This window comes from Lynx rufus, unplaced genomic scaffold, assembly GCF_022079265.1.
Source record: "Lynx rufus isolate CCGP_SWC_20201006 ecotype Redwood Valley unplaced genomic scaffold, mLynRuf1.p SCAF_11, whole genome shotgun sequence".
Taxonomy (NCBI): domain Eukaryota; kingdom Metazoa; phylum Chordata; class Mammalia; order Carnivora; family Felidae; genus Lynx; species Lynx rufus.
Window position 1 is genome coordinate 45,028,775 of NW_025814825.1, and position 72,089 is coordinate 45,100,863.

Below are 72,089 nucleotides of genomic sequence, written 5' to 3' on the forward strand. Positions count from 1 at the left end.
CATTGAGAATCCTTTCTTGCTATTATCCAAAGAGAAAAGGGTAAGGTTTTTTTTTTTTCTGGTTAAAGTGTATTCAAAATTATTTTTTTTAGACTTTGAAAGTAAAACATTTTGGGAGTTGAAACTATTCCTTTTTGTATCAACAGAAAAGTAATTTGGAAGCAATTATGAATATCAATTGATACCAGTATCATTAATTCAAAAATACCTGCCTTAAAGAGTAAATAGAACAAAGTACTCCCAGTTTACCAAAATCTTCAATACGTAGAAAAGATTGAGATGATCTATATGCAGCTGGTAGATCTTAAGAGAATACTGGAGAGGAGGGCATTCAGCTTCCAAAGTGCTCCATAATGAGACAAGAATAAATCTCAGCTTCTAATTCCTTCTGGAGTCTCTTGGAGACAAGTTCATAGCATTAATGGCCAGAGGCATTAAAGAAAAAACTGGTCCTCTGGAGTGGTCTGGAATGACCTAGGCAGGTGCTACTCAGGGATTTGATGACTTTGAAGATTTCTGCTGGTCCTAGGATTCTATTAATTTACATCCTATCCTTTTGTTCTAATGAATCTATGTTATCAGATCCTGTGGTGACATAGTCTAAGTGTGAAGCATGAAAAAGGGAAAATGGAAACTAATGTAAATTGTCTGCTTTGTTCCAGGAACTATGCTATTATATCTTGTTTTATTTCCTCTAAAACTATAAGCATCCTCCTGCGATCCATTTTTCATAGTTGAAGAACCTAAAGCTCTAAGAAGTTAGGTAGCTGAGTGTGTCAGTGGGAAAGGTGGGACTGAAACCAAGAATGTGTGATGGCGTGTTCCCTCTGCCTCCCCACGTAGCACCCAGAGATGACGGAAGGAGGGGTGCCCCAGAATTTCAAGGGGCAGTTAGAATTTCAGTTAGACTTGAAAGAAAAGTGGCATATGGGAAATTCAAAACCTAGGGGATGAACATACTAAGGAAAAAGATGTTTGCAAATTCATATCTGTAAAATGAGCTGAGAAAATGAGTAAACTGGTTGAGTTGGAAAAGAAACTTCATAGGAAGCATAGGGTGAGAGATACTACAGACTGGATCATGCTTTCATTATTCATTTTTGCAGGGCTCAAAAATTTGTTCTTCACAGTCACCCCTGTCTTTTCTCCAGGTTGGTGTTACTAGAGGAAGTCAAATCTGTGCGCAGCTTGCTAGGCCAACTGTGGATAAGGAGTCTTCTGTAGAGATACTGTTTAGATAAAGCCTCATAGAAAGCCAGGAGCAGCCTAGTGTGCTAATGCATTAACGAGGGAGGAAAGGTTAGCGCGTTCAAGAAAATAAGACCACAGCCACTGGAGCACAGGAGGCTGCATGGAAAAGTGACACAAGGGCGCAGAGGAGGGGTACACGGGGGCAGGGTCACATTCAGCCTCGCGGGCCATGGCAACAGATTTGATTATGTATGAAGTTTAAGGGGAAGAACTAAGGGCTTATAAGTAAGGAAATAAGATGATCCACTGTGGTATATGTGAAACTGCTGTGTGAGCCAACTACACTCAAATAAAAAAAAAATAAATAAAATGATCCCCTGGTTGTGGGGTGACGAAAAGTTTGAAGGAGGGTGTAACTCCATACTTGACAATTGTATTAATCCAGGCCAGAGATCATGGTGTCCTGAATGAAGGGGGAAGAGGTGGGGGTGGAGAGAAATGTGTGAACTTTGAGACCTGTCTTGAGGCTGGATTTGTCAGCGCCTGGTGATGATGTAGATTTTGGTGGTAAGATAAAAGAACCCATCAGGGAAGGGTTTCTGGTTTGAGCAGCTCAGGAATTCAGCTAGTGACCGATTATGTTGAAGACTCTGTGAGTCATTTAAGAGATGTCCAGTAGAGAGCTGGCTACTTGTCCAGCTAGAACTGGAGCGCCAAAGATTCATAGCTGGCTTTGTCCTTAGGGAAATACTGAGATCAAAATATGAGGAGGATTGCCCAATAAGATACAGGATATCCAGTTACATTTGAGTTTTATGCCAACAATGAGTATTTTGGAGGGACTTTTTATTGTTTGGGACACATTCATTAAAGTCAACATTAACTGAGTATCCTGTTTTTCTATGTGCCACCTTATATAAGAACATCCCCCTACCTACCCCTTTTTCTGAGTCACTCCTCTTGTCCTTCCTTCCTCTCACAGGAAAAGGAGGCTCTTCATGTTCCTTGGCAAGCCTGATTCTGTTTTCTGTGCTACCTGCTGCAGGGCCCTCATTTCACAATTATCTTTTTTCCCTTTCTGTGGTTATTTTGAAGCATTTTACAATTCTGTGTGTGTGTGTGTGTGTGTGTGTGTGTGTGTGTGTGTGCGTGCGCATTTCCTCTTTCTGCCTTACATTGGCTGATGTGTACTTTTAATCACTTCCTATTTTCTTCTCTTACTTTCACTGCCAAAATAATTTTAAAATGCCTTATTTTCTTTTCTGTCTTCCGTCTCTGAGCTTCAGGTAGTGAATCAGACCTATTAATACACACTCTTCTCTGCTTCTCTCCCTGTTTAGTAAGAGAAGGCTGCCAGCCTAACAAGTAACTAATGCCTTCGATTTTTGTAGGGTTTTTATTATTTTCAGTGTTCTTATTGTATGAGGTTGTTTTAGTCAACATTCCAAATTTGAAATATAAAATCGCGCTTTGATAGAACAAGAGGAAAACTTAGGACCATGTTACTAAATTCTTCAGCTCACAGGTAAGGGCACTGATGTCTAGAGAGTGGCCTAAAGGGTACAATTGGTTAGTGTCCAACTTGGAATTAGAACCCAAGGCTCTTTACCCAGGCAGTCTAAAGCCAGGTAAGTGTAGGGCCAGGAAATAAAGGCCAAAGTCAAGTATAGTGAATATTCACAATAGGAAATTATACACATCCTTGAGGATTCTGTGTCTACATAAATTACTTGGGATTCTTCTGCATACAAGCTTTGTCTCTTCTCCCCATCTAATCATTTATTTATATCAATATGGACTCATGGATATCTATTTGATACTTTGGTTTAAAATCCAATAGTACATAATTTATTGATTTTTTGCTCAGATTTATTCAGCTTTGTTTATCTTTTTCTTTGCACTGCCTTACTTTCTGACACTACTTTTGGGTTTGTTTATTGGGAGAGCTCCTGTGTCCTTTGACACACTCCCATCATTTAAAAAAATCTTTTCCTTTTTCTTTTCCTTTTCTTTCAAATGTAAATCCAAGTTAGTTAACATATAGTGTAATAATGATTTCAGGAATAGAATTTAGTGATTTATGTAAAACTAGCCAAAGCCAAACAAAGGAAAATAAAACAAACTTTATTTTGATAAATCCATATATTAAGTAAATGGTATTTAAAACTAAAATGTTTACACGGATAACACCAAACTTAAAGAATGGGTAACTCTGGAGAAAGATTGGGGTTGGTGTAGACAATCAAGGAGAAATTTAGCTTCATTACTAATGTTAAATTCTCATTTTCTTTTCACAGTGAGAACAATCTATTTCTAATACATAAATTTAAAATAAATAATTTTGAAAGTGAAAGTTCTGCTCTTCAACCTAGAATCCCACATATTCTCAAGAAATCTGTAAAAATCTGCAAGTGTAATTTGAGCTTTGTTTGTTTCTCCTTACGTTTCTATCAATGTTTACTTTCTATATTTTAAACCTATCCTGTGAGGTGCAAAAAAATTCATTTTCTCATCTTTTTGACAAGTTCAATTTTTATCAAATGGAATTTCTGTATTTTCACCTGAAGTTCTATTTTGTTTGATGATAGTATTTCTATGCCTGCTTTTTCCATTTAGATTTGCCTGATCATTCTTTGTCCATTTTCTGATTTTAACCCTTTTTCTGTCATTTTTTGTGTCATCTGCAACCAGAGTACCTCTGCTTTCATTTTGAAATTGTATTCAGTTTCATCAATTTGCGCTGCCTTTTTATGGTAATCATTTTTCTATGATTGAGCTAATTCTTGCAATCATTTTTTTCTGCCTCCTTTATATTCTTAGTGTTTGCTTACTTTTTCCTAAAGTATTATTATTTTTCAAGTTGTAACTTCTCTTTCCGTTACTCAGGTGTGGTGGTTCTCAAAGTTTAGAGTGCGTCGGAGTTATCTGGAGGGTTTGTGGAAACAGTGGCTGCTGGGTCCTGCTTTCAGAGTTTCAAAACTTCATTTATTAGTTCTGAAGAGGGCCCAGGTGATAATGATGTTGTTGGTTAGTGCACAACATTTGGAGAAACATTGCTCTAGTGGGTACTCTTAATTTTTAAAGAACTAATCACTTTATATTTCTTTTTTTTTTTTTTAATTTTTTTTTTTTAACGTTTATTTATTTTTGGGACAGAGAGAGACAGAGCATGAACGGGGGAGGGGCAGAGGGAGAGGGAGACACAGAATCGGAAACAGGCTCCAGGCTCCGAGCCATCAGCCCAGAGCCCGACGCGGGGCTCGAACTCACGGACCGCGAGATCGTGACCTGGCTGAAGTCGGACGCTTAACCGACTGCGCCACCCAGGCGCCCCTCACTTTATATTTCTTATAAACATCTGTGTTTAATCAACATTTTTGCCTTCTTTGCAAAATGGTAAGAATCTTATCGCTCTCCCCCTATCCCTTTTCCAGGACATTGGTCACATATAAGATTCTACTGACAGATGGGTATAATATTTTTATATTATGCAACACTCTCAAATCTTTCTTGAATTACTTCTTTGCTCACCAGCATTTCCTTTATCACAAAGTACAGTAATATAGAAGTATCAATATTACAATCATACATGAGGTTTGTTTTTTTCTTGTTTAGATACTTTTTAAATTTTATTGTAGTACATCTTGATTTATTTTTTTAATGGGCTCAGGGTAGTTAGTAATCAGGTATTTGCAGGGTCTTAGTCCACCTACTAAGTTTTAATTATTTTACAAGTAAAGTTTACTTTTTAGAACATTTTTAGGTTTACAGAAAAATCTTGAAGCTAGTACAGTTTCCATATATCTTGTGCCCAGTTTTCCATATTATTAGCATCTTAGATTAATATGATACGTTTGTTATAATCAATGAACTTACATGGATGCATTATTAATAACTAAACCCCATATTTATTCAGATTTCCTTAGTTGTTAGCTAAGGTCCTCTCCCTGGTCTGGAATCCTATCCAGGATACCACCTTGCATTTTCTGGTTACCATGTTTATTTAGGTTCCTCCTGCCTGGGGCAGTTTCTCAGACTTTTCCTGATTTTGGTGACATTGATAATTTTGAGTAGTTTTAGAAGGAAGTCACCATTTAGAGTCGGCACTTACCAAATAGGAGGGGTGCCTGGGTGGCTCAGTCAGTTAAGTATCCGACTCTTGGTCTCAGCTCAGGTCATGATTTCATGTTTTCGTGGGTTGACGCCCTATGTGGGGCTCAAGCGCAGCACCTGCTTAGGATCCTCTCTCTTTCTCTCTCCCCCCGACCCCCCAATCATGCTGTCTCTGTCTCTCTCAAAATAAATAAATGAGCTTACAAAAATATGTTCCACATCCTTGAGGATGCTGTATCTACATAAATGATTTGGGATTCTTCTGCACACAAGCTTTGTCTCTTCTCCCCATTTTATTCATTTTATTTATTTATTCATCTAATTATTTATTTGTATCAATATGGACTCATGGATATTTATTTTATACATTGGTTTAAAATCCAATAGTACATTATTTATTTATTTTTTGCTCAAATTTGTTCAGCTTTGTTTATCTTTTTCTTTGCGCTGCCTTACTTTCTGGCACAGCTTTTGGGTTTGTTTATTGGGGGAGCTCCTGTGTCCTTTGATACATTCCCATCATGTAAAAAAAAATCTTTTTTTTCCCTTTCCTTTTCTTTAAAACTTAAATCCAAGTTAGTTAACATATAGTGTAATAATGATTTCAGGAATCACATTTAGTGATTCATCGCTTACATATAATACCCAGTGCTCATCGCAGCAAGTGTCCTCCTTAATGCCCATCATCCATCTACCCATCCCCCCACCAGACACCTTTCCAGCAACTCTCAGTCTGTTCTCTGTATTTAAGAGTCTCTTATGGTTTGTCGCCCTCTCTTTTAAAAATCTCTTTCTTGGCACTGTCTTCCTTTCTGACACACAATGTGCTCCAGGCTTATTTTGGAAATGTACCGCTTCAGACCTATAATCAACCATTTCTCCAAGGAGCCTCGCTTTTGAGAAGGGTATTAGGAACCAAGATCTGGCACAAGATCTGTTCATTGCCACTGGGGTCTCCTTGCCTCCAAGGCCTCTCAGCTAAAAGAGCCAGAAGACATGTACGCATACTATTCTGTATATCTATAGTATCGATAGATTTAGATCTATCTATATATAATCTATATTATGTCTATATAATCTATTTCCATCTATATTTATAGATAGGTAATATCCATCTGTATCTATATTAATCCAAACATGAGTTCATACAGATGTCTTCAACTCCAATCCACAAGGATGGTTCTGACCTCTTCCTCTTGTTTATCTGTAAACTTCCATCTCATATTGGCTGTCACTATCCTATACCTATTCACTTAACAGTTTGATTTCATTGTATATATTTTACAGTGTCTTGAATCCTTGAGTGTTCTTCAGGTTGCGGAGTGAGTTGTGATTCCTTCAGGTTGTCGGTTCTCTCCAAACACTTGGTTACATTTGCTGCTTCTAATCCCAGCACTCCGTGATGTGGGTGCCAGTTCTAACTGCCAAAGCCTGTTTCTGGCATCTTTAGGAGTTGGGCTACACGTTACTAAAGAGGTACCTAATGCTTTGTATTTGAGGCACAGAATCTCTGTTTTTCCTGGAGTAGCCAGTCACCTGAAATACCGCCCTACTTTTCATTCCCAGTGGGAAAATGGCTGGTCAGAAAAAAAAAAACAAAAAACAAAAAACAAAAAAAAAAACCCACATAAAATAGAAAGTTTCCAAGCAGACTGCTACTCTAAAAAAAAGTTCCTCGGTTAAGCACACGGATGATTTCCCCAGAGTACTCTCACTTTCTCTAACTTAATCAAGCCAGAGCCTGAACAACCTCTGGAATTAGCCTCTCTTTTGTAACCATCTTTTTCTGTATGTTTTGGTGTGGTCTGCGGCCTGTTCCCTTCATCCAATTTATCCGTGTTCGATTTTTCAGAAAGGCTTCAGCATTTTTTAGTTGGCCGATTTCTCCTATTTTCCAGATTTTATAAAATGAAAGAATACAAAAGACATTTATTGCAATTGCAGTTGGGATTTATCCAGCTCATCTTTCTTGATGACCAACTTCAAGACAGTAAAAGTAGTCATCATATCTCTGTCATCATCCAGGAGTTCAGCCTTATACTTGGCAGCTCTTGATTATATTGTATGCTAGTTAATAAATATGTGGATAAATGAAATGAATATAGCAGCTGTACTGTGTCCTGTTTGGGGGTTACAGTTATTCAGTGATTGTATCTACATTCCTAATGAGGATACCTTTTCTATAGTTCGGCATTAAATGCTTTGGAGGAAGAAAAAATACAGAGAAGTAAAAAGACTTCCATTTCTGATCACAGCTGCTCAGAAGAGACTTCCTATATGTTCTCTGACATCTCCAACTGTCTCCCCCGCCACACTGTTCTTAGGCCATGATGCTCATTGGCTGTGTACTGTGGAGATACGACCTAACAACCTTTTTGGTTTTTGCTGCCTTACCTTATAAAGGACTTCGTTTTTCTACCTCTGGGTCAAAGGCAGCTATTTTCAGTCGGAAAGGTCTGGCTGCCCCTCTCGCCCCAGTAATCATGAAGCTGACGCAGGGAGAGTGGAGTGTGTGTGCTGCCTTGTGTGCTGTGTTTTGTCTAATTTATTTCTCTGCCAGTTCTAGTCAATGACCTGGTGGAGTGACCCTCACTACCATACTCTTTGGTCTGTGAAGAACTGATGGTGAACCTTGCAAGAGCCCTGAGTTTTTTATTTGTCTCCCCGTCCAAGTATCTATTAGTGACATGTGGAAGTGTATAACTATGCCTCCTATTCAGAAAGTGAGGCTTTCTGAAGTGAACCATGATACGTCATTGACAGAATCCACATTATTCAATTTTTTTCCTTGATGTTGTTGGTCTTCACACATTCAGGCAGTCTTCATCCAAATCATTAAATATCTTGTCAGAGGCCTAGTGATATATTCTGAATAAATTTTAACCTAGAATCAGCAGCTTAGCCTGACGTTGAAACATTTTTTTCAAGACTTTAGTATCTGAAAACACTCAAAAGTGTGGTAACCAAAAATTTAGAATCATCGCTCATATTGTTGTTACGATTAACCTTAAAAAAATAGAAAACTTGGAATAAAACAATTAAAATATATTTCTGGCTCTGCTGAGTTACTGTAGAAAAGTTGAGGAACATCCCTTACCGTGATTTCAATCTATAAAATGGTTGCGTTGACTATGTATTTTCAAACATCTGTATGAGCTCTAAAATAATTCCATTGATTACATGAACTTATTATACTCCACATATTTAAGGGGTGGAGGGTTTAAGCAAACAAAAATTTATATTGCCAAATACTGGCCACTTATGGATGTAATAAAGTCTGATATTACATTGAGGGCACGGAGTAAGAAGAAGCTGGATGTCACACACGGTGAAAATAGTCACATAGAATAATACAGCTGGTTTCTGCTAGTTTGGTAGTTGGTCAATACAAGAAACCTCTTAAAGGCTAATGAAAAGTCATTGCAAATCTCAGGTTTGTGCTATTATATTATGGCCAACCCGGTGAAAATATTTCGAAGTAGCCACTTCTATAGAAAGTTTAAAGAATACACTGGCAATATGTCTTCCCTGGCAATGAGAACCCGTGAGCCTGTAACAAACAGACTTTTCATTATGGGGCATTTTGTTTTAGTTAGACGTAGACTGGGGAGAATTAAAAAAAAAAAAGTATGAATAATATCATGGATGGTGACTGCAGTGTGTTGTTTGGTTCTGAGCTACCACCACCGGAATTACGAGGACTTAAGATTCAACCCTGCAGTAGAAAAGTGAGGAGCTGTTCCATGATCTCTATGGGGGCCATTAAAATGGTCCAGTTGGAGCTGTTCCCATGGTCGTTGTCCCAACACCTCCTGGCCTTTTCCAGTAATACATCCCAAGGGCTCCCCATCCCCAGTCTCCAAATCCTAGTCATGTTCAATTCTGGGGTTACCGCAAGGAGACAAAAGGGACATTTTCCCATCATTACTGAAACTATTAATGACTTTCTTATGAGCTAGTCTTAATGTTATGTTTTTATGTTTTTCTATATTTTTTTTGTGAACTTGGATTGACAGCACCATTGTATATGAGTCAAAAGACATGATTCTTTAAACCAAGAAAATTTATCCCACAAAACCATCTTGCAGAACTCCCTTCAAGTAATTTGCCAATCTTTGGATAAGTTCCTTCTGTCCCCTTATTTGCTTTCAGTCTTTATTTCTGTGTCCTGGGTACTTCATCACCAGCCTTAACTTTTTTCCATTTTCAAAACAAACTGGACGGCACTTTCCAGTGTCAGACTTCCAAAATCGATATGCAGATTAGGTCCCACCCCACTTCATTCCATCTCAACTTCCAGGGCCACAATGCATGGTAAGGCAGAACTTTTTAAGTACAATGTAAACTTGCTAATGGTCCCACTTGGACCAAGAAAACCAAGCTTCCTATATAACTTCATAATTTTTCAAACTTCTAGAAAAGTACTTACTTCTTTCCCCCATATCAGTTACTGGACTCAAATACAACCTTCTCTTTATTTATACTCTGTATCCATGTCCCAACTCAGAATCTAATTTCTATACTTTGATGATTATAAGAGTGTAGATAGGAAGAGGAACAGATACAGATGTAGCTATATTGGATATATGGATATATTTGATCCATCTCTTGTCATAGCAAACATCTGGAGATATGTGGATAATTGGAGTCTTAAGATATGCCTCATTTGCATATCATGGCAGGTAGAACTCTTAGGCCTACAGCCCCCTCTACTGGGTGGATTTTCCAGATTTATTATGCATACCTTAAGCAGGAGGTCTTTGCCATCCTTTTTGCGTGTGTGTGTGTCTGGGCTCCTGATCATGTTGTAATTAACTCAGAATCCTACCATTGTTCTGACTCAGGAACCTACATGGATTCTGTTTCAAACTAAACTCCACCTTTACCTATTCTGAAGATTTGGGAATGAGTAAGAAGCCCGTTCTGTTACATTAACTAAACAAGGAGGTCATTAGACTGAAGTGGTTCTAACACTGGTGGCAAGCCAAAATCTAAACCCGTTCACGCTTCAGGGTTATAGAATTGAAACCTAAGGACAACAATCACAAACAACCAACTAGAATTTAAGCTATAGCTAATGGATACTTTCCTATCATTGCTTCTGATGCTGGCAGGGAGGGTCCTAGAACCCAGAGCGGGTCCTGCAGGATGAGCCAAGGGGGTCCTTGGCTTTACACGGGATGGAAATCAAATGTGAGCCAGCAAGAAGTGAGAGCAGACTTTACTGAAGATAGAGAGAGGGCAAATAGGGAAACACAGGAGTCAGAGGAGCAGAACATGAGTCTCATCTTTGTTCTGAGTCTGGGGTTTTTATTGAGGATGATAGTCTGGTGTAAGTGTCCCTCAGCATCCAGGAACTGGTTAGAACAATGACAAGGGTCCAAATGTTATTCCTTAGAGCAAGGGGACCTAGGCATTGAGATGCCTAGTGCTGGTGGTCTGGAGTGCTCTTATGCCAGCCCATCTGGTCATTTTCACCTGGTTCTTCCTTAGATGTTATCTTTTCTAAAGACATCTTATCTTTCTTGTCCCTTACAAAGGCATACACTATTTGCATTATGAAGCTCGTGTAAAGTGGGGTTGAGGAGGGCAGGTCATAGGAAGAATAAAATCAGGAAAAGGAACAAAAGCAGATTTTTATGGATCCTTCAGTTTCCCTGTATCATTTCTGCCTTTTCTCTATAAAAATCTCCTGAAGCTTTTCTCAGTGGAGCACTCCTAACCACTCCATGTTGGCTACTGCCCGATTCTAATCGGTTTTTGCTCAAATAAACTTAATATTTTGCCTTATTTGTCTTTTTTTTAAAAAAAATATTTATTTATTTTTTGGGAGAATTCAAGTAGGGGAGGGGAAGAGAGATGAGGACAGAGGATCTGAAGCAGGCTCTGAGCTGATAGCCCAGAGCCTGACATGGGGCTCGAACCCACAAAACACAAGATCATGACCTGAGCCAAAGTCTGACACACAACCGACTGAGCCACTCAGGTGCCCCTGCCTAATTTGTCTTCTAACAATACTTACCATAAAGATCTTTATTTACCTTTTTTCTTCTAAAAAATTGGTGTCTCATATGTGGAATTTAAGAAACAAAACAGATGAACATAGGGGAAAGGAAGGAAAAATAAGATAAAAACAGAGAGGGAGACAAACCATAAGAGACTTAAATACAGAGAACAAACTGAGGGTTGCTGGATGGGTGTTGGGTAGGGTGATGGGCTAAATGGGTGATGGGCATGAAGGATGGCACTTGTTGGGATGAACACTGATTGTTACATGTAATTGATGAATCACTAAATTTTATTTCTGCAATCATTATTATACTATATGTTAACTAACTTGAATTTAAATGCAATTAAATTTTTTTTAAATAATAAAAAATAAAAATAGAAACTCCGGTGTCATTAGCTCATCAGATTCTTTAGGGCCAGAGCCTGATTAATTGATTATTGAACACAATGTATTGGATGCCTGTTATGTAAAACATACTAGGATCTGCAGATGCAGAGAAAGCTGAGAGATATTTTGTTTGATATATTTCCCTACTTGACTTTTGTGTACACTTTTAAAAACAAATAATAAACAACAAACAACCACAGCAATGGAACAGATGGGGTACAGGACTTTAATTTTTTTTTTTTTTTTTTTTTTTAGTTTGAGAGAGAGAGAGAGAGAGAGAATGAGTGGGATAGAGGGGAAGAGAGAAAGAGAGAGAGCATCCCAAGCAGGCTCCAGGCTCCATGCAGAGCCCAACTTAGGGCTTGATCCCATGACCCTGGGATCATGACCTGAGCCAAAATCAAGAGTCAGTTGCTCAACCGACTGAGCCACCCAGGCACCCCAGTATATGGCTTTTATAATATGTTTCCTGGCTCAGTTGGTTGAGCGTCGACTTCAGCTCAGGTCATGATCTTGCACTTTGTGAGTTCAAGCCCCTTGTCAGGCTCAGTGCTGATAGCTCAGAGCCTGGAGCCTGCTTCGGATTCTGTCTCCCTCTCTCTGCCCCTTCCCCGCTCATGCTCTGTCTCTCTCTGTCTCTCAAAGATGAATAAACATTAAAAAAAATTATGTTTCCTGAAACAATTTCATGTGTCAGAATATTCCCCTTTTCTTAAAAAAAAAAAAAAAAAGACACTAATTTCCCATAAACTACTCCCAGACACTTAAGTCAGCACAATCTCATAAAATCAAAGTCTTTTTTTTTTTAATTTTTTAAAAAAAATGTTTATTTACTTGAGTGACAGAGACAGAGCGCAAGCAGGGGAGTAAAGAAAGAGGGAGACACAGAATCTAAAGCAGGCTCCAGGCTCTGAGATGTCAGCACAGAGCCCTATGTGGGACTTGAACTCACAAACCGTGAGATCATGACCTAAGCTGAGATGCTTAACCAACTGAGCCATCCAGGTGCCCTGGCAAATCTTGATATTGATGTTCTTCACTGAGAATTTGACCTGCCCTAGTTTGTGGTTTCTATCAGCTCTCCCAGGAGGGAGAAGGAAAATTCTTCTCAGGGTCCACATAAACATGAGGTTCCTCAGCCTGGGGGCAGGAAGGCACCCCCATGCTGGGGCCTTTGGTTTGTAATAGAAGGAGGCCTAGCTGAGTTAGGAGATCTGGTGAATCCTGACTCTTTGGAAGCAGTATATTTACATCTCTCTTTGGGGTAGAAGAGGAGAACTGGCAAAAATGGAAACTAAAAGAAATGTTCAATTTTAAATCTTTTGGGTAATATTAAACTGCAAATATCAGTAGTGTAGTCTGTGTATGTCTGGTACGCTGAGACACGCAATTATGCAGTGACTTTTAAATTAATTGGCAAAAGATACACATGCATGGAAATTTTAAGTCACACGACATCAATTATGTCTTTTAGATACTTGTTAGCAAAAAATGGTCTTTATTATCGTTATCAATCATTATCATCATCATAGTTGACATTTATTGGTCATTCATTGTTTTTAACTCTTCTGTAATTATTATTCTTTTGTAGGCAATGCTGGAAATCAGTTTGGATTGTTGGTGGTCTTATGGAGACAGAACATAGCTACCTGAGGGAGTAAATGTCACTGTGTCATTACGTTCGTGACAGTGCTTAGGAATCTAGAGGCTCCCGATGAGAATATGGAGCTTGAAGCATCCCTCAGCCCAGCTACCTGGGCCAGGCAAGTAACGTTTTTTGAAGTCTGAGAACATAAGCAGGAAAAAGTTAATCTGTAGGATAAAGGACAGAGTTCAGAGTTTTAGAGACAAATTTCCTTTCTTTTTTTCCTTCCCTTCAGTCTCCCTTCCTCACACTCCCCACCTTTCCTTCCTCCTTTTCTTTTTGTTTCTAAGACATAAGTATTTAAAGCCCCTGGACCTTCTCTGTAATCTTTGGCAGGTACTTTGGTTTTAGGGTGGGTGGTACTTTATTTATTTATTATTTTTTAATCAGTTTCTTTTTTTTTTCAAGTTTATTTGTTTTGAGAGAGAGAAAGTGACAGGATGAGTGGGGGAGGGGCAGAGAGAGAGAATCCCAAGCAGGCAGCCTGCTGTGGTGCTGTCATCATGGAGCCCAGTGTGGGACTCATACTCAGGAACCCTGAGATGTGAGATACTGACCTGAGCTGAAGCCAAGAGTGGGATGCTTAAGGGACTTAGCCACCCAGGTGCCCCAGTGAGTAGTCTTTTAAACTCAGTACAATGATCTGTTTACTATCGAATTGTTTGTGATAAACCAGGAGCCATATATGAAGGCAAAAGACCTCCCTGTTAATAATCCTTAAGAAATACAGTATTGGGACTCTTGGGTGGCTCAGTTGGTTAAGCATCCATGATGCTTGATTTTCGTTCAGATCATGATCTCACGATCCTGAGATCGAATGCTGCCCTGCTGCTTGTTGGGCACAGAACCTGCTAAAAGTTCTCTCTCTCTCCCTCTCTCTCTGCCCCTCCCCCCCTTCTCTCTCAGAATAAAATAATAACAATAATACAGTATTATATAATGGGACCAAGAATGAACAATTTTAAAACTGGCCAGATGGGCAGCATTAAACAGATGGCAGAAACATCTCTTTAGAAGTTAGAGATTAGTGTTAAAATTTATACTGAGTAGAGCAGAGGTGTTTTAATGTTTATCCTTTTGTAATTCTTTTTAGAATTAGATTTTCTTAAATTAGTGACACTTCCCCTTGGGAGTGGGGAATTGTAGAAAAGCATGCTTTACACATTCCCAGGACCAACATCTCAGAGTAGCTCCCCACCTTCCCCAAGATTGAGTCTCTTTAGAGAATACTAGTTCTCTCTGGTACAATGATTCTTATTAAAGTCAACTTTCAGGGAAAGAACCAAGGGTAATTTTCATGAATGTTGACAATGACTAAGAGCTGATAGTTAATTTTTCCACTCCTCCTTATATTTACATTTTAATGGGAACAGTGTTTGAAACAAGGGGACTGAAAGTTGGGGACTGAAAGTTAGATCCTGGAATTTTAAGTCTTCTTGTTGAGTTGTTGAGGAGTGTGTTTCTAGAAGGAGGCATGGATTCTTTCTGGTACCCCTCTCCTTCCCCTTCCCCTTTTCTTTCTGAATCATATTATATAGGCATCTATCAATAATGAAGACAAGTAAATAAGAAACCTGGTTCAGCCATTTGCCAGAAATAGACTTTTGGGCAAATTTTTTACCCTATCTCAGAATTTCACTTTGCTCATCTATAAAATCAGCTAAGGAGTACATTAAGTCATATATAAGGTGTTATGTCTAGCTTCTGATGTTAGCCCTTCTTCAGTCATGGTAAGCATTTGTTTCCCAGAAGTGAACCGAATGATACTCATCTCTACCCTGTAACCAAAATAAAACCCGTGCCTATAATCATTGATTCTCCCAAGCACGTGCACCAAAAGTTGGCAACATATCTTGCATTAACTATTGTGGGAAATGTAATGTGAGTGACATTTGGGATATTCGACATAACTTTAAATCATAATGACAGAAAGAGAAGAAAGTCCTTATAATTAGGAAATTATTATTAAACTATAACTTAAAATATTGTTCAAAGGGCTACCGATAAGGCAGAGTGATAGAGACAAATAGAAAAAACAAAAGGTGAGAAATCAATGATGGATGGAAGGATAAAAGAAAACTACAAAGACAGCAGAAGAAGGCCAAGGATCCTGAGAGAGAGTGAGCAGGGAAGACAGATCCATGTATAACATCATGCTAAAAACACGTTTGAGCTGCTACATGGTGGGAAGCATGGCATGGGAGCCTCTGCTTGATATGGAAAGATAAGAAATTTTCTAAGGAAAGGGACTATGAGGAAATCAAAAGGATGGACATTGCTTTTCTGTTTGTTCAGGCTGTTCTGAAGAATGGTCTCCCGGGCGCTTCTGGCTCAGGTTGCGCAAAGGCAAAACAAAGTGACAGCAATGGTTACACATTTCAGTCTGGAAGTGCATTTCTGTCATAGAGTTCCCAGTCATTTTGATCCAGTAGGTTTCTTCTTCTTTTTTTAAAGACTCCTACCCAGGCTGCAATGATGAAGGCTTCCCCGTTGAGAAAGCCAGGAGGCAGGCAATTCTGCACACTTGCTCTTTAGGTCGACCTTTGTTAGAGATGATGCGACATTTTCTCTTTTTCCAAGCCACAAATTAATTCCAGGCATCTCATCAGTCTGTTTTCAAAATCATGTCATCCTAGTTTTCTCCCATCAAACATGTAGACGGTGAGTCTTTGTGATAAGGCACCCATTTCTAGCTTCCTTGCTGTTCTCCTTCTTGCCTGGGATGGGGGGCACATCCAGGAATTATCAGCAGTTTGTATTGTAGGTACTTTAGTCACTTGAATTTGTGTTTTCTAATCTTTGACATGCGTAGTTAAAGATAACATGAGACCAGTTCTTTTATCAGGCGGGATTTGCTCAGCTTGCAATATACAGTTCCACTAATTGCTCATTCAGTAAGGAGCTGCTGAGGATGTTGCTACTTGAAGGCTGGGGCAGAGGATAGACAGAAACATTGCTGCATACTTTGTTCTAAGTGAAAATCAGAGAGGCGATGATTCATTTTCTGAGGGTTGTGTTATCAGTTACTGTGCTCTCTTTTCCTCTGTAGTTCACAGCCATAGTGTTTTTTGCTGAGACTATGTGGCTAATGTAAAACAAAACAAAACATCCAATAAACCAAATCAACTGAGTGAATTTAAAGATCGGATTGACTTTTTTTCAACAAGTCATTAATAGGGCACCACTGATGGGGTTTTGGAGTGGTGGGGGTCCGGAGTTGATGGTCAAGAAAGAATTCCTGAGACGTCTTGGGTGCAAATAGGTGATTTTATTCAAGCATGGGGACAGGATCCACGGGCAGAAAGAGCTGCATTGGGATTGTGAGGAGTGACTGGTTATGTGCTATGGAGTTGGGGGAGGTAAAGGCCAAAGGGAGGCCTCCAGAAGGACTTTCCTTTGCTAAAGAGGACTCACCAGATGCCTGGGGCCTTGCTCTTGTCAGGCTAGGGCTGTTTTCCCTCTAGTAAGGCATTAACTAGACAGTAGGGGGTTCCTGAAGAAATGTTAAACTCTGTATTTGCCTGAAGATTGTCAATGGGCTGCAGGTTATTGTTAGAAATAAGCCTATCGACCCAATCACAGGAGGGGCACGCAGACTTGGAGCACAGTGAAACCAGGCTTTAATCAATGTTCCTGCAAGAGTGGGTGTCTGATGGACAAGCACACTTGGGGCTGTTATAGCAGACAGTTTATCTCCTAGCGTGTAAGCCCCTCCCCTGGCTCCTCATTGGCTGAGTACTGCAGAGGTTACAGCCTTATCCGGACATTGCCTATGCCCATATAAGGCAAAAAGTAGTCTGGAACAAATGTACGTTCCTTGAGGTGACACAGAGACGTTGAATCCCTCTTCACTTTGTTCTCTGGCACATGTTCATGGCAAAGCCCAAGAAAATAAGCCTGTCAAACAGAGAGGGTAAGAAGAACCAGGAAGTGAAGTGTCTAAGGGTTTGGACTCCATTGTTGGGCGTTTGGTGGGGGGGGGGGGGGGTTGTACATATTTCCAATAGGTTGTAAACCTATTGTTAATTAGACAGCACAGCTTTCATTTGGTATTTCTGAATATGAATCATCTGCCTTACTTCTCACAGCTGTGAAGAAATTTAATTTTACCTGCCATTTCCTTCTTGGGTTTGTTCCCCACATCCCTGTGGAGGGGAGTGTGATGTTGGGGCTCCAGGAAACTGAGGGTATAGGTTTTGGGAGATGAGGCTATTGATAAGATTGCATTTTTTTCTTGCCATTTACTAAGGTATTTGTTAACTGATAGAGACTCATGCCCTGCATGACTGTGATCTCTATCAGTTAACCATTTGTTTTCTTTCCTTTCCTTTGTTCTTGGACAGCCAGAAGTGTCTGGGGAATGTCACACACATCCCACCTGGGAGGTGGCGGTGTCGTTAGCTTGTGCTTTGCCCTCAGCTTGCCTCACGTTCCCTCACCAGCATCACATGTAGCAATTAGAGAAGAGCCCTGAGGAGTTGTGCAAAATGCAAGGTTTTTATATGCAGAAGGAAGGTGGGACAAGGGAACTAAAAGAATAGATTATATTAGGGGAAGTCTTATCATTCGATGACCTCACCAGTGTTCATCAGGAGATTCCAGACTGATTGGTTTAGAATTCCATGCCCAGGAGAGGCTGCAGCTGCAGTTAGGTGTTATCTTGGGGCTTACCAGAAATGACTATTTTTAAAGAATCATGGACAGTGTCTAGGAATGGAGTGGATCTGGCATTGTCCTCGAGGCCCTTCGTGGACACTATGGTGACATTGCAAGAGACGTGCATTTTCATATAGTAGGTTGCTCAAGAAGACTGTCCCGGTCCGATGTGTCGTGGGTGGAATTAGCATTGTTTTTTTAGGGGAGGAAGTGCTCCAGATGAATATACAAACTAAAACAGGAATCTCGGGACCTAGGTTTAGCTACTAATCAGGACTAAATCTCTGGCAGGAGCCTTAGCCTCAGTGTGGGCTGACCAGCTGAGATTTCTCTGGGCTAGCTTCTCCATGCAAAACATTGTCTTGGGGCCAGATTTTAAGGTTGGGAAGCACATTTTGTAATCTGCGTCCTGTGCCTGCAAGATTTCTTCAGCATAGTCCTAGGAAGTCAGAAGCAATCTACTCTATACCGTCTTGATCATGCCCTTACTTTGTATTTTCTCTGAATTTTCTAGCTACGGTTTGGGTAACATTCTTTGATGTTATCTTGGTCTTGGGTCCTCCCAGCTTTCCTCTTAGGATTCTATGGAGTTTGCAAGCAGGTGTCTGTGTCTCCCCCGTATCCTGCTCATTAAGGATATGGTAAACACTCATGAAAGGAATGCATGAATGCATGTATGCCTTCTACACTGAAAAGCACTACTCACTGAATTCCCTCACTGAAAACACAGGAAAAAAAACACCAAAAAACAAAAACGAGGTGACTTTCTTAGAGTCAACCAACTTCTCTTGCCTTGTGCATTCATTTGTTCATCACACAAACATGTATTAGGTACCACGAAGAATGAAAAGGTAGATTAACAGATGGGGAAATTTCTGTTTATTCAGGGCACATTTGAAAGGTGGCATGGAGTAAATACAGTGGAGAGTAAAATATGCTCACTGCTTTTAAACAACCGTAGTCAAGTGAACTATCCAAGGAGGTAAACACAGAGTTCATTTGAAATGTGTTAGTTATTGTAACAGAGATGCGTCCATGGTGCTATGCAAACACAGAGGGGTAGAGCTGATCGGGGAACATGCTAAGCTAAGAGTTTCAACCGTGATCATTGAAGGGAAAGTAACTTGGCAGAGGTGGGAGGCTGGGGGGCACAGGAACAAAAGGAGCAAAAAGGATTGAGGTGCAGAGCGTCCGATGTTCAGTCCGACACCTTACACCATACCAAACGAATGAATGAAGAAAGCGCTGCTTTGCATGGCCCATTAACTTTCCAACGATCCTCTGCCGCATTCGCACAGCCATTAGAGAATTCTTTTCAGGGTGTTTCCCTATTATAGCCATTTGGAGATGTGAGAAATTACACTCAACAGCCCAGAAAACTACCCCCAGAGCTTTCATTAGCATCTGCGTATCATCTCCTTGTGCTGGTAAATATCTAGATTGTCGGCTCCAGTCACTCTACCCCAGTCTTAATGCGAGCAAATAAAACCCAAGCACTCATCAGAAAATAAAATATTTACCCTGCACACTACCATAAACAAAGCTACTGGAACGGCGTACCATTTTAATAACCATTGTGTACAGGAATGTCGTAAGATAAATGCTGTATTTTCTCCAGAACATAAAGATACGCTGGCGGTAATCACAGGAAATGTGCGGAACTGGGATCTCTCCAGGAGGAGGGAGTGGGTGACTATAAGGCGGTGTCCTCTGCTGATGTATTGATGATTCCTTCTTCCCTTCTTATGTATTGGAAGTGACTATATTCAGGAATTTTGGCAATAAGTTTGTTACTGTGTATAGCTCTAAAGAAGAACGGTTGTGCAAGGGTAATCTCAAAGAGGAGTTACGGTAACTCCCTAGTCTTTTAATGTGTATTATCTATTATCTGCTGCTTCTGAAACCACAGTGGACATTGAAGATTAAGACTTTTTTTAAAGTTTATTTTGGGCTTTCATCTGGAGCTGAAGAAAAAGCTACAGTCTGTATTTATTCCACTGCTATGACTCTACAGGGCTCAGGCTTCATAGGTATTTGAGGCCCTCTGTGAAATGAGTGCTGGCCACTCCAGCTCTACTCTGATCTTTGAGTCTCAATTTTCTTTTCCCCAAGTAATTTCAAACTTTCATGCCTAGTTCATTTTGTTTCCTCCTGGTCAACTCCTATGCATCCAGGAATACCTGCATCCCAGAGGCATAGGAAAAAACCGAACCATTCTCCATCCACATAGAGTACCCGGACTGCAGGTACGCATGGTAATCAAGGCCAAGGGCAGTGTTTGCCTTGTGCACTGCTCTAATGCCTGCACTTGGACCAGGTCTGACATAGAATAGATGCTCCATAAGCTTTTTTTTTTTTTTAAAGTAGACTTCGTGTCCAGCATGGAGCATACTGTGGGGCTTGAACTCAAGACCCTGAGATCAAGAGCTGAGCTGAGATCAACAGCTGGATGCCTAATCGGCTGAGGCACCCAGGTATCCCTCATAAGTATTTTTAAATTACCTTATCTCAAACATGGAGGTTTTTTGTTGTTGTTGTTATTTTAATTTTAATGTTTATTTATTTTTGAGAGACCGAGAGAGAGCATGCATGGGGGAGGGACAGAGAAAGACACACACACACACACACACACACAGAATCCAAAGTAGGCTCCAGGCTCTGAGCTGTCAGCACAGAGCCTGATGTGGGGCTTGAACCTGTGAACCACGAGATCATGACCTGAGCCAAAGTCTGACGCTTAACTGACTGAGCCACCCAGGCACCCCTAAAACACGGAGATTTTCAGCTTGCTTTTGTGAATCAGCCGCCTTGCCCTTGTTGGCTAAGCTTGGGCCATATTCACTAGATGAGTGTTTGGAGGAGTTCCCCAAACACTCCCTGATTTATTCCCAGCTCCCTGATTTATGAAGTTTGCACTGACTCAGGCCGCTGAGCTCTCCTCTGTGACATATTGCCAGGGTCCAGGAGGCCTGCATTACACATGCCTCTTGCCTTCTCCTCCCCTTCCTATTCCTGGTTTTGAGTAGTATTAGTCAGATGATATGCTGCCACTTTCAAAATGCTGAGAACAAAGGGGCAAAGCCTCTGTGTGATATGCAGAGGCCTTTCCCCAGAGACAGGATAAAGTGAGAATAAAAAGAAAAGCAGAAGGCACTCCCCTCAAGTGTAGGCACCCACTGAGTGTGTATTCCTCAAAGGGCAGCGACCGGCCGGACCGTGTGGGACCTGCCACGTGCCTGGGTGGGCTAAGGTCACAAGTCATGACACAAGGGAGGAGGGCAGGGAGTGAGGCCCGAGGCTGCTGGAACAGATCCCTGGAGAAGGAGACTGAACAGAGCCAGGCTTAAAAAGAAAGGAAAACTTCACATCCACAGAGAATGAGTGATGAGGTTGTGTGCCAGGAGGGTGTTAAGTCTTGGAACAAACCGGACAGGCCAGCAGACAGGCGGGCACAGCCTGTCCCCAGGAGAACTTGGACATGTGCGTGCCGCAGAGCAGTGTGACACAAAGTCAGAGGCAAAGACCTAACCTGGGAGGCCTCGAACGCCGAGGTTAACATTTGGACTTTACCAACACATATCTTTTAAGTCCCTGTGTCCCTTCTGAGCTAGACTCTTCCCGGACAATTGTGCTGGGAGAGGTTGCAAGAATATATTCTGAGTTGCTTTTTCTTCAAGAATGAGTCCTCGATGCATCCTTCCCCATTGGTCGCTTTCAAGGGACAGATGCCAGAACAGCTATGGGCTGACCCTTCTCTTTAATAGCCAAAACCGGTTTTTGGTGCTGAGTGTCTGGAGACAGGAGCTATGGGCTATGCTTGTTTGTTCGTTTTTCTCTGAAGCTCAGACAGGACCATAACAGCCCTGGCCTGCGTCCTGAGAAGGGTAACCATTTGAAGTCCAGTTCTGATGAAAGGAGGAGGGAACGAGCCCACAAGTTTATCCTGGTTATTAATCAGTACATTTCACTAGTCCCAGCCTCAAAATCTGAGCTGATGCCAGAGGCCACAGAATCCCCACATGCTAATTCACAGTGGAGCTGAAAAGTGAAAGCATTTTCAAATCTGTGGTGTTGCGTGAAACATTGTTAAGCGTGTATTATTACCTCAGTAGATCTCGGTGGCGGTTTAACTATTAGAGAATTTCACAGCATATATAATATTATCCAAATGAATCAATACCTTAACCTCGAGGCCGATCCCTCAATTACTGTAACTACCAGTTGCTAATTGGAAGGCTTTTTACACTCTGCGCTCCCTTTAGACTGTCCACGCCGCCGGTGTGAATGCAACCAAGGAGCACAGATAAATTGAGCATGAACAATTAGACTCTTCTGCTTTGGGTGATCTAAAGAGAGACGTGAAATGCCATTACATGGCGTCGTGATTTTGAATCTCCGGGTTGAGGCTTGACTCTAGTTGACTGAATATCTTAGTCCTGGCGGGGTTGGAAGGTGGGATTTTTTTAAAGACTTGGAGCAATTCGAAAGCATCAGATGTTTTCAAATGGTAATGGAGAGTTTCACCCAGATGCTTTCTGTGCTGTGTCTAGTACAGCTCTTATCAGCCTCAGGGGTTATTAAGTGGGGCTGCGGCTGGGACAGGTGTCACTTTATGCTAATGTAGGCAAGTGGCTCTGGCCAAAGGGCCTCCTGGGATTGAACGTGCCTGGGCAAGCTTGGAGACCACCGTCTTATGCTCTAACTTTGGCTTTAGCCTGAGAGCCCTTTGCTGCCCTTTGAGGAAGAGGTAAAATCACAGTGTCAAAAATCACTGAGCTCCAGTGAACAAAAAAATAAATCTGGCAGTTTTCACTTACCCTCTGAAGCAAAACAAATCAGAAATACCTCAGTGACTGATAACCGAAGGTGTCAATGGCTTCTAATCACTCACTATTATCAATTCAGCATTTTCTGGCAGGTCACAAAACAACGGAGTGCTCCCAGACTGGTGGAAAGTAAAACTTCATCAGTTGCTCGCCGTATTCCTAAAATAATTAAATAAAACCCAGGCAAATAACCATGTTTGTGGGCCAGGTTAGTAGTACAAACATCAATGCTGACCAAGGTTGGGCTGGCAAATGGCTTAGTATAGTGTAAGGTTTTTAAAACTGTATAATGCCTTAGGAATCCTCTGGGGATCTTGTTAAAACTCAGGCTGGAGGCCTGTCCACCAAAGGTTCCGATTGGACAGTTTAGGGTGAGGCCCGTGAATTTGCATTTCTAACAAACTCCTGGGTGATGCCGATCTGCTGGTCTCTGTGGGCCACCTGGTGAGTCCACACAGATGTCGAACGGACAGGGCTGGAGGGGACCGGATGGAAGAGTCTGCCTCGCTAACAGGAGGTAAATAACTCCAGCCGGTCTCCATCCATCCTGGGATGGAGGGCTGCTGTTGCCAAATCATCTCAATTTTGTGAAATCTTTCATGGCAAGCAACCAGCTCGCTATTTTTCTTTTAAAATTCTCCTCCTGAAAAGTAAGACCTATCCATCAGGTAGGCATGGCCAGTAGGTCACCAGTTTGAAACAGCTGGCCTTGTTACGTGTCCTGGAGATGGGGCATTATTTAGTGGAGTGCCGTTAAATACAGCACATGGAAAAATAAAACTGCCCACGTCTAAAAGAACAGAATGTAAACTGTCATCATCTGATTCTCATACTTTAGATCTCCAGGGGCTCTTTCAAAACCCAACTAAGACAAAATGAACAGGATTCTTTTCCAGGGAAAGAACATGGACATTCATCTAACATGTGAGCAAGAATATTGTGGGAATTTCCTGTGTGTATCTCAATTCCTCCAAAGTGAGAACTGGGCTCATTATGGGCATGGTATGTTGGCAAATAATATTTTTCTGTGTTTGTTTGTTTGTTTCTCTCTGTCTCTCCCTCTTCCTCTCTCTCTCTCTCTCTCAGTCTGTCTCTCTCACTCTTTCGATCTTTCTATTATCTACAGCAAGACCAATTAGGGCATCAGGGCTGCAGCGGGAAAATGTGAGCTGAAATAAGAGTGACATTCAGAAGAGATTTCTTTTCAAGCTCTGTGTCTTTGGGAAGCCTCCGTGCGGTGACCTTATACTTGGAATTCAGCTTTCAGCTGGTATATCCAGCATTAAAGGTGACAGGGAAAATAAAAGTCTTCCTTCCAAAGATTGTGTGTGCCTTTGGCAAAGGTTATAGATGTGATGTCTTTGAACATCCTTCTTCATGATGGCTCTGTCGCTGGAAACGGGCAGAGAAGAGAGGAAATCTGTAGTGAGCCAAAGCTGTTTTCAGGGTAATGATTGTCAAATCCTGTACCTCTTGAATGCAGAACAACAGTGGGTTTCATATTTACATCTAAATATCTGGTTTACTTACCACTTTGCTCCCTCCCTCTCCTGCCCTGCCATACCTTTGAAGACCTAGGCTAAAAAGAGAAAAGAATGCATTTAAAAAGAGAACAGTAAAATGCCCCAGCCTCATCTAAACAAGGGATTTTTGAGGCTGGAAGCCACTCATTAACTCTTGCAGCTCTTAAACTTTTTCCTGTGGCTCACCTTGTTTTTTCGCCAGGAATAACAGAAGGCAAAAGTATAACATGTGCCCTTTCCAGTCCACTGTCCCTGCCTGAAGGGATCCAGATGTCTCTAAACGTGGCTGGTTATAGGTCATTATCATTATTTTAGGGATTATTCATTCACTATCCAGGGTGGGCTGGGGACTGGAGACAGGGACAAGAAATGCCAAACAAGCCCATTTAGATGTATGATCCTGCCTGTACGTTACTATTCACCAGCACACTCCTTTCTGTTCAGGCCATTTCTGGAATATTCATAGTGTTCCCGTGAACCCATCGGAACACTACAGACCAACTCAAACTGTATCCCCCTTGAAGCTTTCCATGGCAACCCCCAGGTTCTTGTGGAGTTAGGTACTTGAGCAGAACACAATGTGAGAATGAACCCATCATGCGCCCAATTGCTGACATTCCTGCTAGTGACGAATTAGGGGACCTTGACCAATCACTACCAGCCCCTTCTACACAGTCCGCCATATTGCAATGGCAAGTCTGGGACAACATTTCTTTGAGGCCTTATTCCCATATGACTCCAAGTTAGATTTCACTACGTTGGTGAGATTTGAACACTGAAAAAGAGAACAACTATTTTCTGGGACAGCTGCTGGCAGAGATGTGGGCAGACTTAAATGTTGTAGCAGCGCTGTAGGGTATTTGTAGGGACTTTCAGGAAGGTGATGAAGACAGAGAACTCTTCAGTAGCCTCTTCCCTGTGATGGCTGAAGTTCACAGCTCCATCGGGGTGAAAATCCTTAATTTCTTTCTTTCCTTCTTTCTTTTTTATCTTTTATTTCTTGGTTTGGTGTCACAAGGGATTCTGTGCACAGATTTTCTGATTTTGGAGTTCCGCTAGTGGCTTCCCTGGTATACATTCCCTTTCTCCAGAAAGGCAGCTCAGTAGTTGTGCAAGCCTTTAATTCCTGTATAAAAACATTTTTGCTATGATGTCTTGAGTTTTCTTGACTAAACCCTGAAGGATACAAAGCCTCAATCCCTCATTAGCAAAACCTAGATTAAGCCATACCCACCCAATAAGTTTATTGTGAGGACTGAATGAAATAATGCATATAAAGTGCCTGGCATGGCTCCTGGAACTACATAAACACTAAGTCCCTCCTTTATTTCACAGAACAAAGCACTAGGGCCAACACTCTAGCACTCGGTCCACAACGAATTGGTTTGTTAATATAGAGCCCAGCCCAGTCATAGTCAGACCACAGGCACTGAATAAACATGTATTGATAGAGTGATTCCTGAGTTTGGCCAAGCTAATTTCTAGCACATCTGCTACCATCTTTCATGTCACAGGTAAAGAGTCCTGGGGGAGTCTTCCAACCATTCATTGTAAAGCACCTTGATAATTCTAGGTTTGGGGATCAAATCAGCCCAGATTAAGACTAAGACTACCATGTTTCCTAAAACTAACAACAGAGTTACATATTACTCTCTCACACCTTCCATCTGATGTGAAACATGGGCTGTAAATGTAGATTTAAGCTGGGTACAGGTTGAAGGCAGTTGGCTCTGGGGCCAGTTTGGGGGTGGCGGTGGCCTTGTGGGCATCACGGGTATCATTCTGTCATCCTATGTGCTCGTCAGTAAGAGAACAGCAGAAATAAACTCTGGTACTTTTTATTTCTCTATAGAGTTAAGTGCAGTGATTCTTTTGTACTTTCTATAAATGTAATAGTGGTGATTTGAACTAATTTTTCTGAAGGGTCTACATTTAGGGGTTATTTATCAGGAGTATTGTTTCCTCTGTGGTGTGAGTTAGGGCAGCCAAGTAGACAAGAATTGGAATTCCATGAATGGCGCCATCTTTGTTGGAGCAGACTTTTTGGCTTATCTGCCCTTTATGTTGAAGTAAAGTTCTCCTGCCAAAGAACTCTGAAGGAGATCTATTCTTCATTTCCTGATGTATATATGTTGTTTGGCCTTGATGCACATTCCCCAAGGATACATCCTCTCTGGTCAATAATATTCTATTTCTCCTCTTCTTCAAGGAAGCATGATAGCTTAAACATAGTCTCTCAGGACACGCTGACTTGATTCAAATACTGTGTTTGCTGGTTAATAGCTATGTGACTTTGGACGAGCAACTTAACCTGTCTGCCAGAGTTTCCTAATTCGGGGTAAAAAAGGTGAGGGTAATAATGGCATCAAGGGGTTACTGAGAACAATAAAGAAGCTATTTACATAAAGTCTGCAACAGCATCTTCTATATAATAAGTCTTTGAAACATATTATCATGCATTATTTTGGTAGACATTACATCTATAAAATAGCTTAAATTCTGGGGGGAAGATTTGCTGTGTTTTAGTAATTGATAATCATGTAGGAAGATAAAATGTAGATGTCGTGTTTCTCTCTGGTCTCTCAGGGTTCACATCTAATGTGGAAAGGTGACCTGCATGTTAAAACTCCAGACACAAGGCAGATATAAAGTGCTTTAAATTTGAAAAGAGAAACAGAAATTTCAGTGTGTGTCAAGGAAATATGAGTGGAAGAAGCTCTCAAAGGATGGCAACACTTTAGACATGCAGTGATAACCAGTGAAACAGAGACAGGCATGGGACTGTACGCAAAAGGATTGGAGCCACTAAGCATGGAAACACAGAATGGATATTCAGTTGGATGAGGCTCATTACTTCTGAAGAAAATAGCTGTCAGACTATGAGAAAGAAGGCAGGCATATTTGGTTTGGATAGTAGGCTACTTACAGATAATGTAATTTGGGGGCGCCTGGGTGGCGCAGTCGGTTAAGCGTCCGACTTCAGCCAGGTCACGATCTCGCGGTCCGTGAGTTCGAGCCCCGCATCAGGCTCTGGGCTGATGGCTCAGAGCCTGGAGCCTGTTTCCGATTCTGTGTCTCCCTCTCTCTCTGCCCCTCCCCCGTTCATGCTCTGTCTCTCTCTGTCCCAGAAATAAATAAATGTTGAAAAAAAAAAATTAAAAAAAAAAAAAGATAATGTAATTTGTTGGTACCACTTAATTTTTTTTGAGTCTATTTATTCATTTTGAGATAGAGAGGTAGAGAGAGAGGGAGAGAGAGCATCCCAAACAGGCTCCACACTGTCAACACAGAGCCTGACATGGGGCTCAATCTTACAAACCATGAGATCACGACTTGAGCCGAGATCTAGAGTCAGATGCTTAACCGACTGAGCCACCCAGCGCCCCTATTGGTACCATTTTTAAGTTGAAATTTATTTTTTTGTTTAGATTTCTATGTTTATTGCAAAGTAAAAACTAGAATGTCTAGTAACATGCATTCCAATATTATCTAGACTTGTGTTCCTATGTGCAAATGGACATGACTTTAGTTAGAAAGTGTTTGGGTTTTCCACTGTGCCATGGCTCCTACCATTGCCTATTGCCTCACATACCAGTACCTCAATCATTTGTGTTCTCACAGTTGACTCTATAGGGCCTCAAGTTTCTTTCCCTATTCTAGAGACTGAAATAGAAGGGTACAGCAATTAGAACATGAAATGGGGAGCTATAGAAGGTGTAGTGGCAGTTTTAGTGAAGAATGCCAAGTTGGATCTGCTGATGAAGTGATAAGAGGAGGTGCAGGGTTGGATGCACAAGAAAAGAGGATGAGGACCTGACTTCCTACAGAAGCAGGACAAGAGAGCCATCAGACATACCTGAAGGTGACATGTATGGTAGCCTGGGTCCAGAAGTTAGCATCCAGGGGGCATGTAAATGAAGCTCCCTGAGTAGCCCACCCCAGTGTGTGACATGAGTGGAGGCCCTGTATGCTCCAGGCTCATGGGCCATGCACACGGGTGGTCAGCCAAGTGTCTGGTCACTCCACTGCTGAGAACACTGGCTTATTGTGGCCTTGGGCATCCTTCACAACCCATGGAGCATCTTGACCCTCACTGCAGTACAGAATTTTATGAACAAGATATTTTTTTCTTTCAAATCTCAGCTTGAAAATGGACTCATACCTACTGGTACTATGGTCTTAGGTGGTTTCTTTCATCTCTCTGTTATCTGAAAAATGGGGTTAATAATGCATGCCTAACTGGCTTTTCTGAGGATTAAATTGTGTACACAAAATGCTTATCAAGGCATATAGTAAGGATTCTGTAAATGTTACTGATTATTATTATTATTATTATTATTACTGCGATGTTAACATTCTGAGCACCTTAGCCTACAGGTCAGGGTTCTAGGTGGCATGAGAGAGTGGGAAACTCATTCTCTAGGAACTGTAGGTTTGTTATTTTCTGCCACCCCCAGTTGGTGTGGTCTGGGGAATCACACACATGTTTTTGTTTTTTTTTTTTGCAAGAGAAAATGTGAGCAAAATTATATACCAAAGATCAAATAGTAGGATTATGAAGTGTTAACTTTGAAAACTAAGAAACCAGTCAGGTGCTATTAAAATAACCTAGAAATGAATTGTTATCCATGTAATTCATCAAAAATACAGTGGGCACAGTGCCTGGCACAAAATGAGTACTCACTATTGTTTACTTCTTTTTTGACACTGAGTTTAACTAATTTGCCTTTACACATATGCAATGATTACCTTTATGTGTCAACTTGACTGGCCATGGGGTGCCCGGATTAAACATTATTTCTGGATGTGTCTGTGAGGGTGTTTCTGGATAAAATTAGATTTGAGTTGGTGTACTCAGTAAAGCTGATCACCCTCCCATTGTGGGTGGGCATTATCAGATCCCTTGAAAGCATGAATAGAACAGAGAGATAGAGGAAGGAAGAATTCCCCCATTTTTCCTGCCTCACTGCTTGAGCTGGGACATCTTATCTCATTGTCTCCTGCCCTTTGATTGGGATTTACATGACTCGCTACCCTGGTTCTCAGGCCTCAGACTCGGGCTGAATTAGACCACTGGCTTTCCTGGGTCTCCAGCTTGTAGATGGCAGATGGTGGGACCTCTCAGTATCTATAACTGTGTGAGTCAATTCCTTGTGATAAAATTCTGGGTAGGTCAGTGAGTAAGTAGGGATGGATGTGGATGTGGAGATAAATATGATAGAGACAGATGTCCTATTGATTCTCTTTCTCTGGAGAACCCTGACTCACCCGGCACATTATTTCATCTAAGTTCTCACACCTACCCTGTGAAGTAGGTATTATATCTGTCTCCATTTTAGAGATGAGGAAATGAAAGAGTAAATTGCATGTTCAACACTACACAGCTAGTAAACGTCAGAGCTGGTGTTTGAGCCCCGACAATCAGGCCAGGGGTCATGGTGCTGTGCATGGCCTCGTGTGAACTCTGTGCTTTAGGAACCCGCAGCCCCAGATGAGATGGATGTGCAGAATACGTTCCACGTGTGTGATAAGAGCCACAGTAGAGGTATAGAGAAGGGTCTGACAGAGAGCACAGACAAAAACAGGTGCATTTCTGAATGAGGTGAGAAGGGCTTCCCAGTAGAGTGACACTACAACTGGCTCTCGAGGAGTACGATGCCAGAGAAATACAGAAAATGTCTGTAAGGCATGTTCATCCTTTCTTGGCAGCAGGCTCAATCAGCATTTAGCATAACGTAAATGGTCTACGCCTTTTGATGCTGTAATGTCACTAACTGTGACAGGCTGAGAGAAAAATGCACAAAAACGCTTATCTGAACTATTATTCCCAAGTAGAGAAAAGAAGAAACCGTATTAAATGTGTTAACAACATAACTTGCACAAAGTAATGCAACCCAGTCATCAGAAGTTAAGGTGGACACACGTCCACAGTGAATCGCTGAGTGGCAGAGGGAGGTGAAGTTGACCTCGTGTGTATAAAATGTATGTAACATAGAATATGCGCATCTAAAGTGGTGCACGGATATGCTGTAGGCATAAAGAATAACCTGGAAAGATTTCACCATATGGTCCTCTCTACGTAGTGGAATTTGGGGGGACATTTAGTTTCTCCTTTTACTTTTCTGAGATTTGTATTTTGACAGTAGACATATATCCCCAAAATTCTGGCATAAAAAAAATAAAAGCAACAAGCTTGGAAAACCAGACAACTTAAATATTAAGCAAAAGAATTACAGAATATGACTGTTCAGGAAAGAAAGCAAAAAAGAAAAAAAAGCTAGAAAGCACCGAGTGCCCAATATCTTTTTATACGTAGACCTGATGACTTTGGTGACAACGTGATTTAAGGAAACGTTTTAGTTCAAGCTGTTCAGGAGATGGCGGAGCTGAGATCCCACAGGCTAATTCTTCTAGGCAATGCTACCCTCCATGTGCCAAGTCCTGTTGAATCAGAGTGGGTTACAGACGTGCAGGCCTTCAGCCTTGATCCTTTAGCCTTCGGGGTGGACACACAAGGCTTCGGACAGCAGAACCCCTGGGCCAAGAGCCCCTGGCAATGGACTACCTCATCTGTTTACCCAGTATGGCATTTATTCTATGTGAGCTGTGAGGTAAAAAAAAAAAAAAATGGAGGCCTAAAGAGACTATTTTATGTGGCCTATTGTTTTTTTTTAAAAAGATAACTGCCAGAGAGGTTCCCAAAGTCACATAGCTTGTTAGATAAGTAAGCCAATCACTTCTTCTTTTGTATTTTTTAATTAATTAGTTAAATTGATTATATATTTTTAAAGTTTATTTATTTATTTTGAAGGTGGGGGGCACAGAGAGAAAGGGAGAGAGAGAATCCCAAGCAGGCTCTGCACTGGTAGCGAGACTCCACCCCACAAACCGTGAGATCATGACCTGAGCCAAAAGCTAGAGTAGGACGCTTAACCGGAGGAGTCACCCAGACACCCCTTATTTTATATTTTAAAGTAATCTCTACATCCAACATGGGGCTTAAACTTACAACCCCGAGATCACAAGTTCCATGCTCCACTGACTGAGCCAGCCAGTAGAATTAAATTTATTAAATAATAAAATTATTTTAAATTATTAATTTAATAATAACATTAAATATTTTAAACTAAATTAAATTAAAGTAGAAATAAGAATATTGACACACACACACACCAACATTGAATTACAGCCAGAATCGAAGAGCACACCACAGAATGACTGAATTCCAGGAATGATATATTCTGACAAGCCAAGTGACCTCACTGCTTTTCAAGGGCCCTCCTCTCTCTATCTGATATTGATTATTCTGGATCCATTATCGGCTCATTTGAAGTAAATATCTGGACATTCACAATGTTAGCGTAACTCATACAACATGGTAGTCTTTGTTTTCATCATCTAGGCCTTGTTTTTGTTAATAATCGCTATATAGAGGTTCAGCCCTATAGATGTTGTCTTCTGTTGGATGGTTCATTTCCAACTATTGATTAGTTAGGATATTTACGTCCATGTCTGTCTTCAAGACAGCCTGGGGCGTAACTCTCATGATGGGTTACTCAGGGCATAGCTGCCAGTCATGGACACAGATTAGACCACTCGGAGCTGAGGCCATTCAGGAGATGAAGTACTCGCTTTGAGCGGTTTCCGGCATGGTTTGTGAGACTAAAGTTCATTTTCCACTTTATGATATATCCATCCTCCATATCTTGGTCCTCTCAAATCTGGGCTTCTAAAGTCTTTGTTAAGGTTCAACTACACAGTGGCCCTATTTCTCCCTCCTTATCCCACAATTGACGTGTTTTTGTCTTCCTACGTCCCAGGGTGCTGGGCTGCATGTTTGCCCAATGTTCCTTTGACTAGACGGGGAAGAAATAGGGAAATGGCTTCTGAGATGGGCTGACAAATGTCCACGTGCTAATCCCTGGAACCTGTGAATATTACCATATGGGGCAAAAGGGACATGCAGATGCGATTATATCATGGGTCTTGAGATGGGGAGATTATCCTGGGTTCTCTGGATGGGGCTTAAAGGGAATCACAAGTGTCCTCAGAAGGAGGTAGAGGGAGACTTATTATAGAAGAGGAAGTAGGTATAAGGATGGAAGCAAGAAGTCAGAGTGATGAGATGAAAGAGTCGCAGCCAACGAATGTAGGCAGCCTCCAGAGACTAGAAGGGGCAAGGAAACAGCTTCCAGAAGACTTACAATGCTAGTATGCACTTTACTGGCTTTATCCTAGAGAAATTGATTTGGATTTTTGTCCTCCAGAACTATAAGAGAATAAATTCGTGTTGTTTTAAACCACTACTTTTGTTCTATTATTATTATTATTATTATTATTATTAATTATTATAGCAATGATAGGAAACTAACACAAGCTGTTTCATGGAAAGTACTTCCCACACTATCACTATGCAGTTCCCACCTGTTGGAAAAATTTTATTTCTGGTCAATTCTCATCTTTTACTGATAACACATCTTTATTTTTCTCTCATTCTACTATTTCTATTTTACTGACGAGGAAACCAAGCCTTTGAAAGCAACATCAGGTGCCTGGGTGGCTCGGTTGGTTAAGTGGCTGACTTCAGCTCAGGTCATGATCTCACAGCTCGTGAGTTCGAGCCTTGGGTCAGGCTCTGTGCTGACAGCTTGGAGTCTGGAGCCTGGTTTGCATTCTGTGTCTCCCTCTCTCTCTGTTCCTCCCCTGCTCGCATCGCACTCTGTCTCTCTCTCAAAAATAAATAAAGATTAAAAAAAATTTTCTTTTTAAAAAGAAAGCAACATGTTTTTCTTAAGGAAGCATTACTGGTAAGCCATAGACTATCAGAAAGCAGCAGGCTTTCTCTCTGTTTCCAAAGAAATTGTCTTTCTCAGACAGTAAACCCTTGCCCTTGAATTTGAGCTTTCCCTTCTCTGATGAACAGGAAGCAGGGATTTCCTTTCCTTTTGTGTATTTTACTGCATAAAATATCAGTGTGGCCATGACTGTAATAATGATGAGCTTGACTTAGATGCTTGGGGATGAGTCTTGGAACTTTTTAGTGATTCACTCCCTATAGATGGAAATAGTATCAGAGAGACAAAAATATCATCTTTAAAATTCTTTCACTAGGTGACCTCTAAGGTCACTGAGAGCCAGATGAGTAAAAGAATCTTTCAAGTGGTTTGGGTCAGTGCCACATTTTTCATAATACTTATGGGGGCACTTTCCTGTTATATTTAAATGGACTTGTCTTTCTGGGCTTTTTGTCTCCGTTTTAGGTAGAAGTTGTCCTTCCTATTCTCCCTCCTTCATGCGCAGCCCTAAAGTAAATTTGCTATTTTTGGTATGGGTGATGATGGTGGTGGCAGTGTCTAACACTTATTAAATGCTTACTGTACTTACTATGCACTAGACACAGGGCTAAGTGTTCTTGCATGAACACTTTATATTAATCCTCACAACTTGGTGACTTAGGTGCTTTTATTATTGATCGGGATGCTGAAACTCAGAGAGGTTAAGTGACTCACCCAAGGTCACGATGCTAGTAAGTACTAGAACCAATGGTTAATGAAAGTCTTTCTAATTTTCAAGCTCATGTGCTTTTTTCAAGAATGACTTTCCCTCCTGTCCAATTCTAGAAAATACCACTTCCCAGCCGTTCCGTTGCTGCTTAAAATGCATATGTGGTTTTCTGGCTCTCTGTACACTTCATTGCAGCTCCCCAGTGTGTCTCACCCTTTTGGGCAGAGTCAGGCATTTCCAAATCATTCTAAGATCTTCTTCCCCCATTCTTTCTGCCCCAAGTCCACGAACACTACTGTTTCCTCCGAGCAGCTGGTTCAGTGCAGCCATCACAAAGAATAAGGAACTGATCACCCCAACCCCACCTGTGTGTGAACTTTGCCCAAGGAAACAGAGTCTGACTTGATTGTAGGAGGAAGATGGGGAGGGTTTCATGAGCCTAGAGAAGTGACTGGTGGAATTCCCACCCAACTGTTAAAATGTTGTTTCATTTTTTATAGTCTCTCAAAAACCTACCCCCAAACTGTGTGGTCTTTGACAGTATACAACCCTGCTTTCTCCCTCCCCCATCACAAAGGTGAGGACTTACTGGATTAGGCGGACTATGCTAGAAAGTCACTTGATGACTGATATTTAGAAACCGCATTCTATTTCCCTTAGAAAATGGGCCCGATCTTGGAGGTTCCCAAAAGTGTGATATGGAAAAATGCAAAAGCATCTTAGGATTTTCCTGATGAAGGGCAAAGTCAAGGCCCAGTCTTGCTTGTTCACTGAGGGGGTCTTAAACACCCCATTGTCCTCTACAACACATAATAATGTTCTTTTAATTGAGCTCCGTGTTCACTATCAAGGAGAGTGAGTGAAAGATGAGAAATAAAATGCTTCCATTCGTTTCCACCGGCTATTACCTCAGTAATGGCATTAATAAAGGTGGCATTAGAAAGAACTGGGGAAAAAATCATCATTACTCTTGGACCCATAAGAAATGAAGATTCAAAAGGTTATTACAGGTAATAAATTCACATTCTAACATGTGAAATGATTGTGGGCTTGGATTGGATGCATTTGGCTTAGTGATGGTTTTCCAATGGGAGTCACATTCTGGCTGAATAAAACCCGGGCCTCTGGGCCAGAGAGGGAAACTGGGGGTTCTGTTCCAAGCTGGGGACTCTGGTGCATTGTCAATTCTGCAGTGACAATTCCTCCCCAAAGCTGCTCTGAAAAGCCCAGCTGAGAGACGTTTCTGTGCTTGCCAGAATCTCCGAGGACAGGGAAGAAAGACGGTGCTAGATGAAGACAAGGTGAATAAATGAAATCTGTCTAGCCTGAGTGAGCACGGTGTCCAAAAGCTATTCCAGGAATCGGAAAGCAATCGCTCTCCAAATTGCTCTGTTCACACCCAAACTACAGCTGATGCATTATGTTTCTGCTAAAATCCAAGTTTACCAAGCCATGAGTTTAAATAAGCAAAATGTCACCATTTTTAACCCCCAAAACAAAGGGATTTAAAATGGCTGCCACTGCTTAGCCAAAAACATAAATTTAAAAACTTCAATTTGTGTATGAAATTGTTATTGCCTCTCCAAAGCTTTTAAGGTATAATTATCTGAATTCTAAGGGTGGAGGGGGGTAAAGAAATAAATCTCTCTAATGCTTTTTGCTCCTTTTTTTTTTTGTGCTCTCACTCTTATTTTTGCTTTTTAAAACTTAAAATAGTAATTATTAACTGTAAATGTACTGTCTTCCTCTGAGATGAGATGCTAATATTGCCTTCATGACCTCTGTCTACTACCATGAAATAATAGAGCACTAGTTGAAAAGTCAAGAAACCTAGGTTTAATATTTAATTCTGTCTTCCATGTCTAGATATTCAGGCTCCAGATTTCGGTGTCCCTCTTCACTTCTCTTTCTCTAATATCTTTCATCCATTCTTTTGGCAAATCTAACTTCTTCTCACAATTTCTACCACTATTCAACCAAAGTCCATGTTACTGTCATCTTTTCACACAGTTACCAGAATATCCTTTATAAAAAAAAATCACATCAGGTCACCCTGTTTCAAACCTTTTCATGACTTCCCAACCCACTTAGAACACTCTCCAGAGCTCTTACCACATCCTATAAGACCTGGCTCTTGGATAATCTACCAGTACATTGTCTAATATTCTTTCCCTCCCTTACTGGGCTCCAGCCGTGCTGGCCCCCTTGCTTATCCATAGGCACATGCCAGCATGGAGGCTCCCCATGTTTGTGTTTCCACTTGGGCTACCCTTCCCTGAGCTCTTCCCGAGGTTTGTCTTGGAATATCACTTCTCACTGAGACTTCTCTCACCACTCTCTCTAGAGAGGCCACCCATCAAGACTCTCCACCCCTTATTCTTCTTTATTTTCAGTGACTCATCTCTACCTTGCACTATGTTTTATTTTGTTATTGCCAGTCTCCCTCGTTGGGATGAGAGCTCCAGGAGAGGAGGGGTATGGTTTTGGTTGTTTTGATTGTTACTATTTACTATGCTTTCTCAGTGCATGAACTATCTGGCAGAGAACAGGCACTGGATAGATAAAGTGACTGGATGGGTCACCTTGCTACATTTGGTCTTGGTTATTTCATCTTTACAATTAAGATCTTAGATATTAAGGTTTCTAAGGTTATTTTTTGATTTGATGTTCTGAAATTCTTCAACACTCATATTGTTCACTATTCTACCTATAAGGCACAAGAAACAAAAAGGCAACAAATACAGATAACTAAAAAGAAAAAAAAAATCCTGTTTTCAAGAGATGGACCAATTAATGTTTTAGCATATAACTGTCCATGCTTGTTTCTACGTGGTGTGTGTGTGTGTGTGTGTGTGTGTGTGTGTGTGTGTAGTAGTAGTAGAATCCACTGTTGCCCAGAGATGAAGTATACACTGAGGAGCTAAGAATGCTTGCTTTTGAGTCTCAGTTTTAGAACTTAATATGTATCACTGTGGATAAGCTTATTTTCTCTATGCCTTTGTTTCATTATCTGTAAGATGGGAGACAATAGTCTTTGGATTATTTTGAAAAGAAGTGAGTGAATACATTTAAAGAACTTAAAACACTGAGTGCACACATTAAGGGGTGAAAGATATTAATAACATTTGTTCACGTTTAATTATATATGTTTTCATATTCTCTCTTGAACTTTGCCTGCTCTTTTTTTATTGTTCTGTCTCTTCTTGTGGACACTCCCTCCCCAAGCCTTACTGGTTTAATCTTCATGGTGACTTGATCCATCTGATTCTCAGTCATGAGTTCAATGTCATGAAACATTCATTGTATTAACCAGTCAATTAGAAATATTGATCCAACTCTTACTTGGAGGGTATCCAAAGATTCCTAAAGAAGTGAAATGCTGATTGTTTTCCTCTGGGTGCTCATACACTAGCTGGGGACATGTGCACACACACACACACACACACACACACATACACACATGCAAACACACACATACAAACACAGGTAACAATACCAGAGAATGAATCAAATGCCAAGGTCTTGGCACCATTAGTAAATATTGAAAGAATTCCAAGAAGGAAAAGGGCATTGTGGTCAAGCTCTTTGAAGAGGCTTCTAGGACTCCATGTGATCTCTATCCCCTTACTTCTCCCATCTTGTCTCTTTCCATTTCCTCCCTGCAACCTCCTTGCATGCCACAACTCAGACATACCAAACTTCTTTCTGTCCCTCAAATGTTCCATACTTCCATTTTGTTTGCAAGGCTTTGCACATACTCTTTCTTCTGCACAGAACATCATTTCTCCCATCTTCTCTGCATCCAACTAACTCCTATGAAGTCTCAGGATCAGGGCAGACACCACTTTCTCTGGGAAGCCTCCCTGCTATTTGCTGCCTTAGTACGATTTCATCTTGTAATTACCTGTTTACTTGCTACATTCACTCTGTAGAATTCTCCTAGGGAAGTTTGTTGTCCTTGCCCTTCCCTGCTGCATCCCCAGCACATGGTATAGGGTTTTTCACAAAGTATGGGTTAATTACAAATCTAATGATTAAATGACTCTAGATCAGCTCTTGTTTTGGAAGAGTTGTTTATCCTAGTTCAGGAACACCTATTAAGGCACATGTAATAAAAAATAATTCTTCCGGGGCGCCTGGGTGGCGCAGTCGGTTAAGCGTCCGACTTCAGCCAGGTCACGATCTTGCGGTGCGTGAGTTCGAGCCCCGCGTCAGGCTCTGGGCTGATGGCTCAGAGCCTGGAGCCTGTTTCCGATTCTGTGTCTCCCTCTCTCTCTGCCCCTCCCCCGTTCATGCTCTGTCTCTCTCTGTCCCAAAAATAAATAAACGTTAAAAAAAAAAAAAAAAAAAAAATTTAAAAAAAAAAAAAATAATAATTCTTCCAAAGAAGTGGGAACAGGAATTTGTAATAGGCAGCAAAGCATTGATTGGAAGACAGACTCAGTGCTTAGGACTGACTTAGCGGTCTTCTTCTCTAGCTTGTCATCTCAATAGATCTGTGATTCCTACAGCTAGCTGAATAATATCCCAACCACTCTGGAAGACTATCCACTTTCCTATGGAACTGGGTGTGGACAAGTCAGGCCAACGTAGGTGCCATACTGTAATGCCTTTGTGGATGGACGGATGGCCTAGCTGTTAGTATTATGGCAGAATTATTCCTTTACTGCCCCTTTCTTTATCCCAGACATATTTTCCATGAAGGAGAAGACATGTGGAAAGGTGGCATAGGCTGACTGAACCCCATTTTGAACGTGCCTTTTCCCTACAGGCTATAATATTTAGGGTCTGGGTCTTGCTCTGTTCTTCCTTAGGGTACCTTCCAAGAGAGACCTTGGGTAGAGGGAACTCTGACACTTTTATAATCTCCACTATACAGTTTCTCACTCCACTGTGTTCTCGATCATGCTTCTTTAGGTCTGGATTCCTGTTTGAGGACTAGACTGGATTTGCCATATTTGACTTTAATCTCTGATTATGGATTAATTCCAGAGGCTATTGGTTCTTTGCCATTTGGTCCTATATTATAACTAATTTTCTTACAAGTGCTCTACCCTGGAGTTCCTGAGTACTATGCCTTGCTGTATTGATTTCTAGCTCCAGGAAACAAATTGCATCATAACTAGAGACCCCAACATATATTATATTTCCTCTGAATTCTCCAAATTATAGAGAGCAATGAGGACAATGCCATACACATAGAGGTCACTCAAACTGTGTGTGTGTATGTGTGTGTGTACATGTGTGTATGTGTGTGTTTAAGCCCCTGAGTAAGAAATGCAGAAAGATGACAAACATAAAGTTTCAAGAGCCTGTTCTACCCAGTTCAGTGTTCTTTGATGTCCAAAGAATTTAAAATACTGGGGTAACTTTGCCAATGGGTAAGTATTCTTTTCCTGAAAATGCTGAAAGGGACAAAAGATGATTTCTTTTTTTCATTTTTTTGAAGGCAGTCTTCATTTTTTTCTGGCAGGTACATGTTTGACAAGGGGTTATTCAGTCCTTAGGGCCAGTGTTTCCTCCCCACATGCCAATTGCTGCCAACTCTTGTGTGGACACATGTGAGAACCATGCTTGATGCTGGTATGCATAGACACCTCACAGAGGCCTCCAGTCCTACACCTGGAAAACGATTACCAGGCTGAGATTGGCTCCAGAGACAAAGATGGTTCTGTTTAATTTGAAGACTTTTTAAACGGTGCTCAGGGAACGATAGACTGCTAATGGAGAAAGTAAATCTGTTAATATTTAATTTTCTTAAGCTGTGGTTTCTTATTAAGAACTCCCTTATGTAAGGTATGCTGATATTGTTTGGAGAGAGCAAAGCATCCTTGCACTGGTGGCCTGGTGCTCTTACTTTATTGCAAATCTGTGATATCTAACCTCAGTGCAAGATGTCCCTCAAATTATCCATGCCACTTGTTCTTGAGGCCTTCACTCTCCTGCTTCAAACCTGACTTCTGCAAAAGACTTCACCCTCTGCTTTCCAAGTTCCTTAAGGATATATTTAGTAAGTACTCATCATAAGGTAGGCATTGCGATTGGTGGAAAGGACCCAGATGAATAAGACACAGTTCCAAGATAGAGGTCAAATAATCAGCAGGCATGTCTACAACTTTACTTCCATCTTGCTAAAAATACATCCTGTCAGCCTTACCTCCAACTCAGAGAAATAAACAATTTAAAAAATTTTTTGGGGGCGCCTGGGTGGCGCAGTCGGTTAAGCGTCCGACTTCAGCCAGGTCACGATCTCGCGGTCCGTGAGTTCGAGCCCCGCGTCAGGCTCTGGGCTGATGGCTCAGAGCCTGGAGCCTGCTTCCGATTCTGTGTCTCTCTCTCTCTCTGCCCCTCCCCCGTTCATGCTCTGTCTCTCTCTGTCCCAAAAATAAATAAACGTTGAAAAAAAAATTTTAAAAAAAAATTTTTTTTGGGTAATTTTTAAAATGAAATATACAAATTATGATATGTCCTCAAATCAAATGTGTTAGACACTGTTCTAGGCTCTCAGGATACAAGGAATAAGAAAGCAAAGTCCTTGTTTTTGCAGAGATTGAATTCTAATTGTAACAAGATATATTCTATTAAAAAACAAATAGCTGAATAAGATAATTCTAGATAATGACAAACATGATAAAGAAAATAAATGATATTATGATAGGGAATGTGTGTGTGTTTGTGCGTGTACAGAGTTCCTTCACAGAGAGTTATCAGGAAAGATGAAGCTTAAGCTAATATGTTAAAGAATCAGCCATGTTATGATATTGGGACTGAATATTCTAGAGAGTTAAATCAATGAGTATAAAGGCCTTAAGCCTAGGGGCACCTGGGGGCTCAGTTGGTTAAGCATCGGATTTCCTCTCAGGTCATGATTTCCAAGTTTGCTCCCCACATCAGGCTCTATAATGACAGCTCAGAGCCTGGAGCCTGCTTCAGATTTTGTCTCCCTCTCTCTCTGCTTCTCACCTGCACATGCTCATGCTCTGTCTCTCAAAAATAAATAAACATTAAAAACAATTAAATAATAAATAAAGACCCTTAAGCCTAGCATGTTCCAGTGAACAAAACCAAAGTTATAAGCATAAGAATCAAAAAATAAAAGTAGATTGGGGGAGATGAGAGAGGAAGAAGGGTTGGAAAGGAGGGCAGGGGCATGGAGATCTTTTAAGACTGTGGTGAGGAGTTTGGTTTTGATTACAAGGCATTGGGAAGACAATGGAGGGTTCTGTTTGTTAAGATAATGAAATGATTAGATTTTTTTTTTTTTTTAATTTTTTTTTTTTCCAACGTTTATTTATTTTTGGGACAGAGAGAGACAGAGCATGAACGGGGGAGGGGCAGAGAGAGAGGGAGACACAGAATCGGAAACAGGCTCCAGGCTCTGAGCCATCAGCCCAGAGCCCGACGCGGGGCTCGAACTCCCGGACCGCGAGATCGTGACCTGGCTGAAGTCGGACGCTTAACCGACTGCGCCACCCAGGCGCCCCTGAAATGATTAGATTTAAATTTCAAAGCTTATTTGTTATTTCTGAAGAATAATGGATTGTTCTCATGCAGAAGGGGAACAGAGAACCAATTATGAGGTTACGGAATTAGTCTATGAGACAAACAATTGTGGATGGTCCAACGTATCAGAAATGAAGGTAGAGAGGCTCAAGATGTGTGTTGCATGTACTACTGATGGAACTCACTGATGCATTAGATGGGGGAGATGAGAAAAAAAATAATAAAGATGGGTTCCCAGGATTATAGCCTATATCCCTCAATATTGATGCTTTTTCTGAGATGTGAAAGAGAGCAAAAACACATTTGATAGTGATGAAATGGATAGCTTTGCTTTGCACATTATAATTCTGAGATATCTACTAACTTTCTAAGAGGAGGTATAGAGTAGTCGGTAACTTTGAGTTTGGAACTCAGTAAAGTGGTCAGAAATAGAGATTATAAATTTGAGCTATATTGGTACACAAGTGGTATTTGGCTGAATGAGATTAACCAAAGAGGAATAGGGAGTGTATTGGCAAAGAAGCAAATAGAGTAGAGGGCAAAAACATTTACAAATTGAGCAGAGGAGGGTGACCCAAACTGAATGGCCCGAGGGTAGAGGTTAGTGTGGTGCTCTGAAATGCAGTAGAAGAACATATTTCAAGGAGTAATGGTTAATGTCACCACGTAATCACATCACATAGTGAGAGAGTATTTGAGGACTACTGGATTTGGTACAATAGACATGATTATCGATCTCAACAAAAAGCAGCTTAAGTAAAATGGTGGTTATGAGGCTTACTTGGAGTGGATTGAATAAAAAAAAAAAGAGGTGGTGTAGACAGTGACCATAGAAAACTCTTTCACTTTGATCTGCAGTGGAGAAGGGAAGTAGTTGAGCAGTAAAAGAAGGGGTTTGTAGACCAAGGACTTTTTACAAAAACAAACAAACAAAAAAACAATATACTATGCTATATATATACAAAAGTATTAAAAAAGTATAGTTTAAAAAAAGATATCTTAATATCCTGATGGGAATATTTCAGTAGAGAGTAAAAGGATTATGTATAAGTCAAGGGAGAAAATTGTATTAGATAAATATTTGAGGGGAGAGAGAGGGAGAGAGATAGAATAGGAGAGAAGAGAAGGAAAAGGAGGAGGGGAAGGGAAGGGAAGAATAGGGAGGATAGAGAGAATATACAGTGTGCGGGTAAAAGGGTTGATCTTTGATGAGAGCAAGATAGTTATTTTGTTGCAAATGGAAGAGGCAGAGATTTTGAAGTAGATGCAGCTAGGTGGAAAACTATGTGGTAGAAACTCAGAGTTTTTTTCTCTATTTTCTAAATGAAGTTTGAGACTTATGTCATCAGCTGAGATCGAGGAAGGATAAGTGCAAAGAAAATTTAAAGAGGGAAGATGTATGAAATAATTTCAGAAACTGGAAGTGTACACATGCTATCGAAAAGGTGTTAGACAATGAGTAGAGCCCATTTTAAGATCGACATTATAAATCAAAAGTGGGGCCATTATGGTTTTACTAACATTTAGTGGTATTATAGGTGAATATAATGGAAAAAGTGAAGATCCAAGGAGTTATAGTTGTTTGCAAAAGTGGTTGTAATGATGGTCCTAGAATATAAGTTGAGTGAGAGGAAAATGGGGACATGAGGAAAATGGTAGTCAAGGGAGTGGGCAAATAGGTGTGATTGAAGAATTGTTTGAATACAAGAGATAGTGAAGCTCCAACCTGGAGAGTCTTCAACTCCTGTCCTTGATTTAATCTCATATTCATCTCACCGTGGATACTGTTCTACCAGTTAAAGCTCTTCTCAACTGAATATTTAATGTTTTCTCTCCAGTATCTACTTTACCTACATCTGCAAATATTACCTAATGGCGCTGTTAGAAACATACTTTGATCTTATTCTCTCACATCCCCAACGAGTCTCTTCCTTTCATTCTATGCTCATGTTTCTTACCTTCAGCACTGGTGACATTTGGGCCAGATAGTTGTGTAGAGCTGCACTGTGGTTTTTAGAATGATGAACTGCATTTTTGGCTTCTACCCACTAGGATGGAGCAGTCCATCTATCCCCCAGAGTGACAACCAAATATATCTCCAGATATTGCCACATGTCCTCTGGGAGCAAAATTGCCTCTGGTTAGAAATTACCATTCTATACTAATTACCTTCATGTATTCTCCACTCACTTATTCCTAAATTCTATAATTTGGCTTCTATATTACTAGTCCATAATAGTTCTCTTTCTGTGAAGGTAAGTCACCAACAAAGAAAATGATCACTTGGCTTATCATCATTTTTGTCTCCTGTCCCATTCTGAAAATCTCTCCTGTAACTACCTTACACTGGCTGTCATGATATCTTATTTTCCATTACTTATCCTACTTCTAAAATTACTCTCAATCTCAAATCTTCTCTCCTTCTGTACTTCAAATGTATATTGTATGGCCTGTCCTTAATTAAATCTATTTCTATTATCCCCTCACTTAATCCCCACAACTTTCATTCTGACTTCTATGTAGATGGGGTCTAATGTTTTTAGATGTTCAGCCTCTTGTCCTTACTAAGGATTGTATTCCTTCCTGCCTTCCTTTGACTTACATTTATAAATTTCTCTGGAACTTAAAAGTTCACACCCAGAAACTGATAATTTCTCCAGACCTTACGATACGTTCCAATGCAATCATTTCTCCCAATACCACTGTGTTGCCAATCTTAATGTCAAAATGCCAGTATGTAATATTTGATCTTACCTCTATACTGTTGCCAACCACTATCTTGTACTGTCCTAATGACCTCATCTACACAGTCATTGCCCAAATTTAGTCATTTAGTAGTTACTAAATAACAAATTTAGTCATTTTGTGATTTCCTGGCCTACAACCTATTTCCTCTTCTTATCAGTCTTCAGTACTGCTTTTGTACTAGTTTTCCTGGGGCAAATGCATGATCATGACACTATGACAGGCTGTGCTCCATTTATAACCTGTCATGTGATATACACACATATTCCCAAACTCCCTAGGCTATTGCCAGGACATCCCACATCTGGTCATAAGCTACATTTCCAACTTGATTTTCCTTTGTAGCATTCAAATGTGACAAAAACTTGTCCCACCTGTGACTCGCATGTTCTTACCTTTTAACATTCCTTACGATTACCACTCTGCCTATATCCAACTTATTTCCCTCTTCTCACGTAACAAACACGTATCAGTTCTAACAAATTCTCCCAATTTTTCTAGGCTCCTTAACCTGCTATTTCTCCATAGACTCTGGAAAGAAAGTATTGTTTACAAAGTTCTTACAGTATGCCATGGGCTATGCTAGATTCCATATATATATATATATATATATACACACACACACATATATATGTATATATATATATATAAAATATACTATAGACATAGTATATGTATATTATAATTTTAATAGATATTTCCAACATAAAGAATAAATTTTATCTCCAATTTATAGATAAGGATGTAGTGGCACAATGAGATTAAGTAACATGTTTCACATTACATAAAATGTAGATTGAGGCTCTGGGACTGTTTGCTAGATCTGTGTGGCTCTAAAACCAGTGTTTCACTGCTTACAAACATGGCTTCAGAAGCAGTGCCATTTTCCCCTGAATGTTCACTACCATTATATAAACTTTTTTTTGGTAGCATTTTTATGTGCCGTATTGTGCAACAGTTATGTATTTAGATATTTCATTTTCCCCCATGTTCGCAAAAGGTCTTTATTTGAATCATGTGTGTGTTCTCCAAAGCACCCAACTCAGCACTTCACACATTCACCTAGGTGTACAGGAGCCTTTTCTGAAAGACGGGTGCAATTTGCTGTGCATATCAGTGCTAAACTGAAATTTAAGTGGCAGTTCTCATTCCAGATCCAGCTCTGGTGATTGATGCGTCAAACCACCACAACTTGTGCTTTTGACCTCCACCATGCAAAAAGGCATCTGTGTGCCTACCATTATGTTGAAAGAAACCAGACAGGGTTCCTGCCTCTAATACTACAATGCCTAAGTTTTTACCAATACCAATAAATTTCTTAGAGGGAAAGTCATTATGACCTGTTAAAATGGAGTGGTATTTGGTTGGAAAAAGACTAAAATCCTAGCCAGAATTTGTTTCTTTTATCTTACGGCAAGACCCTGGTAATATTATAGCATGAATATTGAAGACAGTCTAAGTTCTAAACCCTTCTCTAATATTTATTTAATTATATAGCATAATCTATCTACACATTCAATGCAATCCCAATCAAAATTGCACCAGCATTCTTCTCAAAACTAGAACAAGCAATCCTAAAATTCATATGGAACCACAAAAGGCCCCAAATAGCCAAAGTAATTTTGAAGAAGAAGACCAAAGCAGGAGGCATCACAATCCCAGACTTTAGCCTCTACTACAAAGCTGTAATCATCAAGACAGCATGGTATTGGCACAAAAACAGACACATAGACAAATGGAATAGAATAGAAACCCCAGAACTAGACCCACAAACGTATGGCCAACTCATCTTTGACAAAGCAGGAAAGAACATCCAATGGAAAAAAGACAGTCTCTTTAACAAATGGTGCTGGGAGAACTGGACAGCAACATGCAGAAGGTTGAAACTAGACCACTTTCTCACACCATTCACAAAAATAAACTCAAAATGGATAAAGGACCTGAATGTGAGACAGGAAACCATCAAAACCCTAGAAGAGAAAGCAGGAAAAGACCTCTCTGACCTCAGCCGTAGCAATTTCTTACTCGACACATCCCCAAAGGCAAGGGAATTAAAAGCAAAAATGAACTACTGGGACCTTATGAAGATAAAAAGCTTCTGCACAGCAAAGGAAACAACCAACAAAACTAAAAGGCAACCAACCGAATGGGAAAAGTTATTTGCAAATGACATATCAGACAAAGGGCTAGTATCCAAAATCTATAAAGAGCTCACCCAACTCCACACCTGAAAAACAAATAACCCAGTGAAGAAATGGGCAGAAAACATGAATAGACACTTCTCAAAAGAAGACATCCAGATGGCCAACAGGCACATGAAAAGATGCTCAACATCGCTCCTCATCAGGGAAATACAAATCAAAACCACACTGAGATATCACCTCACGCAGTCAGAGTGGCCAAAATGAACAAATCAGGAGACTATAGATGCTGGAGAGGATGTGGAGAAACGGGAACCCTCTTGCACTGTTGGTGGGAATGCAAATTTGTGCAGCCTCTCTGGAAAACTGTGGAGGTTCCTCAAAAAATTAAAAATAGACCTACCCTATGACCCAGCAATAGCACTGCTAGGAATTTATCCAAGGGATACAGGAGTACTGATGCATAGGGGCACTTGTACCCCAATGTTTATAGCAGCACTCTCAACAATAGCCAAATTATGGAAAGAGCCTAAATGTCCATCACCTGATGAATGGATAAAGAAATTGTGGTTTATATACACAATGGAGTACTACGTAGCAATGAGAAAGAATGAAATATGGCCCTTTGTAGCAACATGGATGGAACTGGAGAGTGTTATGCTAAGTGAAATAAGCCATACAGAGAAAGACAGATACCATATGTGTTCACTCTTATGTGGATCCTGAGAAACTTAACAGAAACCCATGGGGGAGGGGAAGGAAAAAAAAAAGGAGGTTAGAGTGGGAGAGAGCCAAAGCATAAGAGACTCTTAAAAACTGAGAACAAACTGAGGGTTTTTGGGGGGTGGGAGGGAGGGGAGGGTGGGTGATGGGTATTGAGGAGGGCACATTTTGGGATGAGCACTGGATGGTGTATGGAAACCAATTTGACAATAAATTTCATATATTGAAAAAAAAAATAAAAGACTGACAATCTCAAAAAAAATTATACAGCATAATTAAGTTTCCAAACATCTTAAGTCTCAGTTTCCTTTTCTATAAAGGGAGGGATTTACTAATACTTACTAGGGTTGTGGAGGATTTAATTGGGAAAATGCATATATTTATACACACACACACACATATATATATATATACACACTTATATATAATATAATATATAATATTTATCACATATATATATACACACACACACATATATATATATATATATATATATATATATATATAATATTAGGGCGCCCAACACACACTGAAAACCTGATAAATGAAATATGATAATACTAATTTTCAAGGAAATTTGTACATAACAGGAATTTGTGGGAAGCAATGATAAAGGGAAGAAGGGGAAATAAAATAAAGTAGAAAGCCATCAAACAAATTGTGGGGCACAAACATCAACTCAAAATGGATTGAAGACTTAAACATAAGACATGAAATTTTAAAACTCCTCAAGAAAACATAGGGACCAATCTTCTTGATATTGGTCTTGGCAATAATTTCTTAGATTTGATACCAAAAGCACGGAGAACAAAATAAAAAAAGATAGATGGGATTATGTCAAACTAAAAATCTTGTGCACAGCAAAGGAAACAATCAATACACTAAAATGTCAACTTATGAATGGGAGAAAATATTTGCAAATCATCTTTTTGGTAGGGGTTATTATCCAAAATATGTAAGAATCACCTACAACTCAACATCAAATCAACAACAACAACAACAAACCCAAAATCCACAAACAACCTAATTAAAAATGGACGAAAGAATAGATATTTCTCCAAAGAAGACATGTTAACAGCTATCAGGTTTTTGAAAAGATGCTCAATATCAATAGTCATAAGGAAAATGAAGATCAAAACCATAATGAAATATCACCTCACATGTATTAGGAAAACTATTACCAAAAAAAAACAAAAACAAAACCCCAAACAAAACAAAGGATAACAGGACAACAGGTGTTGGAGAAATTGGAATCTTTATTCTCTGTTAGTGAGAATAAATACTGGGCGCAGTCACTCTGGAGAATGATACGGAGGTTCCTCAAAAAATTAAAAATAGAACTACCATAGGACCCAGCAATCCCACTTCTTGTCATATATCCAAAATAATAGAAATCAGAATCTTGAAGAGATATCTGCACCCCCATGTTATTGCAGTATTATTCACTATAGCCAAGACACGGAACCAACCTAAATATCCGTTGCCAGGCAAATGAATAAAGAAGATGTTGCATATACATATAATGGAATATTATTTCTACTTTAAAAAGGAGGACATCTCACTACTTGTGACAACATGGATAAACCTGGAGGACATTATGCCAAATGAAATAAGCCAGCCATAGAAGGACATAAACTACATGATTACATTTATATGAAGTATCTAAATAGTCAAACTCATAGAAATGGAGAATAGAGTGGTGGTTTCCAGGGGCTGGGGGAGGGGAAATGAAGAATTGTTGTTCAATGGGTATAAAGTTTTAGTCATGCAAGATGAGTAAGTCCTAGATATCTGCTGTATAACATAGTACCTATAGTTAACAATATGGTCTCATGCACTTTAAAATATGTTGAGGATAGATCTTATGTTAAGTATTCCTGATACACATAGACACAAAAAAACACAAGAACAGTTTTGGTAGTAGATATTGTTAGTATCTCGACTGTGGTGATGGCGTCACAGTACTATGCATTATGTTAAAATTCATCAATGTGTACACTTTAAATGTATCCAGTGAAAAAAATATATCAGTTATACTTCAATACAGCTTTTAAAAAAGATGAATTGTGGATTTTTTTGTGTGTTTTCAACATAATTTTTTAAAAATGTTTTTGCACCTTTTGGAGAGAGAGAGGGAGAGACAGAGCATGAGCAGAGGAGGGGCAGAGAGAGAGGGAGACACAGAATCCGAAGCAGGCTCTAAGCTCCGGTACTGACAGCATAAAGCCTGATGCAGGGATAGAATTCACAAACTGCGAGATTATGACCTGAACCAAAATTGAATGCTTAATCGACTGAGCTACCCAGGTGCCCCTGAATTGTGTATTTTTAATTTACACAAGCTTTGGCCATATCTGGTTCTTCTGTCTGTGCATGTGTATACATATATACACTCATTTGTGGAAAATTAGAATACCCTTGTAGCCTTTAGAATAGCCTTATAGCCTTCAGTCTCCAGTGCACATTAGGATGAGACACTGTTACTAAATAAAAGGAAATATAATAATGTCAAAAAATGAGACTTGCATCCGTGGCGTAGCTTAATTCTCTCACATCTGTTTTTTCTTGTCTTCCTATAAGTACCTATTGCTGTTGTGAGTAACAAATTTATGAATGGCAATTTGGTTCTAGCCATTCAAAAGAGCTCAACACTGGTGGCAATTACTGTAACTCTGGGTCTGAAGTTCCTTCTTGTCTAGCAAGAGAGCGGAGGCAGGATTGAAATGCGAGAGCGGCTGATGTCTGGGAGTAGACAAGAGCCCTGAGTAAGAGTCCTTGCTCTGTTTTCATTAGGATCAGAAGGCTTACAAGTGTGATGGACATGCACAAAGAGACAGTGAAACTGTGAACATTAACTCAAGGGTGTGAGAAAGGGGGTTTTGAAGATATGGGGTGTTAGGGGTTTGAGTCAATACAAAACAAAGACCTGGTGCCGGGTAGATGGTTGTTTATGGCAGGCATGAGGCTCTAGTCTGTTTATCTTAGCTAGCCTAGGGGATAAGACAGATGGTGCATGTAACCTCAGGGTCAACAAGGCACCTTTCTTTTGCTAATTAGCTCTACTCTGGACAACTTAGCCCTGCTGTGTCTACAGCCCTGTTTACCTGTTTACCTATTTTGGTCCTTCCTTCCTGTGAAAGCAGCTTTCTGCTATAGTACTAAATTGGGGGTGGGGGGGGCATTTCTGCCCTGAATACCTAATCTTGTTTACCTCATTTTGGATGCTTCCATCTTGAGATTTCCTATTTCTATACCTTTGTCCGATATTGGGGGCCTTTGCCCTATTTACCTAATATATTATGTATATAATATATATATATATATATATTTTTAACCTAATCTTGGATCCTTCATCCTATGGCTTTCTATTTCTTTATGCCTTGTTAACCCATCGGTGCAAGCTCAGGGAATTCCTAAGTTTATTCCTCACAAATTATGTATGAATATTTGATCTAACACCAAGCAGAAAGACACTGGGGCTACTTTCAGCCTTTTGTGGGGCTTTGCATTTGCTTCTTGTGGCAGATATTTAAAAACTCCACCTATTAGGATAGAAAGCCACATACCTTTCAAACTGAACAATTATGGGGTTACAAATTAAATGCTAATAGAAGATAACCTAAGGGCTGGGATGGGTAGTTTGCTTGTGAACTAACCATGGGCATGTATATTACAGAATGAAGGAGAGTGTCAAGCTGAGTTACAACTCCACAGTGTAGAGTAAGGTACAGTAGGCCAAGTCACAAGATGGGGACCATTGCTAGAGCAGCTACTTGACTCAGGGCCGTGCTTCACAGATCTTTGAGCCTCATATTTTCATCTGTATAATGGGAATGATAGTGCAAACTTCATCGTGTTGAAACATGAAGAAATTTGGTATATGAATGTGCCATGGAAGTCGTTTTTATGACTCTTGACTTTAACAGATTGCTGTTACAATTTACAGAGTCTTGCTATTATTCTGCTCCATTGGGTGATTTATCCTTTGGGAAACATCTTTTCTTGTATTAAATCAGAGACCAGAACGTAGATGCCCATGTTTGTGGTAATTTCTCAAAAGGCATAGCAATGGAACAAAAATAAAGCCTCCTCAAATTCTTAAGTTTATCTTAGGCCATAAATCTGTTTTCTAAAGAAAAGCTTCCTTTTATCCCCTTTGCCATTTTTTAGGTAGGCCTTGTCTATCAGATAAAATATTAATAAGCTGAAGGTAATATTTGACTATTATAAGGAGACAGATATTTTATTTATTTTTAACTATCTTTTAAAATGTTTATTGATTTGGGGGAGGGGGATCAGGCAGAGAGAGAGGAGAGAAAGAATCCCAAGCAGGCTCCATGCCGTCAGTGCAGAGCCCAATGCAGGGCTCAAACTCATGAACCGTGAGATCATGACCTGACCCGAAATCAAGAGTCAGATGCTTAAGCAACTGAGCCACCCAGGCACCCCAGGAGGCAGATATTTTAATCATTTATTTGGCACCTATTTATTTCATGCCTACATAGGCTGGGATCTGTGATCCTCACAGTTTGGAGGAAGAGAGGAGGAGGTGTGGAGGCAAAGAGGTACACAGGGAGGTACAGTGATACGTGGAGAACATCTAACTCAGGCCATTCAAAAGACTTCTCAAAGGAAGTAATGTCTTTATTGAGACCTAAAGGATGAGACCCAAATGAAGACAGGAGAGGAAAAGTTTTCAAGATGGGAAGAGCAGTATGTGCTAAGATGAGGAATTTGTGCAACTACTTTCTTGAGTGAAGCATACATTTTAAGAAAGAGCATGATTCGTGAAGAAGCTAGAAGGCAAGATGGGAGCAGATCATGTGAGTCATGCAAATCTTGTTGCATTTGGACTTTACTAAGAGCAAGGGATGTCATCAACGTGCTGTTTGTAGTCACGCGACTCTTGTTCTAGTAAGGCTGGTGCTTAGAAGAGGTGAAATGTTGCGGCATTTATCCAGGAGAGAGATGGGGGTAGCTGGACCTAATATACTATGATTTAGCAAACATAGTGAACATATGTATGCTGTGTCACTCGTTTTGTCCTGGGCCTTGTGGGAGAAGTAAGCGTATGATAGTGTCTGCCCTCAAGAGGAATCCATTTGTTACCTTCATTGTTATAGTTTCCCAAAATGACTCAATGACAGAGGACATGTGTGTCCTGGGATATTCTTGGAACTCAAAGCAAACCTTGTTCTAAGTAAAGTTAAACAGGCATGGGAGACTTATTCAAGGCTATTGTAATAGAGGAGAGACCAGACCACAGACTGAACTCAATGTTGCTGAAACAGGACAATGGAGAGTTTTTAAGAGCTAGGGTGGGAAAAATTTAAGGCCATCTGTGTTTGCTGATTGGCTTCACCCAAAGGAAAAGTAAATTTTCTCCATCTTTGTGACAGCAGGTCATTTTACAAGAAAGCACCCACAGCAATTAAGTCCCTACCCTCCCAGAGACTTGGAGATAGGGCTGCTATTTTCCTTGATGATTATGTTTCAAAAGGATGTCTCCCCAGGTCCTTGAGAAGGACATTCCTGGGTTGTAAAACTGGCAAGAGGCTGGAAGATTACATTTCAAAGGAACAGATAAATAATGCGAAATTACAAGTTTTCTATAGTAAGTAAGTCATCTGAGGAAAGGGAAGTCAGGGGCTTAGAGGCAGAAAGAAATCTGTCTAAAGTTTGGTTTAGCTGGGGGAAATGTTTAAGTCACCTTGGTCAGAGCACAATCAGAACAACCTGCCATAAGCACAATAGATTTTCTGAAATTAAAAATTTATTTTGAAATTACAGGGGCACCTGGGTGGCTCAGCTGGTTAAGTGTCTGACTTCAGTTCGGGTCCTGATCTCACGGTTCATGAGTTTGAGCCCCACACTGGGGTGTCTTCTGTCAGTGCAGAGCCTGCTTGGGATCCTCTGTCCCTCTATCTCTTTGCCCCTCCCCTCAAATATAAATGTTTAAAAAATTAAAAAAAAGAAATTATGTAGTATGTGTGTCATATTTCAAAATATATGTGTCTATCAAATGTAAAGATTGTATTTGCCTTGGTTTGGATGCTGCCAAGAGCAGAGGCTGAGATAGAATTGATTTGGGGTAGTTTCTTTGGAAAATAATTCCAGGAAGCAGCAGCAAGAGTGAGGGCAGTGAGGCATGGAAAGTAGACAATTCAATAAAGGTATAGTATGAGGTTCACTATTGAGTTGCTGTTGTTGCCAATGAGAGATGAACTTGGCAAGGACCTCTGAGGGGAGTAAAAAAAAAAAAAAAAGCTAAAGAAACAAAGGAATAAAAATAGTGCACGGAATTTAACTGAATGTGCTATCAGCTTTCCTGCTGCTTGGTTCTGAGAATGAAATTGATATTCACTGTTTACCTCCTTCATCACCCATTCTACATTTCCCTCAACTCAAAGGAGAAAATCAGCCCATAGGGTTGCTTACATGCTGTGATGACCAATCCTTCATCCTTGAGAGATAATCCCTCCATTCTCTTCCACTTGTCAGACTTTGTTTGTTTTAATTTCCCACTCACTGTTGAGACCAAACATAAAGCCCAAAATATATTTTAGTAAGTTCTCAGTTCTATGATATAATAACGGTGCCAGCTTCTCATGATATGCAGGGTTGATCATTACAATCTTTCTTTGCCTACTGTCCTACCTGAGGGTGGAGCCCAAAGGAATCTGGCAGCATTTGTAACTTTAGATTCAATAGAATTCTCAATGTGTTTCTCAGTGGAAATTTTCTTAGCCAGAAAACAGGAACTTTAATCCACAAAGTTTAACACTGTTGTGCCAGAAAGCACAAATTCTGTAATTGGTTTCTGAGAGTAATGGAAAGAAGGGCCAATTATATATCCACCTTGAGGTTTCCAGTCTGATGTAGTTTAGCTCTTGGTTCTGCTATTAGTATAGTGCATATACAGCATCCTTGAGGACAACCTCAACCCCATAATGCATCATCCAATAGCTGGTGCCTTAGCTGAGGCTTTAATAATTTATTAAAATTCTATCAGTACATCTGCTTCGAGGTGATAAATATTATAGTGGGAAGAGTTAGTACTCTAGTCGTGAGTCCATTGTCACTTCTCACTTGCTTTAAAATGAGTCTCTTAGCCAAAACATAAGAGACTCTTAAAAACTGAGAACAAACTGAGGGGTGATGGGGGATGGGAGGGAGGGGAGGGGAGGTGATGGGCATTGAAGAGGGCATCTTTTGGGATGATCACTGGGTGTTGTATGGAAACTAATTTGGCAATAAATTTCATATAATAAAAAATTAAAAAAAATAAAATGAGTCTCTTGATCCAAAGCAATATTTTATTGGATCTGTGTCACTAAGTTAGCCCTTGGATAATGGGGCTGGCAGAATAGTGTAGGATGGGATGCCAAACCAATATATGAAATAATTGTCATTTTTAAGTGTATTTATTAATTTGTAAGTAATCTCTACACCCGATGTAGTGATCCTTAGATCAAGAGTTGCATACTCTTCCGATGGAGCCAGCCAGGCTCCCCAGTAGTTGTCATTTTTAATGAGAAAGAACCACCACTTCTTGAGTGAGTTCAATGAAGTCAACCTGCTACCCAAAGACTGTCTGGTCTTTTTGAGGGATAGTCCCATATTAATCACTCAGCTTCTGTTACTGTTGTTTACAGGTTGGGCATTTATCAGCAGCGGTGAGTAGATTGAGAGACTCCATTTAGAGCCCCACCCCTTCCACCATGGCTGCTCCTGTCATGGCCCCATTGCATAAGGTTTGGAATGGCTGAGGACAGAAACTGGTAGATATCCACTGGATGAGCTATTTAGTCCACCTGTCTCTTTAATGCCTCATCCACAATGGAGGTTATCTGTTGGACATTGAAGAAAGGGTCAGAGATTGGCACCCTTTGTACCATATCTTTAGATCGATCCATATGCCTCTTCCTTAGACCTTTCTTTTTCTGTCTTTTAGAATTGCTTATACTAGTTCCTTGACCCAATTGGGAGATGGACTCTATGGACTCCTTACTTAAATCCATCTTTTCTTCCATATAAAGTTGATGAACATAATAAACCAGGAAAATATTCACTTGATGAGCCCACACACCCGTTGGACCCACTGTGGAAAAAAATTTAGTCCAGGACTACATTTATCCTCTGCCATGATGTTTAAAATAGGCCGCCCTCCAGCTGCAGGAAATGTTTGTGGGTTTTTGTTTGTTTGTTTGTTTGCTTGCTTTTTAATGTTGCTAAGAATTCTTCTTGCTTTCACAGCATGCCCTGAAGCTATAGTTGTCTGAAGGAATCTTGCCATTTTCTTCCCTTAAGGTGTTAAAAGCCAACCAACTCCACAATTCTTAAAATTGCTAATGCACCCTAACTGTCCAAATGCCAAGACTACTGCAGGAACTAACGTTTGCCTTATATCTGTGGTATATGCCAAGCTACCAAAAGAATCTCAGTAATTGTGATATTTTAACACACCACATGTCATCATTACACCACTATCAGCAATGGGGTCTGTGTGGGCATCAAATTGGTCTAATATCAGAATTCCATTTTGATATTCCTAGGGCCATTTCTACATTCCTAGTTTGGTTTTCCCTTATGCAAGGGATTGGATGTAGGTATTTCATTTGGGTAGTGATCTTTCTAAGCAGGAATAAAGGAGTAGAGGAGAGTGAGACAAAAAAGTAAGAAAAACCAGTCAAATTTTCATTGTCATGGTTTTTTTCTGTAGGAAAGGAAGGCTTCATTTCACAGGAGACTCTGAGAGGTATTGAAGACATCTCCCAGAAATACCTGACGAAAAGTGAGACGCTCAGGCATTTATCCATTAGCTCTCATCCCCCGTTGTTTGAGCTTTGTCCCCAATGGTTTTAATAGCCCTGCAATTGTGGGTTCTGCCTTCACTTGGGCTGAGCTAGATTCTAGAGTCTGTGAGGCAGAAAGAAATTTGCAGTAGCCCTGGAAGGGCAGCCCTCACAGAATGGTTCGCAACCCTATGACTCAAATCAGAGGGGGGGCAGGTAGATGTGAAGCTGGACACCACAAGGACATTACAATGTTTTCAGTCATCCAAAAAGGAAACAAACACACAGACACCACCAAAACCACCAAGCCAACCAATAAACAAGCAAAAAGTGTACATCGTGAATATCCCATGGATCTTGGCAATACCCAGCTGTTTTTCATTGAGGTTTTGCATATCCAACCTTGAGAAATATGACCAAAGGAGAAAATAACTTCCCCATATAATACATATTCTGGTAAGTGAGTGCAACAGTAATTATTGGTTTTCAGATCTCAATGAAAATATTTCAGGAGACACTGTCACGGAGGGATTCTCAGTCAAACACGGCAGATTGTACAAGCAGGAGAAGTGAGTAGGGTGCAGTGTAAACAAAAGAAAAGAGAGCATACCATGAAGATCCCACTCGCTGGGAAAATCAAGATGGCTTCATGAAAGAAGAATCAGATGATTTGGAACTTGAAGAACAAAACAATAAAATTACTGACAATGGGTAAGAATATTTGAGACAAATATTCTAAGCAGAAGGAATAGTAGAAGCAAAGAGGAAAGGACCAGGGTGTGTGGTTAGTGAATGTTGAAAGGTTTGATCCTGGCTGGATCTAAGATGAGTTACTTATTTTTCAAAAGGAGTAGTTTATGGGGTCCCTGGGTGGCTCAGTCGGTTGAGCGTCTGACTTCGGCTCAAGTCATGATCTCACGGTCTGTGAGTTCCAGCCCCACGTCGGGCTCTGTGCTGACAGCTCAGAGTCTGGAGCCTGCTTCAAATTCTGTGTCTCCCTCTCTCTCTGCCCCTTCTCCGCTCGTGCTCTCTCTCTCTCTCTCTCTCTCCTTCAAAAATAGATAAAAACATTAAAAAAAATAAAAAACAAAACAAACAAAAAGAAAAACAAAAGTAGTTTAAGAAAGAAATACTGTAGTAATTAGAAGGGAAAGCTATTTTGTGAGTTGCCTTAAATCCTGACAAAGTCACCTTGTGATGCACATGGAAGAGAGTATGCTTTTGAGAATGGATTGTCTAACCTTGAGCTTCTACACCATGTGGCACAGATGCCAGACTCAGAGGTTTGTTCACTCCCATTAGGGAGTGTCCACAATTTGAATTGCATAATCTTAGAAGGAAAGAATAGACCATGATTTCCAATAATGTCAAGGTCTTGCAAGGAGAACACAGAGATGGAAAAAGCAGCAAGGCAGAACTGTGATTTTCCCTAATTATTCACTCTTGAAACTTGAGATTTTTCTCAAAGCAGAACAGAACTGCTCTTTTTAATTCCCCCCCCCCCCCCCAAGGGCTGGGCTGAGGTTTCCACTTTAAAGTGCAGGTGGGCTTTCAAGTTATAGAACGGCAGGTCTCCGTGTTACCAACAACAAAATTTCTTTTATCAGCCTCCCATGTTCAAAGGGAAGAAAAGCTTCAAATGCATATGTTTTCAAAGGGACTAAAGGGACTGATCATCTATAGAGCCAGTCACACCTGTGAGTTCAAGCCAGCTAAAGTCAGTCTATAAACATCCTTTAGAAAAGAAAGGCATCTCTTAAAGGGCAAACACCCTGTCCTTTTTGCTGTCTGATGCCTTACAGGCACTCCGCTCCAAGGTGTTGATGAGAGCCAGGGTCATAAAACCTTTGTTTTTCTTTATCTTTCTCTTTTAAAATTTATTATTAATTTTATCATTGAGGTGACTGGAGGAAGTGAAGGAGACAGCACACAGGAGGAACAAACAATTTTGCCTACTAATTAGAGCCCGTGCTGCTGTTGTCAGGCTCATTTCTGGATTGGGGCCAGGGAGCCGCTCAACTTTCCTCCCAATATACTGACTCTCCCACATGGCATTTGACAGTGGACTCCATCCCAGAACCAAGCACAGGTTCAGCATGAAGCCACCTGGGTCCTGACCCAATGGGTAACAAAGTCTCCTCATTAAGATTTTCCACTAGGTATGTTTGTATCTAATTCAGAAGAGAGAAAATAGGGCACAGAGGAATGGTCTGTACACTTTATTAGTGTTGCTGTTGGCATCCTTCTCCTCTGTCTATCTCTTCCTTGCCATCGTGTAAAGGTGCTATCCTTGGGGACATGAAAGCTTCCTTTGAGAACTGTCCTTCAGTATTTCCAGGAGTAAATGACAAAAAAGTCCTGACAGAATGATTGAATCAGCTCAGCAATTAATCTGGCAGACAGTATTTTCCCCTTGGAGCATCTTTACCTACTGGATGAATGGAATACCATGTCATGAATAGAGGCTCGAGCAGGGGCTTATGAGACTTGCTTCAACGCAGGATAACCTTATTTTAAGGTATTCTGACACACAAAATATGCAAATCATTAAATCAGGGCATCTATGTTTACAAAATTTAATTTAAAGCAGGTATTCTTCACTTGTTAGTTTTGTAAGCCTTTTATAGTATATTACTTGAATAACAAAAATTATATTTATACTCACCTATCCCTTGAGTTTGGCCTATGTGCCTGGCAAGCAGAAATTCATCCAAATATTCACAGAAGATAAAAGGAAACATTTTTGGGGGCTCCTGGATGGCTCAGTCAGTTAAGCGTCGGACTTCGGTTCAGGTCACAATCTCACAGTTCGTGAGTTCGAGCCCCATGTTGGGCTCTGTGCTGACAGCTCAGAGCCTGGAGCCTGCTTCTGATTCTGTGTCTCCCTCTCTCTCTGCCCATCCCCCACTCACACTCTGTCTCTCTCTTTCTCAAAAATAAACATTAAAAAAAGGGAAACCATATTTCATATACAATTCTTATAAAGTTATAATCAATTTTATTCTTTTGTGTGTCTACCTTTCCTTTAGATTGGGAGCAGTTTAAACATGGAAGTCAGGATATCTATCTTATTTAATTTATCATTGTTTGTTTCTTTTATTTCTAGCAGTTAGCCCCCTGTGTGGCTGTAACACTAATAGTAATAAAAGTAATTAATATTAACTTAAAACTTTTTTCATATTTGCTATGTGCCAGGCGCTATTCTAAGTGTGCTTTACATGCATTACTCCACGTGATAACCCCAACAATGCACAAACTGAAGCAAAGCAATGTTAAGACAAATATATTTCTCCAAATCGCACAACTACTATGGAAACAAAGATTTGAACCCAGATATTTTGATTCCAGAATCCATATTCTTGTTCTCCTTAGGTATAGTAGGCTTCTGTCTTACATCTGGATTCCCTAAGAAGGTTCCCTAATACTGAGATGTGTTTGATTGCAAATACTTTATTTAACGAGTGACCCCAGAGCTGTTGGTGGGAGAAGTGGGTCATGAGACAGGAAAGGGAAGGAAGCCAAAGACAGAATGTGTTAATTAGCAGGTTGCTGTTCACCTTGCTGGGGCCCTTTGGGAGAGGGGATGGGACATATTCAGCCCATATCCCTCACTTAGCAAGGAAGCTGATTCACTAGCTCCCACTTGGGGAGCGCTGCTCCTGGGAGATCAGCTCTCCAGCAGGGCTGGATTTCCCTGTGTGTTGACTGAGCAGAACCGAGTGGCCAGAGAAAACTCTCAGCAGAGTCACAGGTGATTACTGTCACAAGCTACTGGTGAAAGTGTCCATATCAAGGAGTCATGGTTTGAATAGGGATGCTGTCTGCTGCTCCAATATGAACATACAGTTTTGGATAAAAAGGATGTCTGCAGATATGACATTCATCAATTCTGATCCTTTTGATGACCAGTTTTTAAAAGAATCGTTCAAGTTTCTATGGGACTCTCTAGTTGCCTTACCAGTTTTGTGGTTCCCAGTCCTGTGACGAGGAGATAAAGTTTTTCTAGTGACATTTCAAAGCTGTTCAGACAATTACTACATGGACATTTTCCCCTGCCAGAGATAGTGCACCCAGCCTTCCTTGGCACCAATTAAGTAAAAAGAAAAGAAAAAAAAAAAAAGAAAAGGAAAAATGTGGAGTTTCCTGTACTGCTTCATTGCTTTACTTAATTGACTTGTTTGAGTGTGTACCGGAACTGGATCTATCTTGTTAGAGTGGCAAAGTTTGAAAATCAACTTAAATTCCAATCTCCTGCAGGTTTCAGCATAGGAAAGTTTATAGTTGTTGGTGGTGGGAGGGTGGTAACAATGGGCTGGGAGCAGAATGTGTGTTCAGGAAAAGGAAACAAATTAGCAGCTTCATATGCTGCAGTCTTTAATAATACAATAATTTAAGGCTGAGTTATTATGAATTCTGAATAAGCGTTGTCTGCTGTTTAAAATTTCCCATGGCTTACTGTCAAATATATTAAAATGGATTTGGAAAGTCTGTAAGCCTTCTAATCATGGATAAAATATATTCTTTTACAGGACTCTAAATTTGTGGTAATTATGTGCCATTTAGTTAATCTCCCTACATTATTTACCAAGCATATTTTGTAGTCAAATACTTGAAGAGTTGACAGGGTAATGTTCAACAGCAACTATGAACAGAAATAGGAGAGAGAGGGTAGGGGAAAAAGCATCTGAATGTAAAAATGACTTGTTTTCATGTTATTTATTTATTTATGGATTATTGTACATAATGACTATGATAGTTAACAGAGTCACCTATGTTCCATTAAACACTTAGGTTTGGGTGTGCATGAATGCCTGTTAAAAAACTAGGGTCTTATGAATACAATAACTCCCAAAACAAAAAGCGAATTTAATGAGACTAAACATTAAGAACACAATTGTGGCACCCACGTCACAGATCCTGGCAAATAGCTGAGGTCTGTGAGGACATTGCAGCTGCCTAGATATTCTAGAGCCCCAGAATAATTGTTAACAATAAATAGCTTTTTTGAAGCTGCTCAGAATTAGAAGGGATTTATTTTCCCAAATCAGAATTGACAGAGATGGAGAAAGATGTCCTATTATGCATTCGGCCACCTAAATATTCCCAGATCCTCCTTGCTCAGACACAGTAGCTGAAAATGCATTGATATTTATAAGCTCTTCTGCTGATGAGCAAACCATGGTGGGGACACTCACAAAGTTCCTGTAACTTGATGGTGATCCCAAGGAAGGGGACTTAAACTTCTGCCATTTTTAACTTACAGCTACGGAACATATAAAAAGATACAACATGAAAAAAGGGAATGTCTGTGCTATTGGTGTATAAAAATCCACTTTTTGTTATGCTTATGACATGAAGGTAATGTAAGTCCCAGACAAGCACAACTCTAACCACACACACTCAGTACGACATTTTTATATTAAAATAAATATATTACAAGAATATGATATATAGGCGATCAATTTAAAGTAGAACCTCCGCTATTGGATTTAGTTCTGTTGTGTTTTACAAAGCAGATAACTTGAGCATAAGAAAGGAAATAAAATGCTTTTTTTTTTACCCTGTATTTGTAAGCTAATAACTCAAAAAGATTAATAAGCATTAGCACTCTGTCATTCCCTGCGGAACGTCCCTTCATGCATAATGCTGGTTTTATTTGCCTACGTGTCTCCTATATCCCATTCACTGTTTTGGAAGAGGCATGTCAGGTGCATCTGGGTGGCTGACTCACTAGAGTATCAGACTCTTGGTTTCAGCTCAGGGCATGCTCTCACAGTTTGTGGGTTCGAGCCTCATGCTGGGCTCTGTGCCAACAGTGCGGAACCTGCCTGGAGTTCTCCCTCCCTCCCTCTTCCTCTCTCTCTCCGTTTCTCAAAATAAATGAATAAACTTATGAAAAAAAAAAGAGAAAAAGAAAAGGCTGCTCCCTTTCAATCTCTTTAAGGAAGTTAATTCTGAGTATTTAGGCTTCTATCACATGGGCTCACTATGTCTAGTAGTTTTTTATTTTTTTATTTATTTTTAAAAAGGCTAATGTAGGGGTGCCTGGGTGGCTCAGAATGTTAAGCATCTGACTCTTGATTTTGGCTCAGACCACGATTTCATGGTTTGTGGGATTGAGCCCCTCATCGGGCTCTGCACTTAAAATGCAGAGCCTGCTTGGGATTCTCTCTCTCTCTCTCTCTCTCTCTCTCTCTCTCTGCCCCTCCCCTACTTGTGCTATCTCTCTCACAATAAATAAATAAGCTTAAATAAATAAATAAACATTTACAAATATAAGGCTGATGTGTTCGGTACTATAGATGTTACTCTAGAAAGTTCCATTTTCTTCTTGGCTCTCATATGGGACCTCTGCATGACTGTGCTTGTGATAGGGTATTTTGGTGATGAGAAAAAGAGCAAGATTAACTATGGAGCCTGGAAGCTCTTGGAGGACACAGTTTACTAAATTTACACAAGTATGTTTTTAAAAGTCACACGTGAGAACTGCTTGTCTCTTGAAATGAAAGGAAATACAGGCACAGATTCTTAAATTTCTTAAGCTTTAAACCACCCTGGGAGGTCAGGCGCTGATGTGTCTGAGTAGCTGACCTCAGCTACCATCCAAAGCATTTGTAGTTCTATGAAGATAAACTTGGAATATAAACACCCTGGCTCTGAGCTGGTAACTGACATGTTAAAGAAAAGTCTCTAAACGTGCACACAAGATAAACATAAGTTTATTTCACTAGAAATTCTAATTCATAAAGCATTTGGGGTCCAGGCAGGAGGAAGACGGATTCATCTGTTCTGAGGGAAGGGGTTAGGAGGGAGCAGTACCACCATTATGAATTCAGTTGGCTTCAGACTTGTCAAAATTCTGTTTGTGAATGAGTCCATTAAAGTGTATAGGGATATGGCAATCAAACCTATTATACAGATGAGAGAACTAGGAGATAGAGAGGGTCTCGTTTTTGCAGTCACTCGGATAGTGATAGTGGTGAAATCGAGTCCTGCTCTCTGCTGATTCTGAGCTCAAGTCTTTTCCTCCATAAACACAGACAAACCAAATTTCTTGTTCTCCACATTTCCAATTTCCAACCAGCAGCTAAAATATGTGTTGGTGCTCCAGGACTCTGAAATATGCAGCCACATCTGAACCCTTCCCAGATCAAATGAGCACATCGCAAAAAAGAAATGTATAATGAGTCTAAAAATGTGCATTTTATTTCGTTTTGTATACAAGATACCAAAATAGGAAGGACTTTTTTTTTTTTAATGTTTTTATTTATTTTTGAGACAGAGAGAGACAGAGCATGAACAGGGGAGGGGCAGAGAGAGGGGGAGACACAGAATCGGAAGCAGGCTCCAGGCTCTGAGCCATCAGCCCAGAGCCTGACATGGGGCTCGAACTCACGGACTGCGAGATCGTGACCTGAGCTGAAGTCGGACGCCCAACGGACTGAGCCACCCAGGCGCCCCTATGGCTCATTCTGACCTATAAGAGCATATAAGCCAGTCTTATAAGTAACACTGGTGCTTACTACCCTTTATAGACTGCCTTATACAAATGGGAATAAATCCAGGGAATAGGAAAATTGTATGCATATTTGTATAATTGTATGTTTATTAATTTTAACAAGTCTGCTCGTTCTCACCAGAGTAAATACAGGAATTACTGGATATACTCGTCTTCGATATTTTCTTTAGAACACCTCTCCATAGGTGATAAGCAAGTGGTAATTCTATTGACTGACCTCAGATTCTCTAAAAAGAGTAACACATTATATCCCCTTATAATATTTATTATTATTATAAAATATTAAATACTATTAAAACTCTCTTGGCAATAAACACTAAGTAGAGGGTATAGCCAACACATTAAAAGATAATGTCGAATCACACCTATGTTCCAGAGAGATTGTAGATTAAAAAAGGAAAAAATTAGTAGGGCCTAAAAGAATCCAGGTACTTTGGCCTTATATATTTTATGAAAAGAGAGAATAAAGCACATTTCAAGTGCCCTGGGATATTAATAACATTGATCTTATAATAAACAATAAAGAATACCTCAATGCATTCCAAAAGGTGGAACTAACACAGATAACTAGCTTTAGTAAAATTAATAAATTAATAAAACTAGAAAACAGAACAGAGAGGGAATAAAAACTGAAGCCACAGAACTTACAGAAAGTAAAATTTGAAAATGCTTTTATTCCAATATATGAGATAGAGCTAAAGCAATGCAAAAATATAAATAATATGAATATTTTATTCAAACAATAAAAAGTAAAAACAAATTAAGCATTTCAATAAGTTAGAAAGAGACCAATAATAAAACCTATATAAAGTTGAAGGAATGTAATAAGGGGGTAAAAAAAATTAATTAGGAAAGGGAAAAATAGTGAAAACAATAAATCTATTCACTTGTCATTTGAAAAACCCAAACAAAAGAAAATAGATTATGCATTGAATTAAAAATAAAATAGGGAGAAAGCACACACATAAAATAAGAAATGGGAATGGGAAAATAAATATTGATATAGAGGATGTTACTAAACTAAAATGTCTCAGCTCAAGTCTGTGCAAATAGATTCGAAATCCACACAAAAGAAGTACTGTTCTTAGGAAATATAAATTAGTAAACCTACCCACAGAAGAGAATAAAATAAAATAGCCAAGGAGAGCAATAGTGGACAATTATTCAAATGTTATTCTTAAAGGAGTACCAGGGCCAATGCTCTGTAGGCATATACTACTGAAACTTTAGGAATATATAAAGAAATATTTAAACTCATTGGAACATAGATGAAAAGAAATATTTCAATACTCTTCTAAAATAAAGTTGGTATAATATTATTGCTAATATGACATGTTAAACCAACAATGTAATCTATTCTTTTTTAGGAATGTCAATGTAAAAATTCCAAATAAATAAAATCTAGAAACATATTAAAATAATAGTTGCAATTAAAATGTGTTTCAAAACAGGAATGAAATGATCTTTCAAGAACAGATCAAATGGTATGTTTCACAATTGTAGTCCAAAAAAGAAGAAAGCTATTTCCATAAATGTTTGAAAGGCATTAAAAATTCAACAAGGCATTAAATTTCAACATCTATTCCTAATTTAATGCATGTCTTTATAGATTAACTACATTTTTATTCCAAAAATATACAATTTTTTTTGCATATTTTAAACCTTTTATGTAAATGAAATTAAACTGTGCCTATCTTTTTGTAACATTTTTTAAGTTCCACATTACGATATTTAACTATGCTGATACTCAATGCTTTAACTTAATTAAATTATTTCAGCTATAACTATGGCATCATTGGTTTATCCTCTTTCTTATTGATAGACATTCAAGTTGTTTCAGGATCTTCTTTTATAACAGTAGTGCTAAAAAATCATGCCTTTATGAAGTCTTTTTACAAGCAAATGTAAAAAGTCCTCTGTTATATTCCTGAGAGTGTAATTGATTGCTTGCAGTGTATGTGCATTTTAATATTTACTAGGATTTACTAACTTCTCCAAATTGGTGCTACAAATTTATATTCCTACTAGCAGAGGCACGACTCCATATTTTCCCCAAACATGGAATTGATACATTTTACTTAATGTTAACATTTTAATTATTGTTCCTCTCTGATATGTATGAAATGGTGTACAGTGTTTTTTAGTTGTGCTTCCCTGATTCCCTGTTCCAGAGCATAGAGAGAGAAGAGTTTCCTAATTCTCTTGCTGAAGTCCAGTATATGTAGATACTAAAACCCAACAAGGATATCACATGGAAAGACAGCCCAATTTTTCATGTGAATAGAAGAGGAGAATGAATAAATGCAGAGTTATCAAAATAATTTAGAACCTATGGACAGAAAATTTTGAAATAACCATGTGTAGCTTTTTAATTAAAAAATTTTAGACACGCAAAAAGATACCTATAATTAATGTGTACAACTTGATGAGTCTGGAGATAAGGATACACCATGAAATCATCTCTACAGTCTAGGCCATAATCTTATCCAACACCTCCTAAAATTTTCTCCTGACCTTTTGTCCATTATTATTATTTTTCTTTTGATATGGACATTTCAAATAATATCTAACTTCTTAGCAGAATTTTAACTACACAATACGCTATTGTTAACTATAGGGAATATGCCATATAATAGATGTCTATCACTTATTCATTCGGGTAACCAGAACTTTGTACCCTGTAGTGAGTGTCTCTCTGTGTCCCCTCCATGTGAGGCATGGGTAACCACCATTCTATTCTTTGCTTCTGGGAGTTTCACTATTTTGGATTCCTCATGTAGGCAGTATCATGTCATATTTGTCCTTTAGTGTCTGGCTTATTAGCATAATGTTTTCCAGGTTTATCCATATTGTTGCAAATTGCAGCATTTCCTTTTTTTTTTTTTTTTTTGAGAGAGAGAGAGAGAGAGAGATAGAGAGAGAGAGAGAAAAGGAGACAGATTGCAAGCATGGGAGGGGCAGAGAGAGAGAGAGGGAGACACAGAATCCGAGGCTGGCTCCAGGCTCTGATCTGTCAGCACAGAGCCCCTTGCGAGGCTCGAACTCACAAGCTGTGAGATCATGACCTGAGCTGAAGTCGGTCACTTACAGGACTGAGCCACCCAGGCGCCCCATCATTTCCTTCTTTTAAGGTTGAATAATACTCCATTCAGTGTGTATACCACATTTTCTTTACCCATTAATCTGTTCACAGACATTTACGTTGCTTCCGTGTCTTAGCTCTTATAAATACTGCTGCAATTCAGGGTGCCTGGTGGCAAAGCAGGTTGAGCGTCAGACTGACTCAGGTCATGATCTCCCTGTTCCTGGGTTCCAGCCCAGCGTTGGTCTCTGTGCTGACATCTCAGAGCCTGGAGCCTGCTTTGGATTCTGTGTCTCCCTCTCTCTCTGCTCTTCCCCTGCTCACACTCTCTCTCTCAAAAATAAATAAATAAAGATTTAAAAAAAAATTAAGTAATGCTGCAATGAGCATAGGGATGCAGATAATCACTTTGGGATCCTGATTTCAATTATTTTGGATATATACTGAGAAGTAAGATGGCTGGATCTTATGGTAGTTGTATTTTTAATTTTTCGCGGAAACTCCATATACTGTTTTCCATAGTGGCTGCTCTAATACACATTTCTACCAGTAATGTACAAGGTGTCCCTTTTTTGACATCCACACCAACATTTGTTATCTTTTGCTATTTTGATAATAGCCATCCTAGTAGGTGGAAATAGTTCACTGTGGTTTTGATTTGCATTTCCCTGATGATTAGTGATGTTAAGCACTTTTCATTTATCTCTTGGCCATCTGTGTATCTTCTTTAGAGACAGGTCTATTCACTTACTTTATCCATTGTTTTAATTAGTTTTTTACTGAGTTGCAGGAATTCCTTATATATTTTGGGTATTAACTCTTTATCAGGTATATGGTTGGCAAATACTTCTTCCCATTCCATAGGTTACATTTTATAAGAAATAAGAGGTATTTAAATTGGAAAGAAGGAATTAAAAGCCATCATTTCCTGCAGATGATATGATTATGTGTATATGTATATATGTGTGTGTATATATATATGTATATATATATGGAAAACAAGTGATATAATTAAAGATATTAAAAATGGAATGATAATTTAGCATCACCCCCAAAATTCCACAGCTTTCTGATCACAATTAACACCTTGTTATGTAATGTAACTGAATATATAATTCATAATACCAAAAATATACTATATAGAAATAAATTTGTGAAGAAATATATAATATATGCATACATAAATTAGTAAAAGAGAAGTAATGGTATCCAGTACCAGATATTAAAAATACACTACACAGGCAGTAATCAAAAGAATATAGTCACCTATTGTACCAGTGGCAAAGTTTAAAGATCAGAAAGAGATTCAAGTATGTATATTTGTTATTTATACAACAAAGTGAATTTCTAGATTTAGAAGAATGGTTTATTCCAAAGCAGTGTTGGAGCAGTTCCTAAAACTCTTGGCAAAAATGTGTATTCTTACAAAATAAATTACAAATGGATATTCCACTTCTGGCATAAAAAAGTAACTTGGTGTGGATATGTGTTTCTTCCGAAAACAACTTTAAAATTGAACTTTAAAATTGACATTATATATACATATGTATATGTATGTCAGTACATATACTTCAATATGTATTTAATTAAATATATTTCCATAGACATTGAAAACCAAAGACAAATTGAATATATTCAAAGCAGCCAGGGGAAAAAAGATATATTAGAGACAGAAGAACGGTGATATGAAGGATAGCTGACTTGTCCTCAGAAACCATGCAGACCAAAAGACAAGAGAATGACATCTTTAACATGCTGCAAAAACTGTCAATACAGAATTGTCTATCTGGTGAAAGTATTTTTCAAATTAAGGGTAAAGTGATAGCCTCACTAATCCTTTTGAATTCTCTGGTATAAACTACACATTGTTAAAAAATTTTAAAGCCCGTTCATAATCAATGAATCAGGTCAATGCTGCCAGAGTATTCTGCTTATAGATGTGTTAAGAAGATGTTAACTTTTTAAGTTAAGCTCGACCCAAAGCAGTAGCATTTGCCCTATTCTGACAGCATACCGGATATGCTGTCTTCCTTTATATCTACTGTCCACCATTTTCCACCCTTTTGTCTGCCATGGGATGCTGATCTTTATGAATAGCGTCAACAGTCCCACTTGCCTCCCATCTTCTGGTTGAGTTGAACCAGTGTAAGGTTCCAGAAGGAGACTAGAAGGTGAGAGGAAAGAGCGTCACTTTGTACGGCCCCAGCTCCCTCACGGTTGAGCTGTGAGTTGCAGTGGCTGTGTTCCTCCATGAGACATCCTGTTCCTTAATGGAGCTGTCTCCTGTGGCCACAGCCCTCTTTCTGAGGTCTGGTGATCTTTCCTGTCCTAGCTTCCTCAGAGGAGCAGGGATATTGACTCAGTGCTATTGCTAGCTGCACAGCACTTCACTGTCCTTGGTAGTTTTCTCTTATCACTGCCTATACCTTTGTCAACAGTGTTTCTTTAAACCACCCTCAATTATCCTATTGATTGCATCCTCTGTTTCCTATTAAAAGCTTGGACTGATACAATCAGCGTTCTTACTTGCAAACAAGAGGAAGTAATGATGGAAGCTGGAAGCAAAGCAGGAATCATGAAAGCTCACACAGTCTGAGAATGCTGGAGGGCCGGGGACGCTGGCTAGGCATCAAGAATGATACCAAGTGTGCTGCTGGCAAATGGTCCCTGAAAACTCTCATGCTGCTGTTGCTAAGCACATACACTCAGCTTGTACTGCTGACACCAGCAACGTCAGACCCTCCATACCACTCACCGTGGATCAAACCTAGAGAAAAGAGGTTAAAGAGGCTGGCAGTCATTATTTGTAAAAGCTGCCATTTTGACTACCCGCAGCTGCTTTTTTTCCATCTTCTAGTTCTTATATGAAAGGAAAGACAGTTTCTTCCTAACTTAACATACCATTCCTCATGCTACTCTTTTACTTCCTGATCAAGAAATTTGATCCCAGAAATTCATGGTTACTGTGTCCTATTCTAAACCCAGAATCTCTGCATGATGTTCATTTTTCTTAGTTTCTGAATGATTGCGTTAGTTTAGAAAACAGAGGACAAGATGGAATTAAATATGCAACGATTCTATGCATAGAAAGACATTTATAGATTAATTATTCAAGGGGTTTCCCAGGAAACCCCTTTAAAAGAAAATGAGGGACCTAGGAGAGGTTGGGAGAGGTGTCAGGATATGATGAAGGTCTGACACCCATTGCCTACCTCAGTGGAGGAGAGGGGCAAGGGAGGTTGAGTGGGAGCATCTTGAGTTGCTGTGCAGTCCAAGGAAAGTTCAGGAGAGCTGTTGAGGAGTCCTGAGCCACAGTTCTGCATGCCTCCTAGGAAAAAGCCTATTTTCGTATTGTTGTCACGTTCAGTCTTTGGCTTGGAACAGTTCATGTGAGGCATGGCCTCCGCCCTAATGCAGTTTTGGATTTCAGAGCACAGCAGCTGAGGATCTTGGTCAATTACACTCCCTGTAGTTGGGGATCTGTGGGGAGTGTTCTTCCGGCCATTACAGTGATCCCGTCTTAATGTTCTGTAAACTGTGGGCTACGTTGTACAGTCAACCATTGATAGACCATCATATGTCAAATAATGGGTCCAAGCAAGAATGAAGAAGAAAGTTAGTTAAAAAGATGGCTATAGAGGGGCACCTGGGTGGCTCAGTCAGTTGAGCATCCGACTTCCGCTCAGGTCATGATCTCACAGCTCGTGAGTTTGAGCCCCGTGTCGGGCTCTGTGCTCACAGCTCAGAGCCTGGAGCCTGCTTCGGATTCTGTGTCTCCCTCTCTCTCTGCCCCTAACCCACTCGCATTCTGTCTCCGGTTCTGTCAAAAATGAATCAACATTAAAAAACAATTAAAAAAAAGAAGATGGCTATAGAAATAAATGGATATATAGGCATGTGTATGCATGGCAAACACGGAAACAAAATACACAGGTCAATACTACAGTTCTTATTTCTGTAATTTGCCCCAAAGGCATAATTGGTACTTAGGATAACTTTTCTTCCCTACTGACTCCACATTCAAATTGCCTGCAGCAAGTACAGAAACTCAAAGTTTTCCTGAGGGGAGTGAGCTTGTGATGGCATCATGTATATGAGATTCCTGCAGTCTTTCATTAAAATTTATCCCTGAATAAAACAGTGCTAATGTCTGGGGCGGGGGGGGGGGGGGGTCTTCTAAAATATGACATACTCTTTCTTGCTTCCACTATGGAACACAAGCCAAATCACCAGATAGTGAGAGTCCACCATCCTGGGTGCCGCTGTAACCTCTCACCACTTTTGCTTATTTTCCTGGGTTGAAAGTACCTGGCCTGGGGCAGTCTCAGCTTTCTGTCAATAGAATCATGTTTTGTTTTGTTTTGTTTTGTTCCTTTTCAAGGGGGAAGAGTTCACTCTTCACTATGGATGTTTTTAAGCCAACAGAGTCCAATTAAAGGACAGGAATAACATATATATATATACCTTTATATAATAATATCTAAAATATATATAAATAATATATATAATAAATATATAGATATATACCTTTATATAATAATATCTAAAATATATTAATATTAAAACTAATATATATTAGATATATATAATATAATATATAAATATATATAAATATATATTATATATTAATAATATATATCATTTTATATATTATTAATTATATATAATTATATATATATATACATATATATGTATATATATAGTACATGATTATCTAAAACAGTGAGAACAACACTCTCCTGCACCTGTATTCTGTCCATTACAGAGATTGTACTCAATGTCTTGCATCTTTTGCTGTTTTTGGTTTCCTTTGTCAGAACCTATGTAGTATTGGATACTGTCATGGCAAGAAGGTATCCTGTAATCTCATGGAAAATAATGTCGACAGACGCATGGCAGGCAGGAAAGGGATAAACAATTTAAAAAGTATTTCTCTTCTTGTAAATACAAACCAAACAACTCTCCACCATGTAAAGAGCCCAGTGAAATCACCCTTTTTACTATGGCTCAGGGATATAACACTATTTGGGTGATTTGGTGCTGGTTGCTGCTGTTGCAAAATCAAGCATTGAGAAGTAGGCTGGGCCACCAAACACATGAGGTGTTGTTTGCTTAACTCTGTCTGCTAGGGAGCCATCCAATGACTTGGTTCTTCAGAATAACAAAGAAGCAGTGGTCTGCTTTAGATCCCTCTGTTTCTTGTGAGATGAAGGCGACTTCAGGATTTGAGGATGAGGTCCAGAACAAGCCACGTTGTGAATGTAAAACAAGACAAAATCAATAGAGAGAGAAGAATGGAAGTGGCCTTCTTCAGAAGTAATTCACATAAAAGCATATTTCTTGTTCATTTAAGAAAGATTGGAGATTAGTAATGGGGGCATTGGAATAGCAGTTAATATTTTGTTGATGGATACTGATTTTAAAATTCTGGCTCTGTTGCCCGCTATATGACCGTGCTGGAGTAGGCTTTCCCAATTGCAATTTCTTATTAGTAAATGGGAAAAACTCTAATTTCTGCCTTATAAGATTGCTATGAGGTACATGAGGTAGTTTCTGTAAAGTACTTAACACAGATTATGTCATTCCGAGGATTCAAAAATGGTGACTATTGTGCTGTTCTGTATGAGCTACTATTGCTGATACCCTAGCATTTCACCTCCAGTGAGGTTAGTTTGACCTTTTGTGTGTTGGCTTTCGTTTTTCCTCCTTTACTTAGAAAACTAGAC